Source organism: Mixophyes fleayi, chromosome 9 (genome assembly GCF_038048845.1).
Source record: "Mixophyes fleayi isolate aMixFle1 chromosome 9, aMixFle1.hap1, whole genome shotgun sequence".
NCBI lineage: Eukaryota > Metazoa > Chordata > Amphibia > Anura > Limnodynastidae > Mixophyes > Mixophyes fleayi.
In genome coordinates, this window is record NC_134410.1 from 109,356,394 (window position 1) to 109,428,482 (window position 72,089).

Sequence of the window (72,089 nt, forward strand, 5' to 3'; positions counted from 1 at the left end):
TCTCTCATCGCTATGCGACGGAATGCAATGCATAACATGTGTGCAGATCAGGAGCGGGGAAAGTCCCATCGCTATGTAAAGGGACGCAGGCTTCGCAAGGGGGCAGGCGTCCATCTAGAAGTAGAAGCAGGACGGCGCCCGACACATTTACTGACAAGGAGATATCGGTAGTTTCTGAATTTTAAATAGGATGAAGTAGTTTGTTTGGCATTTATCCACAGTACTTAGTAGCATGTCAAATCAATATAAATATTTCAAAGTCTTTTCCACGCATTGCATAAAAAGGCCTAAATACAGAAATGGTTAAATTTAAATTTTCATACCTCTTGTAATAGCAAATTCAATTTTTCATAAGTGCAATAAATATCCTACAGTTGCACAATGTAATTGACTCTACCTGTGTAAGTGGTCTGGTGTTGTGCGGGAACTTACTTGGGGTTGTTGCATGGTACCCCACTCACTGTCGCTCTATGGCCTGGGTGTAGCATCTGCAACCAGGGAGTGCCCTGGATACTCAGGGTTTTAACACAGATACAGCGGAGTGGCCACTAGGGGTGGTGCAGTGCGAATTAAAATAAATATTGGGCGTTATGCCATCTTAGTTCCAAACATGAAATAAACTTTATTACAAACGCCTTCTCCTCCAGCACATAAGCATTGTATGGGGGTACTTTTAAGGGGGCTTTCTTTCTGCTACCGTTCAGTAATCCCCGAACAACCAGGGACCTACCATCATAATACTCCTGGTGCTGGCAATCTTTCTAGGGAACGCTTCCAGATTGTTTCACTCTGAAGGGTTCAACCGTGCTGCTATCCAGCAAAATATCCCTCTCTTTAGGATCACAGCATCATCCCATGGCAAACCGCCACGCACTTACCCCTCTAAGGGTCTCTCACTGCCATTTCTTGCCTGCCTATTCAGGCTAACTCTCACAGGCAACGTTGCCTCCAAAGGCTCCTCTTTTCCTTTTAGGGCCTTTGCTTGTGGGGACTCTTTCCCTCTTGTCCAATGATCTTATGCACTCTGGTGACCAGACTCTTTATGTGGTGCCTCTTTTGGGGTACCCCTGAAGGTGGAGATCCCCCTGCTGCTTATACCCTGCTCTTTTGGGGGGTCTGACACCACCTAATGGGGTCAGCACTGGTGACCTTGCAGCATCCACCGTGCACCCCATCAGTAAATTGGGGCTTTTCTTTTAACATACCTTATAGGGGTCTACAGAATGCGCCTCGCGGCACCTCCCGCTCGCCCCCACTTTGCTGGGGTCCATCCTATCTTTCCGAGTCTCGGCTTCTAAAAATGTCTGCTCACCAGTTCGTGGGGAAACCAGTATCTTAAAATATCTCCCACTCACAAAGGCTACACTTCGTCTCCTACAGCCCTACCCGTGACCTCGCCTGCTGTCACTGGGGAGGTGGGGGCCACCAAGGAATAACGCTATATGCGTTATACAGCTGTTCCCATTTGTTTTGTAAATAGAAATACCCCTCTCTCTTTGAAGCCTTACACCATGAAAAAGTTTTGAAGAGGAAAGAGCATTCAAAACAAGTCAAAGACATGAATAAAGGGATTCATAAATCTCTGGAAGAGCATAAGACCATTGCAGAGGCATTGAGCATAGTGCTGTACATTGTATAGAAGTGGAAGAAAAATAAAACTATAACCAAATTGCCTAGATCAGACAGCCCCCTAAACTTAGTTGCTGGAAAAGAAGGACATTTGTCATGGGGGCTACTATGAGGCATATGTGGAAGATAATGAACATGGGCCTTTATGGAGAGTCACAAGGGAGAATTTAGGGTTGAATAAAAAATGCTTGTCCACATTAAAATTAAATGTCCTTTTCTGGATGAACAACGTGTTATGTGGAAAGTGGATACACTGCAGCTCTTACACTCTACACAGGTAACCAGAAGTGGACCAGGTGACATTCTGTTTTGTGGAATGTCAGAACAAGACTCCTCATAAATACCAGGTGTTCTAGGCCACATGTCTATATAATGAACATTAAACGAACATATACTATGATTAATAAAAACATTACAATAAAAAACCTTATTTAAATGTATACAACAGAGGACTCTCTATTATATTGTAAAAACCATCAACCAGGCAGAATGCAGTTCAGTTATTAAATAGATAACACACTGTCAATAGGTATCTACTTGGGTTCAGGGCCTGGATCAAGGGAATGGAGGCTCCCGGGCCAATGGAGCCCCCCCCCACCCTGAGTGCTTACCTCCAACTTTTCTTCTCTGTTCTTCCGTCACTCACCCCCTGCTGCAGTCCTTCCAGGGCGCTTCATAATCCCTGTTCCGAGGAGATCTCATGGGAGTGTCTCACGAGATCTCCTCAGTAAGGAGATTACTGCGCGCTGCGGAAGGACTGCAGCAGGGGGTGAGTGACGGAAGAACAGAGAAGAAAAGTCGGAGGTAAGCGCTCGAGGGGGGGTGGGGGATGACAGGCTCAGCAGTTTCAAGGGCCCCCCAGATGCCCAAGGCCCCCTGGGATGTAGCCCAGTGAGACCTCGGGTTAATCCGGCCCTGCTTGGGTTACATGGTGACCAGGGCTGGATTTACCGCTAGGCAACCTAGGCACCTGCCTAGGGCCTAGCGGCTCTCGGGGGGCACAGCTGGGGGGGACAGGAGCAATTTAAAAAAAAATAAAAAAATTCGGCCCCTCCCCAGACTCGCGGCACGACCCCCCCCCCCGAGACTCATGCGGTGATTGGCACAGAAGTGGTGATGGTGATTGGCACAGAGGTGGTGATGGTGAAGGGCACAGAGGTGGTGATGGTGAAGGGGCACAGAATTGGTGATGGTGATTGCCACAGAGGTGGTGATGGGCACAGAGGTGGTGATGGTGAAGGGGCACAGAGGTGGTGATGGGCACAGAGGTGGTGATGGTGAAGGACACAGAGGTGGTGATGGTGAAGGGGCACAGAATTGGTGATAGTGATTGGCACAGAGGTGGTGATGGTGTAGGGCACAGAGGTGGTGATGGTGAAGGGGCACAGAATTGGTGATGGTGATAGGCACAGAGGTGGTGATGGTGAAGAGGCACAGAGGTGGTGATGGTGAAGAGGCACAGAGGTGGTGATGGTGATTGGCACAGAAGTGGTGATGGTAAAGGGCACAGAGGTGGTGATGGTGAAGGGCACAGAGGTGGTGATGGGCACAGAGGTGGTGATGGTGAAGGGCACAGAGGTAGTGATGGGCACAGAGGTGGTGATGGTGAGGGGCACAGAGGTGGTGATGGGCACAGTGGTGGTGATGGTGATTGGCACAGAGGTGGTGATGGTGATGGGCACAGAGGTGATGGTGAAAGGGCACATGTGATATTGTGAAGGGGCAAAAGTGACAATGAAGGGGCACAGTGTGATGATAGAGGGACAAAAGTGACAAGAGCACATACTTGGATTTATGCGTATTATTTTTGCAAACAACTTAAGTAAGTATTTCTGCCCTGACTTCAATATTTATTAAGTTGTTTTGACCCAACTACTTAAAAAAACGGGACTGCTTGGTAATTATTTAGGGGTGCCTTTTTCTGTAGCAGGGTGGCCTTGCTCTTTTCACATGTTAGGTACGCCCCCAAAGATGCAAGCCACGCCCTCACCTCCTTTGGCGGCGTGCCGCCGCGCATGCTTTCATATCTACTTAACTATAGGGGTATATGGTAGGCATGCGGCGGCACATGCTTTCACTTCTACGTAACTATAGGGGTATATGGTAGGCATGCGGCGGCACATGCTTTCACTTCTACGTAACTATAGGGGTATATGGTAGGCTGCACAAATATAGTGCTATGGATTGTTTCAGGGAGGGGGCCCAAAAACAGTATCCTACCTAGGGCCCTAGGAGGTCTAAATCCGGCTCTGATGGTAACCACATGCCAATCTCACTTTCCCCTCCTCCCCTTCTCAACTCTCTGCAATCGTGCTTCCAGTCTCAACATTCCAGTTACACTTCCATCACAAAAGCGATCAATGACCTACTTACAGCAAAGTCTGATGGGCTGTCAGAAACTATTTTGACCTCAAGCAGGATTAGACCCCGGTTGCTGATAACCTCTACCACCAAGTAGCACACTACTAAGATGACATGGTTAAAATGATAAAAGTTAATTCTTAATTTAAATAGTAGGTCATCTCCAATACCCCTTTCTTAATTTAGAACAGGATTGCATCTAGCTTTGAAGTATAGATTAACGACAATGTAGGAAGGATAACTTGACACTTCCAAGAGACATACATATATATGCACAATTTGTATTCTCAGTAGGCAGCAGATAAATCAAAAAACATCAATATCATTATTTCATGTAATCGGCTGCAAACAGTAAATGCAAGTGAATTCTGGTAATTACATAAAGTTCGTGCTGTTGCTACATCAGAACAGAATGGACTAAAGAATCAATGTGACAAACTCAGAGAAGCTCATGAGCTGTAAAAAAGTACAGTAGAGTTGACACTGCAGCAATATGCACGGAGACAAACACAAAGTAGAAGCAGGTCAAGCACTCGCATGGCTACGATACTCTCGATCCCCAAGGTTCAGCAGGTGTAGATAGCCGGATAAAGCAGATACAGGAATGGAGCACACCAGTCAGACAGCGCTAGTTAGCAGCCAGTAGAACTGAACACAGTCAACACAGGAACGAAGCACAGCAATGATTCATTGTTAGATAGCAGTAGGTGGAACCAGACACAGCCAATGCAGCAATAGTTCAGTGCTAGATAGCAGCAGGTAATACTGGACACAGCCAATGTAGGAATGGAGCACAGCAATAGTCCAGTGCTCAATAGCAGCAGGTGTTACTGGACACAACTAATGCAGGAATGGGTCACAGCAATAGTTCAGTGCTCGATAGCAGCAGGTGTTACTGGACACAACTAATGCAGGAATGGGTCACAGCAATAGTTCAGTGCTCGATAGCAGCAGGTGTTACTGGACACAACTAATGCAGGAATGGGTCACAGCAATAGTTCAGTGCTTGATAGCAGCAGGTGTTACTGGACACAACTAATGCAGGAATGGGTCACAGCAATAGTTCAGTGCTAGATAGCAGCAGGTAATACTGGACACAGCCAATGTAGGAATGGAGCACAGCAATAGTCCAGTGCTCAATAGCAGCGGGTGTTACTGGACACAACTAATGCAGGAATGGGTCACAGCAATAGTTCAGTGCTCGATAGCAGCAGGTGTTACTGGACACAACTAATGCAGGAATGGGTCACAGCAATAGTTCAGTGCTTGATAGCAGCAGGTGTTACTGGACACAACTAATGCAGGAATGGGACACAGCAATAGTTCAGTGCTAGATAGCAGCAGGTAATACTGGACACAGCCAATGTAGGAATGGAGCACAGCAATAGTCCAGTGCTCAATAGCAGCAGGTGTTACTGGACACAACTAATGCAGGAATGGGTCACAGCAATAGTTCAGTGCTCGATAGCAGCAGGTGTTACTGGACACAACTAATGCAGGAATGGGTCACAGCAATCCAGAGATCCTGACTTAATAGCGCTTCCTACGGCTAATAATTACATTTTATTTCATTTTAGTGAAGAAATGGATGCACTTGTATTCTGGGCAGCATTGTAATCTTATTTTTTTGTCGGTGGCCTAAAATATTCTCTGTTTTGTAACATGTACACAAAAACCTCTCTCCATTCTATAGACGTTAGTAGAATGCTATTTATGTTGTATAGACTAAAGAGCTCTCTTTATTGTTTAGAGGTTAGTAGAACGTTCCCTGCATTGTATAGCTGTAACTATAATGCTCCCTTTAATGTATAGGGGACTCTAGAATGATCTCAGAACTACATAGAGGTCACTAGAATGCTACCTGCATTATATAGAGGTCATTAGAATGCTCTGTGAATGGTATTCCAGTCAAAGGGGAATGAGAAAACCAAAAAGAAAATCATAGGCATTCAAATCTATGTATTTCGATGAAGTACCTCTGCATGATTACAGGTATATCTGTCCTTGACATTACGATCAAATGTTGTCCAGAGTGCCTTCACAAAAACTATACCACAATTTTGAAGTGTGGGAATGAGTTAATTCATTGATAGGCTTCAATTAACACTGACACCTGGTCCATAACAATCATAAAATCACAGTCATAAAATATCTCCATATCTTTCTTTTTCTGCTCTCTGTTCTTATACTCTGTTGTGAAGTTACTGGGTTTTCTGGCCCAATGCTACCCACTTCACGCTGGCTGGCCACCCACGGGTGCCTTACTATGCCAGGGAAGTCTACCCAGTACCTTCTAGGATTCGTATAGTCACTCAGGTAAATGCAGTTAGAAAGTACACTAGACTGTGATAGAGAACGACAACTCAAAACCAGATCTTGCACCTTCCAGGAATCAAAACACAGAATGAACACCACCTCCCTCCCTGGAGTGGCTCCTTATATCTAGGGTCAAATTTCCACAGTGATTTCCCCTTCCTTGGCAAACCCCTGGGTCTCTCTCTCTTTAAACTATGGTAGGTCCTGGATCAGGGGGTTGGAGGGGGGAGTGGAGATGAGATGTGCTTCCACAGAAGCCTCCTGCTGGGACGCAGACAAAACGTCTGAACTAGTCCTATGGAGAACAATGGATACTAATTGGTTTCCTCCACCTTCAAAGATAAGGTAGCAATCAGCCCCTCCTAAAATTAACCCCTTACACTATTTTGTGATGTCACAGGGCCAGCTGTTCCCTGCTTCTTGTAGAGGAAGGAGGGGGGAGAATGAATGGAGCTCCAGCCTCCTCACCTGTGTCCTGGACTCAACCTGATCTTTACCCATAACCCACCCTCACTGCCACATCATCAAAATACAATACACAATATACATATTTACAATGAACTACAATGTCCCTTTATTCACATGTAATTAGACAATGAAGTTGTAGTCTGTTGAGCTGGGGAACAAAAGCAAGGGCTATAAAAAGTACTTTCTATAATCCACATTATGTGAGAAACTAGAAACAGGATGGTTACAGTGTTATCACACTTGTTTCGTCCCATTTGTGATCACTTTATTTATTATATACTCTGCAGACTTTCTTTACTTCTTTCACAATGGGCAATTCTTTCACAGCAATGCCATAGTAATATGTCCAACAATTAATAATATCAATTAATATTATTATAATTCCTTACTTATATTGTGCAACAAACGTCTGGAATGCAAAGTTGTCATTTATCCCATTTTAAATGTTCCCTGGAGTTAAACAAAATCTGTGTGCACTTGTCTAGTTGAGACAATTCTTCAGTAGATGCTTCAATGGATGGATAAAGAAGAGTGTCAGGTGATATGATCTACAGTGATGATTCTCCTCCCATAATCCACCTCAAACCCTACATGTCTAAATAAATAATACATCTCTCTTTCCCTCATCCAGGATTCTATTGTAAAGTCATCTAGCTACAGACCTAAAGTCCTTGCAGTCAACTTCAGTTGTACTATACAGAGGAGTCAACAAGAAGATATAAAGCAAGAGGAGATAACACTGCAGTGGTCAGGATATAAGGTACCATACAGTTTTATTTAAAATTCAATGTATAATGGAAACAAACCCCAGTTCTTTAGTGGCTATGGTCCTAACCCACAGAACGTTCAATCTAAATTTTATGCCAGAGAAACAATTATTAGACAGCAAAAAATATTAGGCGTCTCCACTTTAAATCTGTCTTTCTTTACAAGAATATAGAGAAAACAATTAATAATGTGCTGAGATATTGCTTTGTTAGCAGTGTTGCCAGGGCAATACGCAGAAACAGTTTCCTTTATTTCTGAAGAATTCAAGAAGCAAGGGGGTTAAATCAAATTTAGTTTGGGACTGATTTGGATGTACAAGTTTGAGATGCTCTGGAAAAGAATGGGTTAAAGCCATGGGGTAATTTTCTGCTGATTTTCTAAAGATAAAATATCTGCAAATTATTAAGACAAAAAGAAAATGGCAATATTTCTGCAAAATATTCATTTTTCAAATTCAGAAATTGAAAGAAAATTCATGTGTATTTCCACCTGTGAAAATAAGTATCAATTGTTAATTTTACAAACAAAAATATGATTTTTACTTTGGGAATAATATAGTTTTTGTTTTTTTTAGATTAATGCAATTTGCAAATGCATTAGGGTTGCTAATAGTAATCACATTAAAAACCATCATAATGCCACATTCTATACTGTCAATATGATTTTCAGAAATTTCATGTCCATTATCAACAGTATAGAAAAAAAAAATCAATTATATTAAATTCAAACTTTCAAGCTGACAACTCTTTTACTAATCCATAAATTGGTGAAAAACAAACTGTTGTTTGTTTTAAAAAGCTAAAGGGGTAATTGGGGTTTGTCCTATTTTTAGATACATGTTGGTAACCCCATAAATTAATATTGAGGAGCTACACTGTTAGACATATTTTGAAAATTAATTAATTTCCCTCACAATAATAATTGTCCCTATCTCCTATATTGATTTTCTTTCTGATTGGTTTCTCTAAAGAAAATGTTTTCTTCTACATAATTCAGAGGTTTGGTTATTTGTGGTGCTCTGATACTGATATCACATGAATTTGTATATTACATACTATAATTAATTGACACACATGCAGCAGTACTTATTTTTTTTGTTTGCAATACTATTGTTGTAAGATAATATTAAGTTAACCGAGAAAACAACAATAAAAAGTGAAATTAAGTTAATAAATAGTTTAACATGACAAAGAAAGTCACAATGCTTGATGTCTAAAAACAAAGGACATACAAGTATTACAAATAGCAAAACTATTTAGTAAAATAAAAAGGGATGAAACTGAAAACAAAGACTCGGCTATCATCGTGGAAAATGGGAAAAAAGGTAAGTACCTCAATAGCAGATTCTCTGGAACTGGCAACCTTTATTTTATTTATTTTTTACTATTTATTTTCAAACTGTATAAAAGTGCAAAAACACATTTTCTCAAAAAAGAGAGAGCAAACAGACAGTCCAAAGACAAAACATCATAATAGCAATATAACAGCTAGGCATTATAAAATAGCAACTGTTTATCCGTTGATGACCAGTACAATAGGAGTGGACAGGCAGATATGTGAATGGGAAAAAACAAATTTTACATTGCAACAGGGTTTTACATTCTACATGTGGGGGGAGACAGGGTTAAGGGATGGGAAAAAGAGAGAAGAATGGGAGAAGGTAGGGGAAGGGGAAAGGGAGTAAGTGTCTCATTCAAACATTCCCAGGATTAGAAGGGTTGTGAGTATGGATCCAAGGATTCCACACTGCCTGGTATCTAAGATCATTATTGTTTAGAAGGGCAGTAATGTATTCCATGGAGGAAATATACCCTATATGATTAAGCAACTCAGGTCTTGAGGGAGGTGTAGACTGTTTCCAAACTCGGTCAATAAGCAATTTAGCTGCCTGATATATGTGTGTGATTATTCGGTCAGTGGGTTTGCTAAGACCAGGGATAGGTTGATTTCAATAAATCTTTAAAGGTGCCCTGGAGACTCGTACCCCAGTAGCCTGGTGAACGACATATATGGTGAGGTCCCAAAAATCTCGAATAACGACATTCCCACCAAATATGGAAGAACGTGCCCTTTGTTCCACATAGCCGCCAGCAGTGGTCCATCACTGAAGGGTATATACGGTGGAGTTTGTCAGGTACAATATACCAACGAGTGTAGATTTTGTAACAATTTTCTTGAATACCTGCATTGATGGAGATCTTGGCTGTCCGAGCGCGTATGTTGGACCATTCCTCGCTGTCCAGGGAGATCCCAAGGTCACGTTCCCACGCCTCTTCATGAGGTGCGAGAGGTTGGTCAGGTGTGGCAGTGATCAAACAGTATATAAGGGAAATATTCCCTCTGGCAACCTCTAATTTTAATCCCATCATTTTAAAATGCACCATGTAACAGTGACCACGTGACAAAAATATATATATTTTTTTTTTAACACAACAGAGAACACAAATATACAGGTTTGAGTTAAAAAACAATACCTGTGTCACAGCAAATATCATATAAGACTAATAGCACAACAATATTATTAAATAAACATCATTTGCATTGCTGCATGAGCGATGCATGCTCACCCCCCCCTGCTTTATGTGTTTCATATAAATATAAAATGGCATTTCTGCTACAGCGATCCTGCATAGGGACCCAATTCCTTGGGAAGAGAGCTTTACCTTGCACATACAAGAATACAGTATGACTTGTAGAGAAAATTGACTCCTAAATGCTCTTCTGCAGCTTTTATTAAATATATTATTTTATTTTTAGCTTCCATCTGAGTTTTTCAGCCATGTACTTAAAACATTAGACAGAGGTCTTAATTTTCATCCTTTTGTAATAAGACACAAAGCTGCTCTTTGTATATCTGATGTAGAGAGGCCAGCAGATGTATCTTGTATGCAAGGATAATGGCCATAAACAACTCTGCCTAATTATATAAAACATGGCTGAAAAACACAGAAGAGTTGTCCACATCGAGGTGACTTAATATAATTGGCCAGTGCACACCCTTCTGCAACTTTTGCTAAATGCCTTGCAGAAAAGTGTGGCACCTCTGTGCTAGTACTTACAGTCCTCTTTGATTTTTATGTACATGTATAAGAACACATCCCTTGTGCACCTGTACTATGGCCCCTTAAACCCACCTTTTTCCCTTTAAGAATAAAATACCCCCACACATATTAACAATCTATATTTAATTTAACACGTTATCAGTAAGTATAGTCTGCATCACATTTCTTTTTCACACTATATACATTATGTCACCTTTCCAACTATTGCTGAGACAAGTAAAATGACTGTTAGCAGCTGAGCTATTAAAGATCACATCGTGCCTAAAGAAACACAATATGATAGCAACTGCAATCAACTAATAGCAAAATATAATTCCTTTAAAATATTTGTGGTCTTAAACATGCAGATGGGTAGTTTTACAATTAATTGCTTATTTATGTATACTTACAATATACTTACAATGGGAATATATTTTGAGTAATATTTAAAAGGCAGATTTCTGTGTAATTCTTCAAATGGACCAGTCACCAGAGGGACGGGAGCTTTCTAAATAAGTTTTCCTTAGTTTTCCTTACCATGGCCAATTGCCCAGGAGAGGGTTTGACCAGTAGAATGACCAGTATTAAGGGATAATCTGCCCTACTGTATAATTATTACTGTATAATTTGTTTATGAAATAGGTTCAGTGGGAATGCCAGACCGACCACATACTTTGAAATTTAACCTGGCAATCATGTGATACTTGTGATATATTCCGGAGAGTACATTTGCCAGATCCTTCCAGTAATGGTTTACAAAGTCTGATCTGAGGACCAGCGAGCAGCATGCATAATTGCTTGTAAAGTTATGACCTTAGCCATTGCCTAACTAGTAACTGCAGTCAGTTGCTCCTGAAATGGTTTGTTTCGATAGCAGCCTCTTTCATAGTGACAATTGTGAGAATGAGGTAGGCTGTAAGGCAAACTACCACACACAGATAGGCTCTATAGTATCTTGGCTCAGATCAAATTCAACAATGGGCTGATTGAGGGTGTCCTAGTCTGCCCTTTCAAGATACTATAGCATTCACTTGGAGCTTACATTAACCAAGGCTCTGTAATGTCAATGAGAACCAGTTATGCGCCTCTAGCTGCAAAAGCCAATGCTAACAGAGAAGCTTATATACGTGATAGCTGATAAATATTAAGCCCTCTATCCACAGAAGCCACAAATGCGAAAAAAAGGATCAATGTCCCACCTGAAGTATTTAGGTAAAATAGGAGGGCGCTGCAGGCATATCTAGCTGTAATATGGGGCCTCAAGATAGCTCTAGTGAAGTCTTTGTGGGCGATGATGACACTAAATCAGTAATCAGTTGTGTCAGGATTATGGACAGAGGCTGGGATAGGAACAGCGGCATAATCAGAGGTTTCACTGTGTCTCGGCCTGTTTGAACTGTCTACATTGATTGCTTTGACATTTCTCTTACACAACTACTAGTCTTCACGATCAGCTCTTTGAGGACTAATCTGCCATTATGATTGGTAACTGGTGGGTTTATCTGGCACGGCGCAACACCCTATTATGGTTCTGTCCATCGCGGCATCTTACCTTTCATAAAATACATATAATGGTGGTTACAGAGGCACTATGTATATATAAAAAAAGGTCTATGTGAAAGCATGAGCACACATCAATTTATTTTTAACCCATGACGATATAACTTCATGATATTAAGATCACCCGTGTCTGTATATAGTATTAAGGCAGCGCTGCATGAGGAGGTTTTGAATGGCAATATTTTTATGCATACTAATATTGAGTTTTATTTTTCTAGCCCTTGAGTGTCCTCTATTGGAATACTTTTTTCTTTTATTATTTGAACTGATATTATTACTGTATTCTGAGGTGCGACACCTATAGGAAGATATTTGATTGTTCGTCAATACTAAATAATAGATTGGGAAAGGGGCTGATGATGCTATAATTCTCTGTAGTGCGGATTTAGACTATACTGTGGGTTTACTGTGTCAGCGTAATTTACTTGTTGCCTGTAGCTTGTTGCTCCTTTCTTCTACTCTTTTTCTTCTTCCCTCTGCTTCTCTTCTAACTCTTCCTCTTCACTTCTTATCTCTGCTGGCAGTTCCTGACGGCTCCTCCCCACTGTGATATTGTTACGGTGCTGGTAGTTACAGGTCTGATAGTCAGAGCAGGCCTGTACACGACCAGATGCTGAGTCTACTAGGTTCAGAATAAGGAGGCAAGACACAATGTAGTTCTTCAATACTTCAATGAAAAACATACATATATATATATATAAAAATATGCAGATGATGATATGCAGATATCAATTAGCCAAGGCGGAGTGTGACAAGGTGGTAAACACAATAGCAGTCTATTCACAGCACAGATGATAATATGCAGGTGTCCAATAGCCACGGCGGAGCGTGACAAGGATAAACACAATAACAGTCTTGTTATATGCACATGAACAGACTTGCAGCAGGCTGTGAATCAGTAGAGGCACAATAGAGAGAAAACAAAGTCTTGGTAATATGCACAAGATGATACTTGCAGCAGGGAAATCCCAGTAGAAGTGCTCCAGCACTAGGTAGAGAACTGAAACTCATACACAGGAAGACACAGGATACACAGGAGTCCAAGGAATCAGGCTAGCAACAAGTTGCACTGACAGTGAGCAGATGTCAGTGCTGAGTTTAAATAGAGCAGGTTAGAGTGACCCGCCCAGAGGGTGAGTCATGTGATCCACAGAAAAACAGAGCAGACAGGGAAAGTAACAAGACCTGGTCAGGATTGTTACAGATATGACATTATTATGTCACGCCACCAGTACTTAGGGCAGAGGACATGAGCAGAGAGGTTTGGTACAGCCCTGTGCCGTGGGGTGCCTGGGAGTGGCCCCTACACGTAATCCAGCTCTCAATGTATCTCTCTTGGAGGGGGATCTAAGAGAGGAAGTGGGGAGGCCAAGAAAGACTGCACCAATGGGAAAGTCAAAGTCAAAACTAATTTTGACTCATTTACTGTGAAACCTGGGCTTGTGAGGAGGGAGAGTATTAAATCCCTATGATGAACTAAAGTGTCCTCTATACATGTTGTATAGATAAATCATGCAATAAATACTCTGTTGACGCAAGTGCTACTGTACTGTTTTCATGACTCAAGTCGGATACGGGGTAATAGAGAGGCTAAACACCTTTACAGTCCATTGAAACAGATTATCCTTCCAGTAAAGCCTCTGGAGCCATCTGTGGTGTGGGTGCATTAATATAAAATAGAAAATCTCTTTTGAATCTTTCTTTATTCCACAACATCCCATGGTTAGTAAGGGATAGCTGTCAAACCTTCCATTTGAAACCTTTTTTGCTTTAAATAGGGATCGAAGGACCTGACAGTGAGGACTGTTTTGATAAAAATCTATGGTGGAAACCCTGAATGAATGGCCCCATGCAGCCACTTGTCTGTGGTAATCTGCTGCCACACAAGTAGGGTAGTGTACGTGAATGAAGGGAAGGGAAAGATAAACTCACCATAGTTTTTTATTTTTCTGAAGGAAGTCCAGGTACCTGACACTACCCCTCTCGCACCATTGTGGGGTCTGCATACAAAACCTCCTTTTTGAGACCTTCCAGACCCTCTGTAATCTGGGGTTAGACCCTGGGTTTGGAAATTCAATACCCTTGTTGAAAATGCTTTGTAACTGGATCTTGACCTTTCTTGAGGTCAGAAAATAACTTTCAGCCTTACGGTGAGCCTTTATGTCATCAATTAACTGAGGCCCCAACTGCATTTACCAAGTTAAGAAAATCCAGACATTTAGGGGACAGGTCTGCAAAGTCTTCTTTGAATAGCCACCAAGACTTGTGGATGTTAGTATAATAACTAAAGATCTGGCCTACAACGATAGCCTTGAGGAGAGCAAATTTAGAGGCTACCAGAGGCTCAAGTGAAAAAACAGAATTAGCTTCCCTCTGAGTTTCTGGTCAGTGGTATCTTTATGCATCTTACAATTGGCAATGGAAGCTATGTCCAGGTTAATATCTGGAAGGTTACAATACCAGGATATCTGGTAACCCTGTGTGACTATGTAGCATCAACTCATCCTCTCTAATGAGGGTGACGCGGAAGGCCAGCCATGTGTTAAGGGAAATATGGCACGTGATCTTCAACTACTAAAACTGCTTCACGAGATATTCACCTTTAGCAGTCCCCTTCATTAGGAACTGTATACGTTCCTCAGTACTCGGTTGCCACAAGGGACTTAAGCTTGGTTAGTAGTAGTTGTTGATCTCACTATTGCCCAGAGGAGTGGACAGCACATGGTAGGAGGTAGTGAGCAAGCTAGATGGTAACAGCAGAATAAATTGAGAATCAGACTGGAAAGGGTTAATGCAGAGTGACAGACAAGCCATGGTCAGGAGCAGTAGAGGACAGCAGTTCTTTAACAGGGCTGGTAGAGATATATATGCAGATTCGTTTAACAAGCCAAGGTCAGAAGCAGATGAAGATAGCATTTCCTTAAAACAAGCTAGGGGTCAGGGCAGGTAGATATATATATATATATATATATATATATATATATATATATTTATTTAGATCCGTTTAATAAATCAAGGTCAGGGACAAGGGAAGAAAGAGAATCCTTTAAACAATCTGGGTCAAACACTGAGAGATATCAGGATACAAGACACACTAGGTCAAGCAGGAACTATCACCTGCATTGGTATGGTAACAGGAAGGGGTTTATAAAGCCAGCACAACCAATGAGATATTACAGGATAAATAGCAAGTGATTGCACAACTGATGCTGCCAGACTCTGCTACCAGAGCTGAAGAGACGCTGGTTGCTAAGAGAAATGCTAGTAACAGATCAGACATGCGGTGGTGACCACTGCATAACTAAACAAATCAAGGCACAATTTACCGCTGGCTGACACAGAAAGGATGCCGGTTATAGATATGACATGTAGCAGTCATCAAATTCCTAAACACATGACAGCGCAATCCACTGTCACATGAAAGGGAAGGGACACTGGTAACATATCTGGTATGCGGTGGTGATCACCATACATTTGTTACATCAGGGTGCAATCCACTGTTGCATGGCAGAAAAAGGACGCAGCATTCGGTTGCTAGGCAACTGATCCGGTATGCTGCAGTGATCACCATATTTTTTAACACCATTATGTATGATGCTGCATCATTCAAAATATGGCAGAATTTGCCACCTCTGGCTTAATAATGCCTTAATAAAGAGATTATTTGCTAACCAATGCTGACTACTAGTATTGGTGAGCAGAGGCGTTAATTAATCTTGACAACATAATCTTGAATAGAGCTGCTTGTTGTCAAATCTTACCTGGTCAATCATCATCATCATTGTATAGTTATAAGTAGAGATGGTCACTGACCCCCGTGTTTTGGTTTTGGATTCGGTTTTGGATCTGGATTACCGTCGTGTTTTGGTTTTGGTTTTGGTTTTGCAAAACCGCCATTGCGTGTTTTGGTTTTGGTTTTGGTTTTGTTTGGTTTTGTTTTGCTATTTTTTGGGAAAATCCATGTTTTTGGGCCTAAATTAACCCAATTTAGTGCTCCAACTGTTTTAGAGACAAGTAATCTAATTGTTGAGGTAATAAATCATCCAAAAAAACAGTTTAATTCTTCGTTGGTAGGCCTATTCTACACACAAAACAGATTGTCTTCCTCTCCATCTATGCATATTGGCAATGCAGCCATCGTCTTTGAATGTATATTACACCCTACACTTATAGTTAAATATGTAAAGAAATGGAAAAAGCCAGTTTGGTTTCTGTCTCTCAAGGCCCCCCTCCACTTGTATAAAATACCAAAATATTCAGCCATTATAGACTGTACAATATTAATTGACATGGAGAAAGCCAGTTTGGTTTCTGTCTCTCTAGGCCCCCCTCCACTTGTATAAAATACTAAAAAATTCAGCCATTATAGACTGTACAATATTAATTGACATGGAGAAAGACAGTTTGGGGTCACTCTGTCTCTCTAGGCCCCCCTCCACTTGTATAAAATACCAAAAAATTCAGCCATTATAGACTGTACAATATTAATTGACATGGAGAAAGCCAGTTTGGTTTCTGTCTCTCTAGGCCCCCCTCCACTTGTATAAAATACTAAAAAATTCAGCCATTATAGACTGTACAATATTAATTGACATGGAGAAAGACAGTTTGGGGTCACTCTGTCTCTCTAGGCCCCCCTCCACTTGTATAAAATACCAAAAAATTCAGCCATTATAGACTGTACAATATTAATTGACATGGAGAAAGCCAGTTTGGTTTCTGTCTCTCTAGGCCCCCCTCCACTTGTATAAAATACTAAAAAATTCAGCCATTATAGACTGTACAATATTATGAAAAATGGACAAAGCCAGTTTAGGGTCACTCTGTCTATGACACCCTACCCTTAAGGATAAATTGCCCTAACAGCAGCCTTTCAAGATGGTATGTGATATGGAAATGCCACAAGTCCCTTTCCTCTTTGGGGGTAGATTGCACCCTACACTTACATAGAAAGTTTTAAAAAGATGTTATCGGCATCATCTTCAGCTTCATCCTCACCCTCATCAGTGTGTACGTCATCATCACAGACTATCAATTCATCGCCGCTTGAATCCGCCATTAGAGAACAGTCAGTGCTTGGATGTCTTGGATGGTGAAGGCCTTCCTCGTGGAAGATGTAGTTCATTTTTATAAACATCATTTTCTCCACATTTTTGGGAAGTAACCTTCTACGGCGATCACTGACTAAGTTCCCTGCTGTGCTGAACACTCGTTCAGAGTACACACTGGAGGGTGGGCAGCTTAGGTATTGCAAAGCAAGTTTGTACATGGGTTTCCAAATGGCCTGCTTTTCTTCCCAGTAAGGAAAGGGACTGTCTGACATTTCCATATCAACTACCTCTTGAAAGTAATCCTCCACCATCCTTTGCATGTTTATACTCATATTGGATGGAGTTATGGGCAAAGTGACACATTTTTTTGAAAAATCCTTCAAACCAGCCCAGATGTTAAATTGTTCTCGTCTGCCCCCTGTGTCTTCCCTGCTTCTTTTTTGGAAATTTAATTTTTTACGAGCAACAGCTTGAGAAAGTGAAGGAGGACACGTCGTCAAGCCGAGGCCCAGTTCAGCGGCCAACTTGCTGAGCAATAGCTCCTTGCAAAAGTTCACATCTCGCTCATTTACAAGTAAAGACTCAATGTAGGTTTTAAACCTTGGATCAAGCACAGTGGCCAAAACGTACTGATCCGAGTTCAAGATCTTAATAACTCGAGGATCATTGTGAAGCGAATTAAGTACTTGGTCGACAAGGCCAACATACTTTGCTGAATTGCTTGCTTTCAGCTCCTCCTTCATTTTCTCAAGCTGCTTTTCCAATAGTCTAATTAAAGGAATGACTTGGCTCAAACTAGCAGAGTCTGCACTGACCTCACATGTCACAACTTCAAATGGTTTCAGCACCTTGCACAGCACTGAAAGGATTCCCCACTGTGCAAGAGTGAAATACATCCCCCCTCCTTTCCCAATGTCATGACTTGTGCAATATGCTTGGATGGCTTTGCGCTGTTCCTCCATCCTCTGAAGCATGTACAGGGTGGAATTCCACCGAGTTACCACCTCTTGCTTAAGTTGGTGGCAGGGCAAGTTAAACTGCTCTTGGAGCTGCTGTAATCTCCTACATGCTGTGGCTGAATGCCTGAAATGGCCTGAAATTTTACGGGCCACCGAAAGCATCTCCTGCACCTCACGGTTATTTCGTAGGAAGCTCTGCACCACCAAGTTGATGGTGTGAGCAAAACAGGGAATATGTTGGAAATCACCCAGCTGTAATGCTCGCACTATATTGTTGGCGTTATCTGAAATGACATACCCTGGGGAGAGTCCGAGTGGTATAAGCCATGCATCAATCACATCTCTCAGTTTGCGTAACAAATTGTCAGCCGTATGCCTGTTAGTGAAGCCGGTGATACAAAGAGTGGCCTGCCTGTGACAAATGTTACGTAGTGGTGTACATGCTGCTGCTGTTCCTGCTGGTGAAGGTGAATGACCAACCCAGTGGGCTGTCACAGTCATATAGTCTTTGGTTTGGCCACTTCCACTTGTCCACATATCTGTGGTTAAGTGAACAGTGGGCAGAATGGCATTTTTCAGCGCAATCTCTACATTTTTACACACTTTTTGGTATAGTTGTGGAATAGCTTTACGGGAGAAATGGTGTCGCGATGGAATTCTGTAACGCGGACACAAAACCTCAATTAACTGTGAAAAACCAGCTGCGTTTATTGTGGAGATTGGACGCAGATCTAACACTAACATTGCAGCCATGGCGTCTGTGATTCGCTTGGCGACTGGGTGACTGCTGTCATATTTGCTTCCCCTCGCAAATGATTGTTTCACAGTTAATTGCTGAAATGTAGGACTGCTCATTTTATTCACCTGCCTCTGGGATGACGATTCACCCCCAGCAGCAGCAACAGCAGCAGCAGGACTAACGCTTTCTTCAGAGGAATCAATAATAGTGCCGGAGTCATCCAGCCTTAAGTGGGATGCCGGGCTAACTCCGAGCGCTACTGAGGATATTGATGAGGATGGTGTGGTGGGTGTATTTTGTAGCCGTCGGTATGTCGGTGAGCGGAGGGTCTTAGCTGATGAGGGAGTGCTTGTATTCTTTTGGGAAGAACTTTCAGCTTTTCCCAACACTTTGCCATGAACTCTCGTTAAATGGCGTAACATAGACGAGGTTCCAAGATGGTTAAGGTCCCTCCCTCGACTGACTGTGGCTTCACATACACTACAAATGGCTATACAATTGTTGTCTGGATTTGGGTAGAAATAATTCCACACATAAGAAGTGGATTTTTTTGTTTTATGCCCAGGCATGACAATGGCCTTTTTCTTGTCACGTGCCAGAACTGCTGCCACTGGTGCAGGACTTACACAAACAACCTCATCCTCATCAACATCCTCATTAGCGCCCTCGTCGCCTACACAAATCTCCCCCTCATCCTCTTCTAATTCCAAAGTGGCATCCTCAATTTGGGTATCACCGGCTACACTCGGGCTATTAAGGCACACATCAGCAGAATGCTCACGATTAGACATCCCACTGTTGGATGGACTCTCCACAGGGATTGTTGTCATTTGTGAATCAGAGCAAATATTCTCCTGTAATGCCTCACTGGTATCTTGCAGCTCAGCTTTGACGCGTAACAGTAGTTGTGCACCAATTGTAGCCTGGGTAACTTTTTGGGATCTGCCACTAATAGCCAAAGGTGAAGGCCTCATTCTCTCTTTGCCACTGCGTGTGTAGAATGGCATGCTTGCAATTTTTTTTTTATCGTCACTTAACTTTTGCTCAGTTACACTTCTTTTTCGCTTCAATACAGTAAATTTTTTTTTGGTTTTTGTTTTTTGCACTAATTTGAAAACACTCTGTTGTTTGACATCGCCTTGGCCAGATGACGTACTGGGAACACTAACATCAGGACTGGTGACAGAACCTGGTTGCTCATTTAGATCATATGTGGACTGCTTTGAATCCATTCTGAGCGCAAACCACTGGGGAGTGCTAAAAATTATTGAGTAGATACTGCTGACAGATATGACTTTTGACAGCCAGAAATATTAATGCACAATTAGGGAGGACACCCCAAAAACACTGAGGAGTGCTAAAAATTATTGAGTAGATACTGCTGACAGATATGACTTTTGACAGCCAGAAATATTAATGCACAATTAGGGAGGACACCCCAAAAACACTGAGGAGTGCTAAAAATTATTGAGTAGATACTGCTGACAGATATGACTTTTGACAGCCAGAAATATTAATGCACAATTAGGGAGGACACCCCAAAAACACTGAGGAGTGCTAAAAATTATTGAGTAGATACTGCTGACAGATATGACTTTTGACAGCCAGAAATATTAATGCACAATTAGGGAGGACACCCCAAAAACACTGAGGAGTGCTAAAAATTATTGAGTAGATACTGCTGACAGATATGACTTTTGACAGCCAGAAATATTAATGCACAATTAGGGAGGACACCCCAAAAACACTGAGGAGTGCTAAAAATTATTGAGTAGATACTGCTGACAGATATGACTTTTGACAGCCAGAAATATTAATGCACAATTAGGGAGGACACCCCAAAAACACTGAGGAGTGCTAAAAATTATTGAGTTGATACTGCTGACAGATATGACTTTTGACAGCCAGAAATATTAATGCACAATTAGGGAGGACACCCCAAAAACACTGAGGAGTGCTAAAAATTATTGAGTAGATACTGCTGACAGATATGACTTTTGACAGCCAGAAATATTAATGCACAATTAGGGAGGACACCCCAAAAACACTGAGGAGTGCTAAAAATTATTGAGTAGATACTGCTGACAGATATGACTTTTGACAGCCAGAAATATTAATGCACAATTAGGGAGGACACCCCAAAAACACTGAGGAGTGCTAAAAATTATTGAGTAGATACTGCTGACAGATATGACTTTTGACAGCCAGAAATATTAATGCACAATTAGGGAGGACACCCCAAAAACACTGAGGAGTGCTAAAAAATTATTGAGTAGATACTGCTGACAGATATGACTTTTGACAGCCAGAAATATTAATGCACAATTAGGGAGGACACCCCAAAAACACTGAGGTGTGCTACAAATTATTTAGTAGATACTGCTGACAGATATGACTTTTGACAGCCAGAAATATTAATGCACAATTATGGGGGACACCCCAAAAGCGCTGGGGAGTGCCAAATATGAAGAAAAAATAATAAACCTCTATCCTCCTCTCTGCACTAGCGATTTTGGTTAGAGCAATTGCAAGAACAATATGGTATTCTCTGTCCCTGCTCTAATTAGCCTATGACTACACCCTGCTCTCTCCCTCTGTCAAATGGCGATGGATTGCTGTGGAGGCGTGTATTTATAAAGTTGAAGTATCGCGAGAACCGAGTCCCGAGATCCGACGACGTCACAATGACGTTCGGCCTCGATTTGGATTCGGAATGGGCGGGAGAGTACCGAGCTGCTCAGCTCGGTACTCGGATACCCAAAGTTCGGGTGGGTTCGGTTCTCGGAGAACCGGACCCGCCCATCTCTAGTTATAAGGCACCACAAAACTCTACGGAGCCAGACACTTAGTACAACAAATCATACAAAATTACAGACATAGAAACAGAATAAGGCATTTGAGGTTGACGGAGAATGTGCAGAGAAAGGGTGTAGAGAATGCCCTGCTGGCAAAAAGCCCTATTGCTGGCAAAAACAGACCTTTTAGTTGGAAATAGGGCTCAATTTCGCTTATTGCTGGTGGTAGCGTTGTTATTATTAGCGATAACCCGGCCAGCGGTAGTATTCACCCCTTTGCATGGGGAAGCCTATTTTGTAACATGCATTGTGGCGGTACTTGTACCTGCTCTCTTATCACTATCTCAAAACGGGGATATAAATGTTTAATATTTGAGAATAAAGCATTTTTTAATGCATCTAAGTTTAACAAATGTTTTACTTAAAATGTACCTATTTTAAAACTGGCTTTTTTTTTTACTAAGTGAAACTGAAAACCCAAATCTGGGCTCTCATTTCCACTCTGCATGCACTAATTGGCAAGCTGTCTCTCATATGCGCACAACTACTGATACTGACCCGGTGAAGTGTTAAATTAACTCTTACCACTCTTAGCCAGTATTATCGGGGCAGCTGAGTATTGCTCAGCTGTCTTGGCAATATTTTTTTATATATTGCAGCAATAGAGGATTTTATATGCATTTTACAGTATTCCACCCAAAACCTTAGTTTTCAGTGTATTTCATTAGGATATGATAAAGTACAATATGCTTATAAACTTCAAGGGGTAGTATTAGAGATATAAATAAGTTATTTTCCAATTCAATCAATGTGGTTCCAAAGCACAAAAACTATTTATGAAGATGCGAAGGGATCACATACTTAAAGTAAACAGATTTTACAATAGTAATAATAATCGGATGCAGGAAAAAGGTAAATTAACAGATCAAAAAAAATATCATCAAGACTAGCAGGCACAGCTAGCCTAGCACAAGAGTATCTAGGGGATACTCTGCTTTCCAGTATTCAGAGTAGTACAATTTATTCACTAGGATAGGGTCATAAATTTTATTATTGCCAACGTCAATTTCAGGTACACGGGTCATACAAGGACAATGGTCATTGTTACAATGTTTAGTATAAGAACTAGTGAATTTAGTACAGACACGAACAATGAGAATTGGTTACTAACCAAACGCAATGTTGATGTAGAATAGTGAGAGGCAATTGAGAATGTTTAACACCCCAAGGTAATGCTGAATTTAGACTCAGACATTAGATATACTTAAGCTGTACCAGTAGTCATTTACTAAGTTAGTACAGCGTTGGTATTGATTGTTTTTATATAAATACCAAATTCAATGGGAGAACAACTCTCATTGTCCTCAGACCTCTTTGATAAATGGAAGTCTTGTCATTAGCAATTTCTATACATATCCTATTATTGCAAAAATGAGTATCTGTAATAAAACTTACCCATCCACATTCCTGTGTCCCATCTTGTCGGCCATGCAGCACATCCGGGGGCGCGGCAGGCAGAGCCGGATTTACACCTCATGGGGCCCTAGGCAAGATATCGGTTTGGCCCCCCCCCCTCCTTCACACACACACAGTGGCCCCTCGCACACACATAATACACGCACACAGTGGCCCCTCACACACACATAATACACATAATAATACATGCACGCAGTGGCCCCTCACACACACACACATAATACACGAACGCAGTGGCCCCTCACACACACATAATACACGTACGCAGTGGCCCCTCACACACACATAATACACGCACGCAGTGGCCCCTCACACACACATAATACACGCACACAGTGGCCCCTCACACACATACATAATACACACAGACAGTGGCCACACACACACACGCACACACACACACACACACACACACAGACAATACACACAGACAGTGGCCACACACACACACACACACACACACACAGGGCCTGATTAAGGGTTCTGGCAGCCCTAGGCTAATACGGCCGCAGCGCCCCCCCCCCGTCCTGAATATATATGTGTATAGAAACACTCCTGAATATGAATGTTCAGGTGTATTCTCCAGCATTCAAATTTAGACAGATTGTGCCATTGTCTCTTACCTGTCCTTGCTCTTCTCTCTTGCAATTTTGTTATCCTCTCGCTGGCTTCTGGTAAGTTGGCGTCCTGTTTTGAAAAAGCAAAAATGTATTAAAATGCAAAATGTTAACAAACCCTGAATGATAAGGCCCTTTAGTTAAAACAAAACACCTCATTATGGGCAGCTAAAAGTACCCCATTGTACAGGCATATATAAGCAATATCTAAATATTTGTGGTCAATCAAATTCAAACCTCTACCAGCCCCATCTCACTAATATTTAGTATTCTAGTGATTGCTGAGACCACAGAGAGCATCCATGTGACCACCACACAATCATGAGATTATGCCCTCCAAAGCTGCTCTATTTTTTAAATAACCCCTGCAGCCATTTTCCTTAACCACCCCCCCCCCCCGCAGCCATTTTCCTTAAACCCTGCTGCAGCCATTTTCTTTAACCCCCCCTACAGCCATTTTCCCTACCTCCCACCCTGCATCCATCCCCCCTGCAGCTATTTTCCTTACCTCCACTCGGTAGCTATCCCCCGTCACATCAAAACTCCCCCAGTCACATATATCAGCCCCCCTCCTCTGCCCTCTTTCACACATATCAACCTCTCTCCCTCCCTATAGATTTTCATGGCAGCCCCCCCTCCCACTCTATAGATATGCAGGGCAGGTTCCCCCCCCTCCCTATAGATATGCAGGGCAGGTTCCCCCCCCTCCCTATAGATATGCAGGGCAGGTTCCCTCCCCCCCCTCCCTATAGATATGCAGGGCCGGTTCCTTCTCCCCCCCCTCCCTATAGATATGCAGGGCAGGTTCCCCCCCCTCCCTATAGATATGCAGGGCAGGTTCCCCCCTCACTTACCTGTAGTTGAGTAGTGCTGGCCAGCGTCGCTCCTCTGCTCCTCAGATCAGCAGATAGGAAGTGAAGACGTCCTGCTTCCTGTCTGCTGCACAGCAACAGGCAGCCTAGCGATTGGCTGCCTGTTGCTAACCACTGACCACCAATGCATGTGATCATGGAGCACTCCCTCCCCCGACTCGCGGGGGGGGTGCCGCGAGTCGGGGGAGGGGCCGAATTTTTTTTTTTATTATTATTATTTTTTAATTGCTCCTGTATCCCCTGCTGGGCCCCCCGAGGCCGCTAGGCCCTAGGCAGGTGCCTAGGTTGCCTAGCGGTAAATCCGGCCCTGGCGGCAGGTCCGATCATGTGACTCACCGGCGGTGAATTTGAAACCTCCCCATCCTCTAGTATATAAGGTGCACTCTGACACTAGAACAGGTTGCCTACCGCCTGACTCCTGGGCTTCTCAACTACTTGTCCCTGTGACTCCTCTGCCTGCTGTTAAACCTATGGTGCACCAGACCCGGCTTGTTTGTAGACTACTCCTTGGATCTCCCCTGAACTGACTGCCATCTGATCTGTGTACCGAACCCTGAATACACCTGAATACGCTCTTGGTAATTCCTCTGCACCGTTGCTTACCGATTTGTGTACAGACTGCTCCGTGACTCCGCTACAGGATCTTCCTTCCCCAGTCCCATTACAGCTTGTACAGTTCCCATCAAGTCCCGTTTCTACCACTCTTCAGGACTACCTCCAGGTACCATCTCTCATTATATTTGGTCTCAGGCTCTTGATTCTCCTATCTGTCTCTCACGTTTAGGGGCTGAACCAGAGCCCGCGACCTGCAGCCTCCCAGCAGCTAAGCCCATCTCGCCCAGGCGGCACTACAAAGCAATTACACGCGACTGCATCAGCGGTGGCATGCAATTGCTAGTCTCGTCGAATTGCAATCGCATCGCGCACAGGTAAAACAGTTTATAAACAATTCAGATTGATTGATTTGACCGATATTTTAATTTATCTTTGACAGTAGTGACTGCATATGTCAATGCCATTCTGATTTGGAATTAACAGAAAAGGTATGAGTGGTACAAATACTACCACTATACGCTAAATAGGCTCCTCCATGCAAATGTGATAATAATTAATTTCACGCAAGTGAGAATATTGCATGAAAAGAAATGAATATGACTTTTCGCATCCACCCTATATTTTTCACATGGAAAAAAACACAGGCTTGAAAAATCCTTTTTTCGGATGCGATAATGCAGAATAGGTGAATAGAATGACATGAAGCTAAAAACGTATTGCAATTTCTTGCATTAAGCATTATCACCTGCAAATACAGGGAATTGGTCCATAAAGTATGTTGGAATGGCTATGATAAAATAGATCTTTTGACAGCACTGCCATAGGCAAATAACTAGAAGGCCAAATATCATCTTCCATGGGATTAACCCCTTTTATAGAAACGTAAGTATTGTGTAAGAGACGTGACTTAAACCTCTACCTAGAGTTACTATTATTAACATAAGAAGCGTCATTGTAACTTTGAAAAGTTATTGTGTTAATGACAGTAAAATGTACATGTGTGTTTAGTTACAATTATTATAAAATTAAATAGTTTTCAGGCATGTATGACGATGGATTGCTTGTTTTGCTATAGCAGATGATATAAATTGCATATCTGGTAGTGAGGTAGTTCTAATTGCTGTTTGCAAAATGTTTTCATCCGAGGAAGATATGATTTAAGTACAAGCTACAAGCATGATAATGGAGAAATTAAATCACATCATATTATTCAAGGTGAATGAGCAGGCAGACATACATATACTAGTGTGGTAGAAGGAAATCCCAGGGTGCTGTCACATTATCAAAGTAACAGTTGAATTTGCTGTCATCTTCATCTAACTCATCTGCCTATTCATCTATCTTGCCATTTATTTTCAATGACTACCCAGAGTGCTCGTGGTGTCATGCGCATGTTACAAGTTGAAAGTTTCTTCATGTTATTTGAGGATAAAAAGTTTAGTGTGAACTTTTTACTGCAAAAATTACAAATACTATTTTATCATTCAGCCTCCTCCTTCTTAATTTATTTTATGGACGATTATATAAAGATACAAAATTTGTGTGAAGAAACATTGTAAACAATGGTAATAAAAAAACAAAAGCATAATCTTCACATTTTCTCAGAAAACGAAACAGTTGGGAGATGGAAGAAAAAGGGTTGAAGGATAGGGAGGGGAGGACAAGGATGGTATCCTTTGGGTTTTGCACGTAGAAGACCTATGTATATGAAGAATTGTAAAAACGTTTATTGTAATTGTCACGATCCGCCTGGCAGGTCCTACCTTTTGGACTTTATTATTTGTATTTGTTCTTTTTATGTGTTTGCAGCAGTACCTCTGATCTCCAGAGGTGCTGCTATTGTGCATTTCTTGTGCTTTAAGGGTTAACTTTTCTGTTCTCCAATTATTCCATGCACCTGGGTGTGGTCTCTTTTTCCCTTTATATACCTGTTACTCCCAGCACACAGGGCTGGTTATTGTTGTCCCATCCTGTGATGTCATAGCCTTGTTGCAACCTGTGGAGTCTTCCTCCTGCCTTGCTCCTCTGGTTCATGCCTGCTTGGAACCTGTTCATACATCCAGCTTCCCTGCATTAGCTGTTTACCTGCTGGTTTCTGAACATTCTTATTATTTCCTGCATCAGCTTGCACCTGGTATTTACTACTGCTCTCAATTACCTGCTATTTATACTTTTCAGCAAATAAACAGAGTGTTTTCACCATATTCGTGACTCCTAGCTGTACTCCTGTTGTAACCGTGACAGTAATGAAGCTTGACTGCCCAAAGCCCCATCAATCATCTAGAATATTTACCAATTATAATTCTCTTAGGACAGTAGAATGCCCTATGTAAAATATAAAATATATATTCCTTAAGTTCTCCTTAGTTTTTTATAGGACTTGGCTTTGGTTTGGTGTTTGACAAAATCTTTTGTAAAAGGATTCAGTATTCAGGCAAATATCATCATCACTTATTTATATAGCGCCACTAATTCCACAGCGCTGTACAAAGAACTCACTCACATCAGTACCTGCCCCATTGGAGCTTACAGTCTAAATTCCCTAACACACACACACACAGACAGACAGACACACAGACTAGGGTCAATTTTGTTAGCAGTCAAATAACCTACCAGTATGTTTTTGGAGTGTGGGAGGAAACCGGAGCACCTGGAGGAAACCCACACAAACACGGGGAGAACATACAAACTCCTCACAGATAAGACCATGGTCAGGAATTGAACTCATGACCCCAGTGCTGTAAGGCAGAAGTGCTAACCACTAAGCCACTGTGCTGTCCAATATTAATATATAGCTTCATTAGTCATTCATGTATTCAAGGTTAAAAATCACAGTAAGCATCAAACCCTCAATGATAACATCCTATTAGTGCAGTAGCATCAAATACTCATGAAGAAGTCTAATTGGTGAAACTCATCAATTATCACGTTCATTTCCTCAGTGAACTTTGGCCCAGATGCTCTTAACTCTTTTGCTGAATTTAAGGCAAGCTTATCAGTTTACTAATGACCTTAAGCTGTCCTTAACCCTGAGAGGTTATGCTCTAAAATAAGTAAGGCCCCCTAACTCCACTTTAGGTAGCGTTTAGTGTTACTTAAACGTCAATAGACCTTAAGGATATGAGTATATAAATTATATGCAAAATATAAGTGCTAGCACATTAGTAGATATTCTCTTATGCTTCTGCACATGCGTAAAGTGCCTAACTTAACACCTTACATAACAATGGGGAAAACTGCTTAGTGGGGCTATCTGATGTAGTCAGGGTTCAGTGGGGTTTTTGAGGATAGAAGGACAATCAATGTAATTTTGGGAGAACTGTGTAGAGTGGTGGTACAATAACTGCTGAGACTGGCCCAATGAAATCTTCCCGACCTGGGCCCCATATTGCCACGGAGAATTGTTCAGCTACCTTGGCAATATATTGCCAACGAGATCTCCTCAGTAAGGAGACTACAGTGCGCCGGAGAAGGACCGCAGTGAAAGTGCTCAGCAGCACTAATCGCGCCCCCGACCGATCAATACTGCTGCTGAGCACTTTCAAAGGCCCCCTGGATGCCATAGGCCCCTGGGCAGTAGCCCAGTTAGCCCTATGGTTAATCCGGCCCTGAATGTCTCCCTCTCCCCCCCCCACAGTTAATGTCCACCTCTCTCCCCCCCACAGCTAATGTCCCCCTCTTCCCCCCCAATCACAGTTAAGGTCCCTCCCCCAATCACAGTTAAGGTCCCCCTCTCCCCCCCTTCCACAGTTAAGGCCCCCCTCTCCCTTCCCCCTCCACAACTAAGGTCCCCCTCAACCCCCCTTCCACAATTAAGGTCCCCCTCTCCCCCCCTTCCACAGTTAAGGTCCCCCTCTTCCCCCCTCTCTCTCCACAGATCAGGTCCCCCAGGCTCTCCCTGTCCCCCCGCCTCCCTCTACAATTATGGTCCCCCAGGCTCTCCGTCTCCTCCCTCCCTCCACAGTTATGGTCCCCCAGGTCCCCCGGGCTCTCCCTCTCCCCCCCCCTCAAAAAAAATAATAGCTTATTTACTTGCCTTCTCCTCCGCGATGCTTCAGCTCTGCCTCCCGGTCACTGATACACTGGGAGTGCGGCGCGCAGTAATGACGTCACCGCACGGCGCCCCCAGCCTTTCATAGTCTGGAAGGCAGAGCTGCAGCATCGTGGAGAAGGTAAGAAAAAAAAAAGGGAGGCACGGTCGGTGACTGCGGGGCCCGGACAGTCCAGGGAGTCTGGACAGACGGAGAGCTCTGTCCGGGCCCCCTAGTCTGTCCGGGCCCCTCACAGCAGTACTGGCCGTACCCCCCTGATGGCGGCCCTGTTTAGAGACATTGGATAGAGATGTGCAGTTTTGTTAATGGGTTTGTGTGTTAGTAGATGTATTTTTGTATCTGACTTGCTAAAATACAAGCAACCAATGTAAGGATTTACAGAGCAGTGCAGCAGTAGAAGGACATTTTGCAAAGAAAACTAATCTAGCTGCTGCACTGAAAATAGATTGTAGGGGTGAAATTCTGTTTTAGGAAAGCCCGTAAGAAGTTAAAGTTTTTGCAGTATCTTGTGTGAGATATTTGCATATTCTGGAAATGTTTCTCAGACATATGGGTAGGGTTTATTGTCGTGGTATCCACAGATATAAAGATGTCCGGTAGGCAGCTTCTGTTGATTGGTGGGAATAATTTTAGCTTAGTGTTTGGAAGATTGAGTTTGTGGGGGCAAGAGAACATTCAAAATGAAATGGCAGAGAGACATTCTGTAATTTGTGCCAACACAGATGGTGAGAGATCCAGGGATGACAGATTTGGGTATCATCCACATAGAGAGTATACTGAAATCCAAAGGAGCTTATTCATTTCATAAGAGAAGAGGTATAGATTGAGAATAGTAGAGGGCATAGCACCAAGCTTTGTCATACTTAAACAAGCCAGGATAATACAGTGTCTTGAAGACACTGTAATATCCTGGCTCAGGCGTTACACAGAGTAGTAAACAATGTGTCACAATACCGGTTTACTGAGGCTACTTACTGGTATTAGCACTGCTAACCAGGAGGAGTGGAGTTATTGAGGTTAATAATAATGTAGGATCAAAAAAGAGCAAAATTATGTGATTGTAGCATATTTTAGCAATTTTTCTAAAAAAATACAGATCCAAAACCAAAACCAAAACACACAAGGGCAGTTTTGCCAAAACCAAAACCAAAACACGAAGCTAATCCAGATCCAAAACCAAAACCACTTCACGGGGGTCAGTGAGCATCTCTAGTTGTCAGAGAGTATGGGGTAGCAGGGTTGAAAAGAGATTTAAATGTATTAAAGGGGCATTTGGGGTAAGAAGCCTCAGCATGGAGGTGAGATTGGAAATATATTTGGCAGTGTCCAGAGTGATTCGATAACAGTGGTAGATTGCAGCATATTTGAGGAAGGTATGAGAAGTACGAGATTTACACCAACGTTGTTCTACTCTGTTGGAGAGCTGTTGAAGGCAATGCACTTCTTTAGTGTGCCACAGCTGACAATGTGGTCAATGGCAAGAAAAAAAAGGAAGTAGGAGCCACTTGATCAAGGGCTGTTGCTAGGCTTTCATTAAGATGTGGTACTGGTATATCAGGACAGGAAAATATAGAAATTGGGAAGAGAAGTTGGGGTAAATAATTTGCATAGAGCACAGCTAATTACCTAAATTTTCTTCAAAGTCTCTGACTGCGCTAAGTAAGGTGCCCCTAAGGCCCTTAATTAATGAACTTTTGAGCATCTGTGCTATTAAAATTAGTTGCTATACAAATCTGACCCCAGGTGTATTATCCTGATGGGATGGATGAAGATAAAATCTGTGTAAAGAGAACTGCACTAACCATTTCCTGAGGCTGCGGATTGGATTGACTTGCCACTCACACTTAAGATGTTTTAGACTCTTACTGAGCCATTTATTTATCAGTGCATCCACTGTATTGATAACATAATTAATTATAAGTAATTAATAATAATTACTTTGATATGGGCAGCACAGTGGCTTGGTGGTTAGCACTTCTGCCTCACAGCACTGGGGTCATGAGTTTGATTCCTGACGATGGCCGCCCGAGATCTGTGTGGAGTTTGCCTGCGTTTCCTCCGGGTGCTCCGGTTCCCTCTCGCTCTCCAAAAACATACTAGAAGGTTAATTGGCTGCTATTAAATTGACCTAAGTGTCGGTCGGTCTGTGTGTGTGTTAGAGAATTTAGATTGTAAGCTTCAATTGGACAGGGACTGAGGTGAGTGAGTCCTCTGTACAGCGCTGCAGAATTTATATCATCTATATAAATAGATGATGATGGGAGTGGAAATAGCCACCAAAGCTGTATTGAAAAGCTCCACGTACTAGTGTGTAAGGGCTAATAGCCAATACAATACTATTATGATGCATATACATTATTTTTACTCTTCTGCTAAAGACTATCACCAGTGACAGGTGAGACAGAATGTCTACTGCTGGCTAATTGTCAAGCTCTCTGCAGCTATCTGTACATAATCAAATTATTTTTCATGTGAGGCCGCAAGGTTTTGTCTTATACTATGTCCATGTCTCTCAGTCACGTATCTGTAGAATAATTAGTTTTACCAAATGAACATTACTTAAAAAATTAGTTATTTGTTTACGAGTTTTTATTTCTAAATTTATTTGAGGCCATTTATTATTTGTTCATGTGATAGCTGGAATATTGTAATAACTGTTTATGGCGTTTTGTAACATGTTGTGATATTTTCTTGTCCAGATTTACAATGAGGGCCTCTATGGTGTGTGGCTTAGTACTGATGATCACCTTCACACTCTGTGGAAGTCTCTCCTCCATTGGTGCAAGTGTACTGGAGAACACTCTCCCAAATTCTGATCGTTTAGTACTGGAACGACGGGATGAGGAACCACAATATCCGGGTAAGACACCAATAAAAGTGCCACAGTGCGGTCACCAGTTACATGTGTGTTGTATGCCGTATTTTTTATTAATTCCCTCTCATTTCTATTTGCTCTCCACCAATTCCCAACAGGCCCAATTAGGCTCATTTAGAACTAGACATACGGCTGCTTTTGTTGTGTAAGATACGCATTTGCATACTGTGCATGCGCACAAAAATGCATACGCATATGTCTGTATGCAGATTTTGTGGCATCTTAAACTTACATCTCCTCATATGCATCCGATCATAGTCGTGGAGCACTTTGGATGTTCCTTAGATGTCCTGTGGATCAACATCTGGGGTGGTGCTCTACTTGTTTTGTTTTTGCTTGAGGTACTGGGGACATGAGCGTCTGGATGCTAGGATGTAAAGTAAGAAGTGTTAGTTTAAGTAAAGGTATTATAACGGGTGTAGAGAAAAGTCAGGTGTATTTCTCGGTTCTGCACAAGATCTGCGTCTCTCTTCCACTCTCATCACATCCTCCCATTCTCGGTTACAGGACTTTTTTCGGGCTGCACCCACTTTGTGGGATTTACTCCCTCGCACAGTAAGACTTTCCTCTAGTCTTTAAACCTTCAAGTGTTCTCTGAAAACCCACCTCTTCAGACAAGCTTATAGTATTCCTCTACCACTATCTTAATCTCTCTAGGTTACCCTATTACCACCCTCTACACAGCTTACACAAGACAACAACCCTCTGACCAACATTGCCACACACACAGCCCACTCAATACTTTTACCTTTGCATTCTAGCTAGTCCATTGTGCAATATGATGTAGGACATGCCCTTGTGTTTCAAACTCCCATTGTCCCATAGATTGTAAGCTTGTGAGCAGGGTTCTCTTACCTCTACGTATTTATGTATTACCCAGTATTGTCTTATTAATGTTTGTTCCCAATTGTAAAGCGCTAAGAAATTTGCTGCCGCTACATAAATAAATGTTGATGATGATTTCTCAAGAAGAGATGAGAAGTCTAGTGGTGTAAGGTATATGAATGGGTTAAGTGGAGTGAAGACACGGGCGATACATGGTAGGAATATGGATGATGAAATGAGCTAAAGGATATAGGGCATGAGTCACTAAGGCACGTAACTGCCGATCTTGAGCGTATCGTGCGCAAAATCACTCTGCGCATGCCCAAAACTGGGAAATACGGGCGTGAACATAGCCCTGGCCGCTGCGTATATGGACACAACAGACATTTACTACAGCCTACGATTTCGGGGAGTGAACAGGGTGCGCAACAGGCATTTGGCCATAGTCAATTTACAATGAGGATGTGCCAAGCTCGAGTGCACGCAGCCATGTCCGAATCAAGCGCTGTCCAGCTCAAAGTTACTTGTTTTTCTGCCGTATCTCTTGCACCAGCTCTGAGGCTAGTCTAAGTCTTGAGTCCTAGTGATGTCAGTATCGTATGCATGCTATAACATGTGTTATAACATGTGTCTGAAATCAGGAGCAGAATATGGACGAGATTACAGGTTGAGATGTGAAAAGGATCCCAAGAGTGGGAGAAAAGAAGATCAGAGAGTTGATCCTATACAGTAGTTAAAAGTGGGCTAGTCCAAAATTGGCCAACAACGATTACCAACAACGGTCTTGTTCGATCACATAGTTACATGGGCATTAAGGTTCACCTACATTGTTCAACCTTTCTCAGTTGTTACACTAGTCTTGATTATTCCAAAGATTAATTTCTACAGTATGTTTCAACATCACTGCCTGACTACATATGTGTAATAAGCGCACAAGTAAAGCTAATGTAATATATATAGTAAAAATTAGAGGGGGGCATGTACAAGCCAATACATTAAATTATCTAAATTAAAGTCAAACATGTAATATGCTACATGTATGATATTTAGCCGAATGACACACAGATTGTACCCTAATGTCAATGTGTTGCTTTATTTACACCTTATGCTTAGCTAAGACCCACAAGTATATTCAATATTTGTATGCCTGTTGTTTTAGATGATGTCTATGATTCAGATGAGCAGGACCGATGGCCGACACCGGAAGAGTTGGCAATGTACAAAAGGCAGGTGTCAAACAAAAGAGGGCGAATACACAGAGAAGGGGAGAAGGGGCACATCATCCGAAGACAAAGCTTGGAAAACAGCCTGTATGACCTTCTCTCTTCAAAACCTAGGCCTGCACCAGAGAGAAGAACCATGGAGAACCTTGAGGATTTGTATGCATCTGACCTTCTGAGAAGACATCGCATTCCGAGAAGTGCAGATTACACCTCACTCAAGAGTGAACCAAACGAAGAACAACAACCTATGCAGGACAAAAGTAGTGATTAATTGGTGATAGGCTGTTTTTTTTCTAGAAAATATATGGGCGCTTAACTAATATATGTCATAGAGGCCTGCAATGCACTGAAAAATATTTCTCCCATCACAGGTTTATATAATATCCTGAAACTGTCGCATGTGATGTTGCTACCAGCACTCATAGATTTTGTGGTCCTTTAATCTTGTTGCATAGAATAGCCTGTAAAACAGTGTTTCCACTTTACTATGTTTAGTACCGTAAATTGAACTATAGCATAAATCCAGGACTTGAGGAAACAGAAATTGACCAGAGATTATATGACCAAGGTCTCATTTACAAAGCCATACTAGAGGTTTTCCAAGATTTTAAAGTTCATGTGAAATAGGGTTAAATGGAAGTTATACTGCCCTTGTGTTAAATTACCGTATTTCCCCATGTCTTATACATGGGCAGCGGGGGATACAGAGAGGGGGGGGTGCAATTGACAGGTCCGTTCCGCTAAAGTGTGCTGAGGGGCTTGCTACGGCGGCTGCACACTATGTGCAGGTCCGTTCGGCAGAGACAGGCAGGGAGAGTGTACTGGCCGGCTGCTCTGATCACAATCAGAGCAGCCGGCCAGCACACTCTCCCTGCCTGTCTATGCGGAACGGACCTGCAGGGAGAGTCTGCTGGCCGGCTGCTCACTCTTCCCACCGGCGACCTGCGCCAACTGATTGCAATCAGAGCAGCCGGCCAACACACTCTTCCTCTCTATCTCTGCCGAACGGAGCTGCAGGGAGAGTGTGCTGGCCGGCTGCTGCACAATCTCAGCACACTTCAGCGGAATGGAACAAAACCTTTTTAACAGCAAATATATATATTTTTTGAATTTCTGAGAAAAAATGAAGGTGCGTCTTATACATGGGAGCGTCTTATACATGGGGAAATACGGTACTCCTTTACCTATGTTATGAAGGATACTTCACTTAGCTGGTATTTTTTTTCGACTAGAATGGTTTAATTAGGGGACCATCCCACAAAATGTGAGCTGTTGAATCTACTCACAACAGACACTGTCTTCTTGGCTACATTTTGCTTAAATGAAGTTATGCTACAACATAAGGGGTTTGTAATAATATTCTTATGTCCTAATGCTTATTTCCACAACAAAAGCATTCTCAAAGATCTTCCGTAACCTTTTCTCATTCTTTTGTAAAGTAAGGTAGAGAATTGTCCACATCAGAGAGAAGACAGCTAAGGAGAGCATAAGGTTCCAAATGGTATATCATATACAGACACGTTTGTTAATGCTCCAAGAAAAATAATTGTATTCACAGGGGACACATGATAAATCTATGTTGTGTATGCTCTGCTTATAACATTTTTTGAGTCAGTTAAGGAGGAGTGTATTAAAGTCACTAATACAACACTGACAATTCATTCAATTTAGTCTTGAAATTCAGAAGACACCACAAACACACTCATGGGGGGATTCAATGGACCACGTTGTTCGTGAGAGCAAAGCGGCCTGCGCACTATTACCGTTAGTACGATAATTCCAACGCGGATTTCTGCTTGCGTTAAAAACACCGCAGAGTTACCGAAGAGTTATCATAAATACCCCCATTGTAATGTATTTCTGTGTAGCTGTCAGCTGGTGTGCATGCAAGTTGGTTGCACTTGGAGAGTGCAGACACATGATCACATTTTGACATGATTACTGACAAAACATATTTCACAAATATGAACAATTTAATTATGCATGTGAGTAGCAAGTGGTAGATATGACCAGTGCAGGTACAAGTGTAAAAGACCTTTGTTCTGGTTAATATTAGCGCACAAGGTTTAAAAATGTGTATGATTAAGCTTATTTGTCTTATATTCTATAAGGGCATTAGTAGTCACCAAGCCTAAATCCATGATTTACTCAAATTGTGCAATATTTTTCCTCTATTTTACTTAAGCTGATAAAGACAAGGGTTGCCAAAGCCACGTTTAGGGGGGTATTCAATTGTTAGCGAGTTTGGAAGTTCGAGCGTGCAAAGTCATTTTTTTGCTATTTTACCTTATTTTCGAGCGCGAAAACTTCTCACGCAATTCTAATCTTTTTTTTTTTACCAAAACGGTGTTATCGCGCTCCAAGCGTTTGTCAATGTTAAAGTATAGGCTGGATGCGAACCCTTAGCGGAAAAAGCTATTCAATTGTTTTTTACCGCTGAGTGTGAAACAGGCAAATCTGCTGTTTTCTCTCGCAGCTCCTTGGTCTGCTCAAAGAAAATTTTTTTTTATTAAGTTAAGAACAATATACATTAAACTGAAAAAATAGGTGTAAAAGTTCATAAAAATAACCTAAAAACAGAAAAGTACTTAAAAAAGTGTATAATAATTAATAAATTTTGGAAATTTCCCCCTTTAGAAAAAACCATAGTGGTGCATGTATTTAAACTTTTTATATTATTTTTTTGGTTGTGCCAAAGTATCATGTGTTTTTATTTTTTTTTTAAAAGCAAAATTGTTTGCTCCCCACTCTATTTAGTCTTCGCCCCAGTGCTGGCAGGCTATTGATGTGTGAAAAATTTGATGTAGGGTTCCCCCTAATTTAATTGAACCAACACTAGGCAAACCAGCTGGGGTGATAGGCACTATAGCAGGGGGGGGGGGGGGGGGGGGAACGCAGTTTGGGTCCCACGGCCATAATGACTAAACACCCACAGACTGTTCCGCGCTGGCCTGGATTCCCTAGGGATTGTGGTCCGCTGAAAATGTAAGCGGGCCACCCCCCTAGGGACACCAAGGCCAGTGCCGATAGCACTAGGGCTCTTCCTACTACCCCTGGGCTATGGGTAGTAGGGTAATAAATGGGGATTTTGGATAAAAAAAAAATTTGATTTGTGGAACTACATGTCCCAGCCAGCCATGTTGTCCTAAATAGTGTGGGCATGCTGCTACTTGTCTAACTACAAGCACCAGCGTACCCATAGCACCCAGAGCATGTTTGCACTTGTAGTAGAACCACAAGTGCCAACATGCTCTTACACCCACGGCTGGCTGTGATCTGTAGTTCCACAAAGCAAAATGTTAAATAAAAGCACAACACCCTCATTCCAACCACAAATCTTTATTAAAAATAATAAAACCCCAAGAAATACAGTACACCATAGATTTTTATTAAAAAAAAAAAAATACTCACCATGGACGAAATCCTCAGTTTTATGATGCTTTACTTACACACACTCATTTACGCAAAGTCCCAACAAATATTTGTACCTTCGAAGAAAGGTCCGGCTTGCCCACTGTCCCACAAATATTTGTATCTTACAAATGTCCATGCTTGGCCAGTGTTCAAGAAATGTTTGTAAATTTCAAAAATTTTACCTCCTTGTAAAACCTTTAATTCTGCTGTACAGGGGGGGCCATTGTTGCTTGCAGTGCTGGGGCCCTTCTTCATTGCAGTGTGGGGGCCCATTCTCTTGTGCAGTGCTGGGGCCCTTCTTGATTGCAGTGTAGGGGCCCAATCTCCTTTGCAGTGCTGGGGCCATTCTTGATTGCATTAATTTACTTTTATTTTTTTATAGTAAAATGACTGCCTTAACCACTCCTCATTTCAAACTCGCTAGGACCAATAATAGAGCGCGAGGGGGTGCATGCAAAAAAACAATTGAATTGAGGGGTGTTTTTTTTTTAAACGCTCGCTCGAACAGGAAAAAACGAGCGCGGTTTTTTGTTTTTTTTCGAGTGCGAAATTTTAACGCATCTCGCTAACAATTGAATTCCCCCCTTAGAGTTTATATTCTCATAGTTTATAGATCTAATTTCACTCTTATTCTAAAAATATGTAAGTTATGTATATGAAAGTTTTGTTGAATGTTTTGTTCCTCAATAAAGTGTTTTTGTGCAGCTACAATAAACTAAAGACTATTGATTCTGTATTGTGTATCTCCAATCCACAGCATATTATCATTACTACATAGCATTGTGTACACAATATAAAATAATAGGGGATGTTATGGAAAGTACTGCAAAGGAAAAAGTGATAATTTTAGAAAAGGTTGGAAAAATAACAAATTGCTATAAATTGCCAAAAACACAGGGATTTCTTTACTCTAAAGGGCAGATTTACTAACGCTTCTAAAAAGGAAAAGTGGAGATGTTGCCCATAGCAACTAGTCAGATTCTAGCTATCATTTTCTAGAATGTACTAAATAAACAATAGCAAGAATCTGACTGGTTGCTATTGGCAACACCTCCAATTTTCCTTTTTAGAAGCGTTAGTAAATCTACCCCCAAATCCCTAATCCAGGGTTTCCTAAATCCAGTCGCCACCTGTGGATCTGTTACAATGTGTCAGCCAGTAATGAATACACCTGTGCTCCAGCAAGGAGATATGGAAAACCTGCACTGTTCGAACCCCCTGAGGACAGGGTTTGGGAACCCTAATCTATAAGCAATGAGTTACTTTACTATTTCAGCAAATACTGTATTGTAATAGGAGTGAGACCTTTTAATATTAATTATAATCACAATAAAAAAAATATAACCGCTTAAATATTTTCAGATTTCTACTAATATGAAAAGAAATAAAAACATTATAGACTGCTAGGGATCTCTAGGGACGTAGAAACACACACAAAAAATGCAGGATCCTTTGGAATACACTTAATGCCTTCAGCAAGGTGTCCAAATGTCAGAGTATTTTATAACTAGCCCATTTGGCTAGTAATGGAAAACTCCATAGACAAACTTTCCTATTCATTTTAATGTGCCTTTTGTTTGTGTTTTTTTTTTCTTCAACTCACTCATTTTGTATTTATGTTTACAGTGTCTGAAACTAGTGAAAACATTTTTGGTGATTTCCAAAGCGATTTACTAAACCAATCAGTCATATATTCATCTTTTCTTTATTTATTGCTGAAAAATAGATGATTTCAATAGTTTCACTTTTTATTCCCTGAGATTTGGAAAACAGTTATTTTGTAGATTGATTTACCTTTGATAGATTCTGTAGCTGATTCAGAGTTGGGAGCAATTGTGCCGCAAATCGCGAGCGTAATTTGCAGAAGAAATCGCGAATCAGCATAAGTGGTGCATTAGCAAGCAGCCAATCATAAACAGTTTGCTGTTGCTGGCGACCATCATCATCCACTTTTTGAACAAGCTCCATACTACCCGCTAATGACACAGCATTCTCAGACTCTTATGCGTCATTGTCCTGGCGTGAACCATTTTTCAATTATGTGTCACATAACCTTGCTGTCCTCAGCCTACCTTAGAAAGCCCCCGTCTAGTTTATCCAGACACAAGCAGGCGCAGGCGCGGGCTGGGAGAGGGATGGCCGGGGGGCACACAGGCGCCCGCATCGCATAAAACGGGATGCGGCCGCATCATTGATGACGCGGCCGCATCCCCTGTCATGTGTCAGATGCGGGCGCCGGTGAAAATTTTTTATATTGCACCCGGGGGGCGGCCGGCCGGCCTACCCCCCGGCCCTAATAGCGGTCTGACCGAGCGGCCCGGGGGGGCGCTGCCCCCCTGCCCAGCCCGCCCCTGAGCAGGCGTAAATGGCAGCATTACGCAAACCTGCATAGACGCATATGTGCGCACCCACTTTTCTGGGCATGTGCAGACTGTTTTCATATAAAATATGCTCTGCAAATAAGCATAATTCTCACTCTGCTTCAGCCCCTCTATGATTATGTAAATGACTTGTAAATTAGGAAAAAATTTGCAATTTTAATACTATTTCTGCAAATCCAATCTGTCATTTCTCTAGCGCAGCGTAGGAAATAAGAGCAAACATCTGACTGTTTGTTATGGGCAATAAAACATTTCCTTTACAACCATTTTCATAAATATCCCCAACATTGTAGGTATGTAAATAGTGATAATAAATAACATGCAATAATTTGTGATACAAAGTCCCGAAACAAAAATGACCACACTGATTGAATGATTGCAGTTGTAGTCTACCAACATTTCATATTAATAGTAAATATCTACAATGCAGTATGTACCATTGAAGATACCAATGGAGAAAAGCCAAAATCTCAGTTGTAACCAGAGGAATGCTCAACAACTATTGTGCCAACTATGCTGGGCACTCCCATGCCACGCATAGTGTCAGCTTTGGCATGTAATGAATGAAACATAATATTGGATGCAGAAGCGCACATCCCATTTGGCACTATCAAATAAATGCCTGAAGCTTGAATGGATATGTGTCTTATATAATCCCTTTAAAACCCCAAGCTCCGTTGCCAACGTGGCATGTCGTCAATGCGTCTTTATTTTCGTTTGCATGAATGTTATAAATAGCAAAATGTTATAAATAGCTAATTTGTAGTAAGGTGACGTGTTCAGGCATGAATAATTCATACTGTACGCACAGATTAATTGCACTTACAAATGATCAGTGGAGGGAAATTTTAGCCCTGGGGGCAAGACTCAACTCAGCAGCCTATTTTAAAGGAAAAAAATGCAGGTGGCACAGTGACCCAGCCCAAGCTAGCCCACTATGGGACCAGTCAGATGCCCAGCCTGCTCCTGCAAATGATAATTATAGCCCCAATATTATCTGCAGAGCTATACAGAGCACTCACAAGTATATCATTATACTAAACAAATAACATAATTTTAATAATGATAAGTGAAAGCAACAGGTATAAAATTATTATCATTCTTGATTAAAGTGCAATGTTTGTAAATGTCCATTGTTGTTTATCCTAAATGACAGCAAGTCAGAAAGGAATCTGTTCTCTTTTCACTTCAGAAAAGATCATTTTCAGTGTATAGACCGTTTTCATTGCAAATCTTATTTATTGCACACGTCTATTAAGTGTTGCACAGACATAGACAACAGAGGAACACACATACACCTATATATTAGAATATAAGGGACACAGGTCTGCACGATGATGGGGTGAGCAGGACATCAGCAGACGTCCCCCTCCCCAATAACCACTGTTCTCCTCCTCTCCTCAGTGTGAGCTCATTTCCTCCTCCATAGGGAGGGCGGCCCTTTATAAGGCCGGCCCAGTGGTGTGAGCTAGTAACACTGCACAGGTCGGGTGTGAGAACAGCATCACTGCCCTCAGCATGGACACCTACCAGAAGCCCGAGGACAAAGATCTGCAGGCCCTCAGGGACCTGGCCAATCGGCTCAGAATCCACTCCATCAGGGCCACATGCGCCTCTAACTCGGGGTGAGTGTCGGGGGTCCCGGGGTCCTGCAGCCCCTGGTACAGTTATCCGGTGCCCCCCACGTGGTGCTCGTGTGAAGCCAAGTTCATTGTCAAGTGTCTGATCTCCCCATTGTTCTCTCTCCCCGGCCCCCCAGTCTTTATTGCATTCCAACCAGGTGCAGATTTAAAGCCCAGTTCTCCATGTGACCTGCCCTCATGTGTGATCTGCATCAACTACTCTCCTTACCCCCCATCCCAGCCGTAACCTCTGCACTATACCCAAAAAGCATTGTTTTATTATAAATTGCAGGTGTCTTTATGCTGATATCTTATTTTTTTTTTTTTTTTACCATCCTAAAAGTGTCAGTTCCCGTCAGTTTCTATTGATTCTGTCCTAAATATGCCGCCACGTGCCTGAAACAGGCAGGTGACGGGTTTATTACTGGGACCTGAGCAGTTTAGTAACTATGACCTTCTGTAGGCCTCAGTTGCTGGAACGTGACTGTCTGACAGGATGGCCTTGTTTATGTACTTATTTTTTCCTGCATGTCACATGTTGATGTCTCCTAATATTTGCTATAGAATATGTCATTATAAAACACATGCCTCTTCACAATGTCTCATTTCTGTCTGTTGGTGGTTGAGATTAGATGCAAAATTAAAAAATGCTTCTTGCATAGTCTCTTAAAGAGCAGGCAATCGAAATTTACTATTGCAGCTGCTAGATCACTGATCATCTATGCAGATGATGTTGCATAATCTTGCGCTTGCCCTAAAGTTTTACTGCTGTGGTCATACCCAAGATAAATTTACCATAGTCCTTTGTAACCCTCAATGGATAATTGTTTGCATCCACTGTTCTCTAAAATAATATTTGGGCATATAAGCAAAGCTATTCACTACCTGGACCAGTTTTCCATGAATTTTTTTTTTCAGCATCAGGTATAAACACTAGTTTATCCATACTCCATCCTTCTGGTTTCCTAATGTTTATATGTATTAAATATAATTGGTAGATGATTCAACTAGCAGGAGGACTTTAGCAGTAGGAGGATTTAACCTTGATGCCATTCCCACTGTCCATAGGGGCCTCTTGGTAAACTCCCAGGTCTGTGAGCTCTTTAAAGTCTGTTGACAAAGTGCATTGTACTCTTGGCAGCATGTAGTTAAATATTATCCACATGGCTGGCTAGGCTTGAGGGTGGGGAGTCTGGGTGCTTCATTTGTTGAAAAAGAAAGTAGGACTTGAGTTTAATGTGTTCTGGCAGAACAGTAATGACTTTTAAATATGATAGACTATGGGGCTGAAGATAAAGTTCTGCAATGGCATTCCTATCTCACAGCACACATTAAGCCCTGGGGAGATGTTACTGGCTGTAGTATAATTCTGCATAGCATTGGTATTACCCTGCTTTAAGACATGTCTTGCATTGAGGTACCAAGCCTTGCATGCAGTATGCAACTCCTTGTGTTCTGTCTGTGTTAATCGTGTACTGTGTTCTGGTCCTTGTGACAGGCATCCCACATCCTGCTGCAGTGCTGCTGATATTTTGTCTGTTCTCTTCTTCAACACCATGAAATATGATGCAGCTGACCCTGGCAACTTCAACAATGACAGATTTGTACTGTCAAAGGTGAGGATGATGGAGTGAGCTACTGTTTACTCCTTTATAATGCAATTGATGTCTGCTTGGTCATGGTTCTTCTAAATGAACATCTGACCTGTGTAGGTATAGTAAGGAGTTAACACTTGGCTCATGCCTACTAAGGTTGTGGTTTCTTGTATTAAACTAGAAGTGTCCTGTTGACCTGTTATGTAGTTCAACAGTTGGAAAACTGCCATATCTCTGAAAGCCAAGGAAGCCGTCGTCATCACCGTTTATTTATATAGCGCCACTAATTCCGCAGCGCTGTACAGAGAACTCACTCACATCAGTCCCTGCCCCATTGGCACTTAGTCTAAATTACCTAATATATACACACACAGACTAGGGTCAATTTGTTAGCAGCCAATTAACCTACCAGTATGTTTTTGGAGTGTGGGAGGAAACCCGTGCAAACACGGGGAGAACATACAAACTCCACACAGATAAGGCCATGGTTGGGAATTGAACTCATGACCCCAGTGCTGCAAGGCAGAAGTGCTAACCACTACACCAACGTGTGCTGAAATCAGTTTGCTTGTCCTTAGTGTTATCATAGATAAACAAATTTCGAGTATTTTTTTTTTTTTTTTTTTTAAAGTGGTACATGTCCCCCCACCTGCACTCCACAATTAAATTAATAGCGTACTTCCCACATTATATTAAGACCCCCCTCCTCTTCCAACTGCCCCCCCACACACAGCATTCATTTACTGGCCCCACCACACTTTGCATTCATTTACTCTGACATGGGACGGCACCTATCACGTGGTGCGCGTCCCATATCACAACAGAAGGGAGGATGGGCTTTCGGCAGCAGCCATGAGAAGGTGGCTGGTCCCAGAGAACGGGCCAGCCACCGAGTAAGTGAAGTTGGGGTTGGCCCAAAATAGTGTTTTTGGGTCCGGCCCGGGGGACATCTGCCCCCCGCCCCAGGCGCTATATAAATCTTGTAATTCTGATAGGAATCTCAGTGGGAGATGACCTGATGGTAAAAAATAAAGCTCTTGGGATAACCGTTGGATGTTATCTTGGCACGTTTTTTAGGAATAACAAATATCCATTGTTTCTGTGACCGATGCTGAGTATTGCAAGTCGGTGTTTAGATGTGACTGCTTTCCCCTCTCCTAGGGTCATGCTGCTCCCATCCTATATGCTGCCTGGGTGGAAGCTGGCTTTATAAAGGAATCTGACCTTCTCAACCTGAGGAAGATTGACTGTGACCTGGAGGGACATCCTACACCGGTAACATTGCTATCTTTATTACCAACTAGGGGCAAGTTTATCTGTATGCTGTTAAAGTACACGGTGCACAGCCACGTCTTGTACTGAATTTTCCTTCCTGAGAAGGCAGCCAATCTGTTCACTAGGAACCACTGACCTTTACATCCAGGCACTTAATTACTAGTATACTTGTCACGTGTATTTGTTCAGCTCACTAAATGGCAGCAGCTACAAGGTAGACTGCACTCTATACCTTGGATGTTTAATGTAGTGTAACACTTGTGCAACAATCTATTCATTGTCAGGGAACTTAAACAGTGTTTCTCTATTGGCAGAAACTACCCTTTGTTGATGTTGCAACTGGCTCGTTAGGACAAGGTCTGGGTGCATCCTGTGGCATGGCTTACACTGGGAAATACTTTGACAAAGCCAGGTAAGAACACTGTGGGCTTGTTTACACCTATCTACTGACAATGCACATATCTGCTGCTAACTAATGCCTGAAAAATGCATTAAAAATGAGATGAATGGTCTGTTATGGGGTCACTTACACCATTCTTAAATTTTAAATGCATTGGTAAAATATTATAACAGCTCAACTTTTCTTATGTGAGTTGTAGTTCATCAGTACATGGTGCATTTAATAGTTGTGGTAACAGTGCAGCACACATACTGAGATGTATTACTAAAAGTACACTTTCACTTTTTCCAGTGCATATGGTGTCTTGCATTCGTGTAATACTTCAATATGAATTTTGTTAGAATTAAAGAATAAAATGGCTACAAAATAATGGTTTTCTGCTGGTTTTGTAGTAATGTTCCATCCTTACTGGGCCCTTGATAACCAGCGACCTAAATAAGTGTATAAGTAGTAGGTTTGAGAAACGTTGTATTTAGATATATAGACACTGACTAATTCAATGGAGGCAGATAGTTTTCCACCCAGGCTCCTACAGGTTGTGCAATATGTATCAAAAGTATCAGGTCCTGTAGTGGTTTCATTTCATATTGGTTGCAATGCTTGGAGAGCTACCCAACTTCCATTCTGCTTTGAGACCTTAATATTAGCGCCTGTTGCTTCATGATATGGAATCTACCTGGTAATTTAGTCAGTGACTACAACTGGGGGTGCTGGGGCTGCAAGCAAGTGGGGTTCTGCATGTTGGCTCTGAGGTTGGTATACAGTATATAAAAACTATTTTGCACGGAGATTAAGCTATTTGTAGTCGAAGCCCAATAGTCTGTTTTATGCATGAAGTTCAACTCTAGAGCACAAGATTGGTGAATCCAATGGGACTATCTGCTATGTGACTGCGCTCTGCAATGTCATGTTTCTTTGCAGTTACCGTGTGTACTGTCTCTTGGGTGATGGAGAGTCCTCTGAAGGAGCAGTCTGGGAAGCAATGGCATTCGCATCTCACTACAAGCTGGACAACCTGGTCGCCATTTTCGACGTCAATCGTTTGGGACAGAGTGAGGCCGCTCCTCTTCAGCATCAGACGGAGATCTACAAGAAGAGATGTGAAGCCTTTGGGTAAATAACTCTTATGCCTGAATTCTCTGCATTTAAGCTGGGTACACACTACAGAAAATTCCTGCAGATGCGATTTCTGTAACAATTTTACTAATGACAAAGTCCTGATGAGCATACAGACTTATGTGTACACACCTGCATGATTTACCTTCAGATCTGTGCTGTTCATATGTCATAACCATCTGCTGAAAAGACCATGACTCTGCACACTCTATAGAGATCTGCCTACACTTCTGGCCATCAGTGCATACACTTCTACATTTGTCTGACATTGTTGAAAGTGATTTCTAGGAAGCTTATAAAATCAAGATACCATGTGCTTTGGTAAGATGAAACCTGATCATGGCAGTGTACACACTAGTGCAATATCTTAAACTGTTTATCATATGACTGACACAGTAATTGGAAGAAACCCGTATTGTGTACCCAGCATTAGTATAACTTCTCTTGTAGAAATGGCTGTAACACTTGTTGTATTCTGAGAATGACTGTACATACTCTGTATAAGGGATCAGTAAGCCTGAAATACATGTGATACAGCAGACTAAGATTTCCAAAGGACGGTGTGAGGAGGCCTTGGATTTTTTTTTTTTTTTTTTTTTTTTTATGCTTGATTGTCCTCTAAACAGTGTATACTCAATAATTTTGTGCACTGGCCTGTACCCTCATCTTGCCACATGATGGCACTGTTCATCATGACTGTAGACTCAACAATGACAGACTAAACATTTACTAACTACAGGATTTGAGGACCAACACAGGCCTTCCATTTTATTTTATTTTTCTTCAGCCTAAATGAAGTTTTAACCAGCAATGCTTATTTTTCCATAATTAATGCTTCCAAATGAACAGCATCAATACTCATGGGTTCCTAAACCTGTCTGCACATTAAACAAGGAGCAGAAACCCTTTTTGGTCCGCAAAATGTCAGTCCAAGCTGCCTGTGGTTCAAGCAGGCCTCCTCTGTCTTCAGTCATGGAGAGACATGAGTCTGCCCAATTCCTAGCTCAGTCCCTGGACCCATCAGCCTGCAGTGTTTCATATAGTGAAGATACATGCCCTTCCTAAATAGCTAGACTAGTGGGAAACCATGGACCCTAAGGGTTGTGCCTAAACTCCTGCTCTGCAAGATAACCCATTCAAAAAGTCACTGCCTGTTGCCCTTTTTTGTTGCCAGGACATGCAGGATGCCCATCCCGTCTGTGAGGACCACCAGTGCTTGCACCACTTTGTGTTCTAGGGAGCACCATTCCAATTTCAAATGCTCTGCAGATTTGAACATGTCCAAGGTTGCATGGCTACCTAGTATAGTATTTACATTTTTCCATTTAGACTTTAACAGCATGTTTGCTGTTTTAGTTAAATGCCAAATATTATATCATGTAGCTACTGAAAGTCCTACTGTCTCTAATTGATTGGGCTTCTCTAGATGGCATTATTGCCACTATGGTAGTTGCCAGCAGTAGATGTTTCTGAATCCAGGTGCAATCATGTTGGAAGTCCTAATGAATTATAAACAGCCTCTGCTTCCATTGACAACTGTTATTCCTGGAACTTGCCCTCTTTCAAATCTTATTTCTATAACTCTGTCCTGCAAAAATTAGGTGGGTATTTCCTGTTGGAAGATACACGAGGGACATAAGTGTGTGCCAAGCTTCCATTTAGTTCGGTTCCTAATGCAAACCAGTTTCTCCTGTGAGCCTACGTTAAGCTGGCTAACTGCAACAATGCATGTTTGCAGGTGGAACACCTATGTTGTAGATGGGCACAATGTGGAGGAGTTGTGCTGTGCACTCTGGCAGGCAGCCAGTGTGAAGGACAAGCCCACAGCAATCGTCGCCAAGACCTACAAAGGAAAAGGCATTTCAGGTAAGTGGCTCTGAATATATGTTCATGGGTAAACGAAATATTGCTGGGAATCACTGCAGTTATGCACATTCTTAACTGGTTTCCATTTAGGTGTTGAAAATCAGGATAACTGGCATGGGAAACCAATGCCTAAAGATAAGGTTGAATCCATCATTAATGAGATCCAGGATCGAATTCAGACCAACAAGAAGCTGAGCCCCACACCTCCCATAAGAGATGCCCCAGAGGTCAGCATTGCTGACATTAAGATGCCAACACCTCCAAGTTACAAACTTGGTGACAAAGTGAGTAATGCTAGAGTTCTATTTCTGTGGAGTCTGTGTTCTCCATGTCTGGGTTTCCTTTGGGTGCTCAGGTTTCTGGTGTGTATTTATGTGGTAGGGGCTATAGATTGTAAGCTCCTGGGGTGAGAACTGATGTAATTAAATATTCTTTAAAGTGCTGTGTATTATGCATATACTATATAAAATAATGGTTAATGCTTCTCAAAATATCCCTTTGTGTATGGTAGAAAACCAGATGGATGGTATTACAACAAACCCATAAGGTCCATGATTTCAGTGCAGCTATTACATGTGTTCCTAAAGTATGCATACGCTAAAACGGACTTGTCTCTTCTAGATCGCAACACGAAAAGCTTATGGCTTGGCTCTCGCCAAGCTAGGCAGTGCAAACAGCAGGGTGGTGGCCCTTGATGGGGACACCAAGAACTCCACTTTCTCAGATATCTTCAAGAATGAGCATCCTGAGCGTTTCATCGAGTGCTTCATTGCTGAACAGAACATGGTAAGGATAGTCTCGTTTCATCTGTGCACACTTTGGTGCCCAGCAGACCATGCTTTCTATAGCTGTTCAAGTTCATATAGGGCAAAAATGGTAGTGGTGGTATGAGGATAAGCTTGGAGGGATGGGAAGTTTTGGGTTGAAATGAGGAGCATGGGTAGATAAAGGGGATTGCACTAGGTCCACAGTTGAATGAGCAATCTCAAACAGCTGTGAGTAGGGTGAAAGGACATGCAAAGATAATCTGTGGGTGGGAGGTCTTCTGCTTATGTGGTCTGGTTAGTGTGGTGGGTGCAGACTAGCGAGGTAAGGGAAGGGGAAATAGGATGTTGGACATGGAGTTTGGAGAGACAAGTGTAAGAGTAGGAGACTGAAGGTAAATTACATAGGTGTATTGGCTAGGAATGATGAGTGGAGAAGAACAATTGATCTAAGTTGTACAGGTCAATGGAGGAGGCTGATGCTACTTTACTGCCCCCTGGCTGTGGTTAGAAGAACTGAGCTTAGTGGGTGGCTAAACAGATATGGAAACAGCCATGATGGTTGAGATTCACGCCAGCAGCCAAGCTGAGATTGAAACGGCAATAAGATTTGAGCTCTAGCTTCAGCAGCTGAATCATTCTTCGTACAGAGTGGCAGAACATTTAAAGCTAGAATTGGCAGTGTCCTATAGGTGTGAGGTCCACTTGGCATGTAACAGTCCTTGTGTGCATCACTGCATATAAAATATGGGGATGACACTACAGAAACTGTAAACATTAAATCCCTCCTGCTGGAGAGGGGGTACCTTTATGGGACCAGACATGGTAGCAGGTAGCACAAAGCATGTATAGCTAGTGATGAGAACAGGCCTGTCTCTCTAGTTCTGTTGTCTCCATATTAAACAGTTTATACCCTGTTCTGTTTCTTTACAGGTGAGCGTTGCAATGGGCTGTGCAACCCGTAACCGCACTGTGGCTTTTGCTAGCACATTTGCAGCCTTCCTATCTAGGGCTTACGATCATATTCGCATGGGAGCTATTTCTCAATCAAACGTTAACCTATGTGGATCCCACTGTGGGGTATCTATTGGTGAGTTGTTCTACCTTATTAAATTACATAATCGGACCCCAAAACAGATCCAGTCACCCCCTCCCTCCCCTTCTCTCCATGTCATTGTAGGTCAGTGCTGTTTATTAATTAAATTCCTGAATTTCCAAATATGCAAGTTGCACGTTTACATTGCATGCTTTGTTATATGGAGTATGAAGACTTAAATCTAAAACTTCATTTATCACTACTTCCCTCAATGAAGTTCTAGACTTGCAACTGTAGACCTCCAATTCCATGGAACAATCCACGTTATATTTTTGTGCTTTCTCCTATGTAAGAGCTGATTAAACACAATTCTACAATACTGATTGACCTGACACGTTGATCCTGTTACGATGACTATTACCATGCTGAGGGCAAAAAAGAATATTTCTGTGCTAATACATTCACTTGTGGATCCAGCTCAACTATTGATCATAGATTCCTAAATGTGGCAGCAAATGCACAACTGCTGAGAGCTGTTCTGTCTCTTGTGTAATGTGCTATACGTCTCCTACCTCTACATGTTATCAACAGAGTTAATCTGCTACCTTGGTAATCTTGTTCATTTTGAAAATGGGTTTAAAGCAGGGCTCAGACAAATGGTACCTGACTATATATTATAAAGCATAACCTTGGGGTTTCAGGTGAGGATGGACCCTCTCAGATGGCTCTAGAAGATATTGCCATGTTCCGTGCTGTTCCGTCCTGTACAGTCTTCTACCCCAGTGATGGAGTCTCCACAGAACATGCAGTTAGTCTAGCCGCCAACACTCCGGTGAGTCTGCAGTAATGTGCGATTGTGGCTTGGGCTATGTAGAACATACAACTTCCATTGTGTGACTCTTGTACTTAAATCCTAGGGCATATGCTTCATCCGGACCAGCCGGCCTGATACTGAGATCATCTACTCCCCTGAAGAAAAGTTTGTTGTTGGTCAAGCAAAGGTATAATCCAGTTTTAACATGTTCCTCATGTACAGTACATGGTTGAATCGTCGGACTCTAATTTTAATACATTCTGTTCACAGGTTGTACGTCAGAGTGATTCAGACAGGGTGACAGTGATTGGTGCTGGGGTGACGTTACATGAGGCTCTGGCAGCTGCAGATGAACTTTCAAAACAAGGTTAATTTTACTTTTTTTTTTTTTATTTATTTTTTTTAACTATTCTCTACAAGAGTGCACATGTGGTGGGGAAACATTAGCTCTAATAGTGTCTGTATCAAGACTGTAATATGTAACTGTTAAACATTTCATAAGCAGCAAAGATTCAAAGACAAATTATAAATTAATTCGTGGAATAGGGCTTGGTGAAGTATGAGGACAGCCTCAATGGACATACCATGTTTTTGTGAGAGGTGAGGGGGGGGGGGGGGTAGAGGGGGATAAAAATGTCTTCAGTCTAAAATTCTATTTGAAGCCATAGATGTATTCCTATTGGCTGTCTCTGACAAGTGTACACACAGGAGGCAGGCTTTTGGCTGGGGTCTCATGAATATTTTTCAGCCTGATCACTTCAGCGTTGGACTTCATTAATCACAATCAATATTTATATAGCGCCAGCAGATTCCATCGCACTTTACGTTTGGGAACAAATACAGTAATAAAACAATACTGGGTAATACATAGAGAGGTAAGAGGGCCCTGTCCATAAGCTTGCAATCTATGGGACAATGAGTTTGATACATAAGGGTAAGTGGTACATTTTTGCACATTGGTCCAGCTAGAATGCAGAGGTAGAAAGTATCTGTGATCAGTCACACAGCAATGCTGGTCAGAGGGTTGTTGGCTGTGTAGAGGGTGGTGATGGGGTAACCTAGGGGGATTAAGAAGGTGATTGAGAGCTTGCCTGAAGAGGTGGGTTTTTAGAGAAGGTTTGAAGACTAGAGGAAAGTCTTATTGTGCGGAGGAGGGAATTCCACAAAGTGGGTGCAGCCGAAAAAAAAAAGTCCTGTAACCAGGAATGAGAGGAAGTGATACGTTTGGAAGATATAATGGGTCAGCCCTTACAAACTGCTGCTTTATCTGTGTAGGAGATGGTTACACTTTTTATAATTTCCAACTCTGTTTCTTGCACTTAAATGTGGACTATTGAAGTGATCAGTGTATGTATTACAGGTCTTGTCCTTTCTGGGATCCATCGTTAGCAGTTTCTTGATCAATGATTAGTGTCCATTTTCTCCCTTCTAAAGGGAAATGGGCCCACGCTGATCCCTATACTGTTACTCATGCTGATCCCGTAATGTGCTTAGTTTAATTACTGATTTCATTGCGGTCATGGCTCACAATTCTGTTCTCCTCTGCAGGCATCAATATCCGTGTGATTGATCCATTTACCATTAAACCTCTGGATGCAGCGACTGTTATATCCAGTGGCAGAGCTACCGGTGGACATATCATTACTGTAGAGGATCACTACAGAGAAGGTAAAACTCCTTTGTTAGCTGCCAAGATCCCACATAACAGTGCTGTAAGTCACCACTAGATGGAACTTGGAGACTGTTGGGCTACTAAACAATCACTGCCAGAAAAGAGCTTGTGTCTGCACAGATGTGAGCAAGTAACGCTTAGGGGCGTATTGTTGGCAGAAGCACCTAAAAATCCCGCGGTCCGCGCACGATTACCGTTATTGCGATAATCATGCGCAGAAAAACAGTTAATATGGTAATTTACTCCCTGAGCCGTGAGCTGAAATCCAGCTAGATTTTACCGTATTAACTGTACTAGTTTTAACGCCGTGGAACTTTTGAACAATTGAATATGCCCCTTATGTTTATGCCATTCTGACTTCTCCCCATGTAATTATGTTTATGCATTTAAACTCCTGTAGAAAGGGTGCATTCTGGTGTTACTGCTTGTGTATTAGGAGTAATACACCCTTACTGCAATCAATGGACGTTGGTCACCTTGATTTTATGACCTGTATAAAATCATTCTGCTTGCCATTCTCATGGTGGCATTAGCCCTACAGCTCACTGGAATGAGTGGTTGGATATTTATTTGCTTATTCATGACTCCTTTTTTGAAAGTCTGAAAGCAAAATATTTAATCATAATTTATTTGATCAAAACCAAACGGTAGAAAAGAAACCTACACCCTGTTGCAATTTGGATATTTAGACTTCTAACTTTACACTAGGTAGCATATTGCATATGTACTGAACCTAATCCTGTAACTTTCATCAAACTTTTTTCGAGAGTTAGATTCACTTGTCAAAAGGACCTTTGGGGCAGTCAAACGATTACAACATAATTTGAGTAAAGCTAAATATTGCAATGCAGATGTCTACCAATTGACAATGTCCTACCTATAAAGACTTGAACCGATCTCCTGGATATGTACACCCCAGCTACAGGAACTGTGCCTTTGTGGTTTGTTGGGGTAGGGCTTGTTTTTCTTGCTTTGTGCCCAGTTGCCTCCTTACTGTTTTTATAAGATGATACTATCACAACTGCCCCCTGTATCTTTCCTCCTGTATGTCTCCATACTGGAGACAGAGGACAGTGAGATTGCACTGACCTCCTCTCTTGCCTCTGGAGCAGACATGATACCATCCTTGTCTGCTCGCCTGTCTACCTACTGACTTTCTGATTCATGCAGCACAGCAAGGTATTGGTGCACGGCTTTCTCCCACAGGGTACTGCTATGATCACCTGTAGGTATTGAGGGGATGTATTTCTGCAGTGGGGTCATCAGGAACCTTGTGACTATGCCAAACTCTGTAATTAAGCCTGACCATAGCTGAGCTATGGTAAGACTTTAGTCCAACAGTGAGACTTCATACAGGTCCTAAATCCATTTAATTGCTGCCGCTTCATTCATTAAAGATGGAGTTGTATTAAAGCCTGTAGATGCCACTGTTGTCTTGGATGTCTGTCTTGAGCTTTTCAAGCCTATAGATGGCGATGTTGTCTTAGATTTTTGACTTGGCATTTGCTGTTCTCTACAGTATGTCGTGTAGAGATTTTAATTTATTAAATACATTTGTAATTTCCTCCCTCTGAGCTTTATCACCTAATTTGTAACAGAAGTTTCCATCATGCCCTAGTCTGATTATTTTTTTTGACCGGTAGTACATGGCAATCTAAAACCCCCTATTTTCTTTCCTCCAGGAGGTATCGGAGAAGCAGTTTCTGCCGCTGTTGCTGGAGAACCTGGGTTTATAGTTCAGAGCCTCGCTGTCAGAGGTGTACCACGTAGCGGGAAACCGACAGAGCTGTTGGAAATGTTTGGCATCTCCGCTAAAAATATTGTGGAAGCCGTGAAATCTACATTCGCAAACTAATCTGACCAATAGCAGCCGGCAAGCAGAGCAGTTCACTCACAAAGCACTGTCATACAACTGTTAATGCTACCGTTGGGCTTAGAAGGTCTTACTGTTAACATGTGGCTGTGTTAGCCATGTGCTGACCCTTACCTCTTGTCATGTGACACTAGCTGGCTTCTAGGGGTCTGTTCCATAATTCCATGTTTGTCTTCATTTCCTGTTTCAACCTTTTCAGCACTTAACAATAAAAATGAGACTGACTAATTGATTGGTTTGTTTTTTTAACTGGTTATACTTGGTATGAAGCTGGACCTTGCTTTTTCCCAGCATGCTGTTGGGGAGGTGCACTGTTATCCTTTCTGTGTTGATGGAACCAATGGATGACTACTAGTCACATGGTGCATGTCAATCATGTGACCATGCTGTGATCACTGCTGCTTGCAAATGATACTAGACAAATTAACTATAGATTATATCCAGCCATTTTGTAAAGAAAATATTTGGTGATAAATGTCACCATGACTTCTGGAATTTGGATAAGTTTGTCATGATTTGGTATATAAATGTATTAAAGGGCTTAACTAACCATTAGGCAGCATATAGGTTCATGTCAAACTGGAGGCTTCTGTGTAATAGGGAGAAGTACCATTGTTAAGGTGAGGTCTAATAGGGATTTGGGACTATTTTTATTTTCTTCCAGTCCCCTATGCAGTGCAGACCAGTCTCACCAGACATGAGGTTTTTACAAATGACAAAATACCAGTGCACTCAGATGTGTACAGCAGCCAAAGGGGAGGAGATCCCTAATACTCCAGAAAAGTAATACAAAATATATAGAAACCTCCCTGCTGCTAATTAGTGTAGCCCACCTATAGATGCAATAACCAAATATCATTGCACTTATCAGAACAGTAGATACTCCTGAAGTCCCAAAAATAAGTTCCAAAAAAAAATAATTGGAACTTGTAGATTTTATAAATGAAAACAAACATTCTCAATGGCCATAAACAAAGAATGGAAATAGACCATGGTTCTCTAATAGTAAATGGTCCAACAAGGTGCACTTTATAATCCAAAGACAAGAAAAAGGGCAAATGGGTCACTTCTCCATAGAGGTTCCAACTATGAAATCAGTCTTGTACACGTACCACAACACTGATTTCAATCACCACATATCATAAATGGGTAGCGCAGTGGCCTAGTGGTTAGCACTTCTGCCTCACAGCACTGGGATCATGAGGTCAATTCCTGACCATGGCCTTATCTGTGTGGAGTTTGTATGTTCTCCCCGTGATTGTGTGGGTTTCCTCTGGGTGCTCTGGTTTCCTCCCACACATAGAACTTACTGGTTGGTTAATTGGCTGCTATTAACTTGCCCTTAGTCTTTCTGTGTGTGTTAGGGGATTTAGATTGTAAGCGCCAACCGGGCAGGGACTGATGTCAATGAATTCTCTGTACAGTGCTGTGGAATTAATAGTGCTATATAAATTGATGATATTGTGTCCTGATAAAGATGATTCTCGCAAGTGACAAGTGTACGGCAGTTAAACGGCTGCACTTTAGATCAGCTCTGGTCCAGCGCTCCACATAACCATTTTCTAACAAATACAAGACTGTTAAAATGTGTGAAGATAGGAGATTACAGAGTAGTGCTGGTGAGTCATCACACCAAGGATGGGGATGTTTTGAAGAACTACTTGATTGATATCTTGGATCAGCTGCTGGACCCAGAGAGTTCAGCCGTCATTTCTGTTCCTCCTCTGGTGATTTCCATGGCCTCGGTGGCAGAAGCTTCCGCCATAACTTAAGCAAACCTGGAGAACAAGTGTCCCAGTTCTATGTTCAACAGTGAGCAACAAGCCATAGAAAGACACCAGGCACAAGCTGGACAGCGATTGCAAAAATAGAATCCACTTTTGTCTTCTAACCACGTCCCTTAATGTTTCGCAAGGCAAAAAACTCTTGACCAATCTGCTCTTAAGGTTGGGAGCCTTCTTATAAACAAATGTTGGTATTTCAGGAAGGATATGCACTAGTTTCTCATCTTTCCTGAGGCTAGGCCGGCGGTTCCCAAACTGTACGCCGCGGCTCCCAGGGGATATTACTGAATATCGACGTCAGTAACAAGCTGCAGGAGAGGGGAGGCTGCTGGGTCCCGGCGCCCGATGGATTGGTAAGTTTCTGTGTTTTGTTTTTATTATGGCTGGTGCGGGGCAGAGTGAAAGGGATTGTGGGAGAGCAGGGGGACAGAGGATGGAGACAGCGGGACAGAGGTTGGTGACAGCGGGACAGAGGAGGAGAGCAGAGAATGGTGACAGCGGGACAGAGGTTGCTGACAGCGGGACAGAGGAGGAGAGCAGAGAATGGTGACAGCGGGACAGAGGAGGAGAGCAGAGAATGGTGACAGCGGGACAGAGGAGGAGAGCAGAGAATGGTGACAGCGGGACAGAGGAGGAGAGCAGAGGTTGGTGACAGCGGGACAGAGGAGGAGAGCAGAGGTTGGTGACAGCGGGACAGAGGAGGAGAGCAGAGAATGGTGACAGCGGGACAGAGGAGGAGAGCAGAGGATGGTGACAGCGGGACAGAGGAGGAGAGCAGAGGATGGTGACAGCGGGACAGAGGAGGAGAGCAGAGAACGGTGACAGCGGGGCAGAGGATGGTGACAGCGGGACAGAGGAGGAGAGCAGAGAATGGTGACAGCGGGACAGCGGTTGGTGACAGGATGGTGACAGCGAGACAGAGGAGGTGAGCAGAGGATGGTGACAGCGGGACAGAGGAGGTGAGCAGAGGATGGTGACAGCGGGACAGAGGAGGAGGACAGAGGATGGTGACAGCGGGACAGAGGAGGAGGACAGAGGATGGTGACAGCATGGCAGAGAAGAGGGACAGAGAGCAGAGGAGGGGCACAGCGTGAGAGGGGCAGTGGAGGGGGACACAGCGTGAGAGGGCAGAGGAGGAGGGACAGCGTGGCAGAGGGGGGGAGTGTGTCTGGATGCAGAGGGGGCAGAGTGTCTGGATGCAGAGGGGGCATTTTTGCATACAACTAAATAAGTATTTCTGTCCTGACCTAAATACTTATTGCAATTTTTTGACCCAACTACTTCTAAAACAGGACTGCTCAATAATTATTTTGGAGGGGTGCCTTGAAAAAATTTGGAGACTCTAAGGGTGCCGCGAACTGCAAAAGTTTGGGAACCACTGGGCTAGGCCAATGGTTTTTGACAATTTTCTGAAAAAGCCTTACATTGTTTTAATTGGTTACAATGGCCAAATTATCCCTCTCACTCAGTACTTTTTCCCTTTGGACAAGCAGGGAGTCTTTCTAATTCAAGAGTGTTCTGATAAGCTGTTTCCAACACTCCTGCTTTGTATTCCCTGTCCAGGAACTGTCCTTTAGCAGGAGTGCGTGCTGGTAGAAAACCTCTATCTCCGAACAATTTCTCCTCGCCCTCATAAATTGGCCTTTTGGTACATTTTTAAGCAAAGTGCGATGCTGGCCACTTGATGCAGGGATAAATGAATTGCAGTCTACCTGCTTGACAAAGGTTTTGGTTTTCAGCAGATTGTCCTCAGTATAGATTTCCAAATCAAGAAATTCAACATTGGTCTTACTATAGTGAGCAGTAAAGATAAAGACTAGATTTAGATTGTTATTGTTTATATAAGAAATGAACTCCGTAAGGGCATCCAAACTCCCCTTCCAAATACATACAATATCATCTATGTTTCTCCTCCAAATACATAGCTGGTCACTGAATGGATTGTTGGCCCAAATGTGCAGGTCCTCTCAGTATGGCATAAAGAGGTTGGCATAACTGCAGAAATTCAATGGCCAGATAATATTGATCAGGGGACTTCAACCTCTTAATACCTACTGGCCACTTTTGTATCTTTGATGGTAAAATTTCCTTACCGCCCCCTGATGCCGCAGTAACGCAATTTAGTGCCTCCAGTCTATACATATGACTATCACTGGTTAAGTGAAATCCTCCCAACACTGTAAATTAACATAAACGCACTCCTAAGGAATCTACGTAGCAGCTACTAGATCTGTTCACTGTGGGCACTAATGCCAGACTCAGCGTGAAAGCTGAACTCCTGGATTCAGGAGCATGCGAAGTAGCGCGTTTCAGACACGAGTCCTGCCCCACTTCCTCCTACCACTCTGGACCACTGGGCTCGGGCAGCCATGGAAACAGCGTAGCGCTCCTGTTGCTAACACTTAGCAAAGTGGAACATTGCTAAAAAAAAAAAACCACTGCCCTCCATGAAAGCGGAATCGCCCACTAGTGGGCGCTAGGGACCAGGTTGGTGACTGCTGATGTAGATGGTACAGATCAGTGACAAGGGAATAACAGGTCACACATCCTACAATATTTGAGAGTGCCGGACACCCAATGTGAAAAGAGTCCTCTGCATGTGATTGCATGGTATATCTAGGCTTGGTACACCTGGACCAGATCTTATCATCATCACCATTTATTTATATAGCGCCACTAAGCGCTGTACAGAGAACTCACTCACATCAGTCCCTGCCCCATTGGAGCTTACAGTCTAAATTCCCTACTATACACACAATCTTATCTAAGATCTTATAGTGTTTCTACCTGGCGTTCCTGGAATGGTAAGTATATTTCATGCCCTACAGCATCTTTTAATCTTTTACTGACTGTAGGCATCCATCTTCTCGTAATAACAACTTTCGTCAAAGTAAACTGATGTACTAAGTAAGGCATTGCTTGAAAGCAGGTCCACTGCAACGCTGAACATACAGGTTTTAGAGAATAGTAGAGGGTCATTTCTAGCAGGTGCAACACAAAATTGCTGTACCGTCGATCTACCACTTCATTTGGAGGGTCTTTAGATAAGTGGATGTTCGCTAAAGACCATCTGCACCTGATATGTATCCTATAATTTCTACTGGTATTTTATCCCAAAATTAGTGGGGTGCACTCCCAGAACAAAATTAATGCTGTACTTTCTAAAGAAAAAGTTATGATATTGTATGTACTATTATTTAACAATACTAGGACAATTTGTCTTTCCTTTAACTATGTTCAATTCTTTAATTCTTTTTCAAATTATTTTTTATTAATTTGAAAAATCTTATGTTACCTTATTTAGTCAATTAATACTTAATACAGAGACCACCAAAATCGGTTGTTACGGCATGTCTATGTTGTAGATGGCTATAAATGATTTTGGTTAAGGTTTAAAGTAATTGTTCACGTACAGTTGCCCAAGTGTATGGATTCCCAAGACATGCCAATTACCATTCCTACCTAATTTACTTAATTTCCTAAATTGGAGTTATACCAAATAGGGGAATCCGGGTCAATACCTGTATCCGCCAGCGCCACATGCACGATATTCCAAATTGTATGCTGGTGCTTGTACTACAAGCACAATCATACCCATAGCTTCTTTTCTTGCAGCTTGTCAAACCCAAACCCCACGCTTTTTGTCCCCCCTAATTTTGCTACTAGCGGTCTAGACTGGCAGCAGTAGGGTTAATCTGATTGCGGACCAAGGGAAGGGTTGCAGGCGAAGCGGGTTTTCTTTTTAAACCCTTTGTGCGCTGGCAGCTTGCTGGTCTAGCGGTTGTCAGCACAAGTTTTTAGGTGTTTCAGGGGGGGAGGGGTTAGTTTTAAGCTTTTTTTTAAATAACTGTTTGGTGGGGCGGCTGTAAATGTCAACACATCCATGTTGACTACGTGGTTAAAATGTAGATATTGTGATTGTGGACAGTCACAATGTCTGCATTAAACAAGTGAGCTGGTGTGGTCCAGCACCACACCCACCTTTCCTTAGGTTGTATTTATACTGCTTGTAATTCAGAGGCACTAAATGAGATAAGTCCCATATTATACCATTATAATTGTTAGTGTAGGTACCCATCTGAGGAGGTCACTTTGACATGGTAGACGGGCATCCACAATTTGATGAAAAAATGTGCTCCCTCATGTTTATTCTAGAACCTATATTACAGTGTTCATACTACTGCTGAGTTTAACATATAGCTGTCTGTGTATCAATATTGTCTTATTTCTTACAGTGTGCATCTGTATTTTTTATTATATATATATATATTTTAAATGTGCTGCAACATTTTGCTTTGGAAAAGGAGGCGTTTTTTTGAAGAATGTACTAAAAAAATAACTAGAATCTGATTGGTTGCTATAGGCAACATCTCCACTTTTTCAAACCTGCAGCTTGATAAATTGACCCCCTGGCCTGTGTATGTTTGGGCAGTAGCAGCAGGCAACCGCAGCGTCCTTTGTTGGTGTTATATACTCTATTGCCTGCTGATGTCACTGTGGTTTCATCCTAATAATGCATGATCTATGTTTGTGGTATTGTATACAATTTGAATTTGTACTTATATATTTTTAAAATTATATATATGTGTATATATATATATATATATATATATATATATATATATATATATATATATTTTGTATTAATTATAGATATCATTTATTAAAAATATATATATTTAAATTATATAAATATATATGTATTTGAAAATTTATATGATTGAAAAGAAAAAATGAATAATTCTGTAATCATCCCTCCTTACACATGGGTCATCCATTCTGCGGGCTACGCCATTACTAGTAAGCATGCAGCGTGAGTCAGTAGACTGAATCCTCAAAACTGACTCCTGTCCAAAATAAATCGGAAGGGGGATAAGTGTCGTAATGGTGCTATTACATATTTTAGAGTCTCTATCACTGCCAGGCTGCTCAGACTTGGCATTCTCACATTGCAGCTTGAAGTCTGGGGCTGGGGTACTTGTATCACCGGAGTGCATAGAGCAGTAGACTATTGCAAGCACCTATCTCCATCCTGCCCAGGATTCCAAGTAGCAGGCACCAATGGCAGGTAAGTTACCGTTAACTGTTTCCTGATATGGCCTAAGACGGGTGGCATACCTCCTCCCAAAAGTGTGTGTTTGCCTCTGTACACCATGATATATACTGTGTATACCTATATATATATATATATATTTGCATATATATATATATATCTATCCACACTTGTTCCAAAAACTAGAACAGACCAGCACCAGTCATTAATGGGACATTGAAAATTTAATGAAAAGAGATGAAAATACACTATCCATTATCAGTAATATCATAACATGCCCTGCCCAACAATCATTTCAGTATGTCATGCTTTCATCAGCGATTGTTGTAATACTTTTTCATCTTTTTTCATTGCATTTTTAATATTTTATTCTAGTTTTTGGAACAATTGTGTATTTACTTTCTCTATTTTTGGAGATTGAGTGCATCCACTCTTTGATTTTGTATCTATCTATCTATTATTTTTTTAATGCCCACGACGTGTAGGTCACCCCCCTAGTAGGCCTTACTGGGGCTTAGTTTGTGCTTCTTGTTACAGTTTTGCAAGTCCTCCAACATAACACCTATTATTGCTACAAATACTCTGCTATTGCAGATTCTATTGAACGACCCTATACTACGTGTCTTATTTATCTTATTTAACTAGCTAGAGTATTTCTTAAAACACTTTTTTTTTAATGATTTTACATTTGGCATGATGACAGAAGCGACAGACAATAATTTGCAGACAGGGTTTGATGTTTAATCCAAACCTAATCAAACCTGGGAAATAAAACATACAAGATAAATTGTAACATTGCATAGTGACTTGTGTGTAATTTATTTCTATTAGTATAATATAAGATAATGATCCATGGTCCTATGTATTTGCCCTGTTTAGAATCCAATTTTGGCTCTTGAGATTTAAATTGTGGTTATAACTGCTAATGTAAGATTTACATTCATCTACAACCCCATATGCAATGAAAGAAATTGGTATTGGGTGATTTATGCTTAACACTTCCCAGCCATATTCTTACTCTGAGCCTGTAAAGTCTAAGGGCTAGATTTACTAAGCTGCGGGTTTGAAAAAGTGGGGATGTTGCCTATAGCAACCAATCAGATTCTAGCTTTCATTTATTTAGTACTTTCTACAAAATGACAGCTAGAATCTGATTGGTTGCTATAGGCAACATCCCCACCTTTTCAAACCCGCAGCTTACTAAATCTAGCCCTAAGTGTTTTGAGATGAGTTTCTTGTAATTTAGAAGCACGTATTGCTTTTCCTAATTCTCTCAAAATAGGGCTGGAGCGTATCTTGTTCAGTTATTCCTGGCTGGTCTTCCTGGTAAGATTCCAAACTTGAGACCATGACGTTAAAATATCAACAGATGTTCTTTGTAAAGGAGCTGCAAAAATTTTCAAAAAAGAATATCGGAGCACAACAGAATCTTCAACGTTTCCCCCAGAACCCACATATTAAAGCAGATACAATTATTAAGCAAATGACTTAATTTTCCATGGTTGACCATTTTTTTAAATTTATTTGGTCATGGGTGAGATTGGAGTAGGAGCACATGGATTCCAACTTCATTTGTACCATGTAATACTACACCAAGTTGAAGTGATGTGCTTTGTACATTCTTGACTTTTAAAAACTATTTTGAAATGACATTGTTGGGTTAAATGGAAATCTGAAACACCTGCTTTGGTTTAAACAAGAGAATATGGTAAACGTTTGGCTTGAAGGTTCAAGTAAAATTGATTTTGGAATAAATTTCTTATGTTTGTGTGATACTAAAGTGTTTAGCATGCTATATACATAAAATTTGGTCATCTCCAAAAGGAAGTTTCTTGCACACACACACACATATATATAATATATATATATATATATATATATATATATATATATATATATATATATATATATATACACACACACACACACATATATACATACATACAAGTTAACCCGTGCATGATACTCATGCATTCTGGTCAAATCAAGCTACTTAAGGTGTTAAAAAGGTTCTTGTCATGCATTTGGGGCTAGGCCAGGCCTCCTCAGGGGAAGAGCGTTACTTCCCGATGCAAGCGCCCTTTTTTAACGTGGTTTTGTCCACATGTCACCACCTCATCATTCTTCTCCATCACCTCATCCTTCATCTTTATCGCCACATCTATCCAGACACAGGGATCTCTCTCAGCGGTCCTGAGTATCACACTCCTCTCGCTCTGTCACCCCCGGCAACCACCAACCACTCCCCACTGTCACCCCCGGCAACCACCAACCACTCCCAACTGTCACCCCCAGCAACCACCAACCACTCCCCACTGTCACCCCCGGCAACCACCAACCACTCCCAACTGTCCCTTCTCCTTCAAGAAATATATATATATTTTTTTTTAAAAAATTTAAACACTTTTAACAATTAACAAATTAAATTAACAAATTAAAAACATCTTAGTAAACCAAATTTCAGCCCTTTCTGAGTTTTTTTCCCCACACACACTAAGAATTTAGTAGGTCAGTGTATAACTTCGCCCAGCAGGTGGCGCTGCAGCTTGTTTTTTTTTTCCACACACAGACACACGCCACTAGGCTTTTATATGGTAGATATATATATATATATATATATATATATATATATATATTAATATTAATTATACCCATAAGTTTGTATTTCATTGGGTAGAATATTGGAAGATAAATATTGTGGGTGGCCTGATTTTGTTTGTAACAGAGCAGCCAGTAATTAAGGTGCAGAAAGATCACATTTCAGCAGTTTTCTTGTACTGTTCTCATAAGAGGTTTACAGCAATTTTAAGTAAGGCTGTAAAGTTGTGGGCAAAAATATTGGCACCCTTGCATTTTTTAAAAAAAATTACTCTGTTTCCTTTAAATATAAGGTGATATTAACAACAATATTTGATCTCCACAATTGTTAATACTGCATACACTTTTTTCATTGTGAATTTAATACTTCTATCCTTTTTTTTAACATCAGAAAACAAAATTGAATGGATAAAAGGATTGACGTCCTACACTTAATATGTGGTGGAACAACCTCTGGTCACATTAACTGCAATTAAGAATTTCCTAAAGCCATGGAAGAGCTTCCTGCACCTCTCTACTTGTAGTTTGGCTGACTGTCCCTCTGCATACTGCTCCAGTTCTCCCAGGTTTGAAGGGTGCCATCTCTCCGCTGCTGTTTGGAGATCTCTCTAAGGGTGTCCTGTTATACATACATGGATATACATCTGGAGTAATTGCTGGCCACTTTAGAACAGGCTCACTGTCTTGTCTTGAACCATTCATGGGTGCCTTTTGAAAAGTGTTTGGGATCATTATCCTGCCGGGAGACCCATGACCTTTGGCAGACACTCAGCTTTCTGACACAGAGTTGAGCTCCAAAATTATGCCGTGCACACGTTCAACACTCCCAGTGCCAGATACAACCCCAATGCATCACTAAACCTCCTTCATGTTTGACTGTAGAGACGGTGTTCTTTACATTTTCCTCTCCCCAAACCTGGGAATGATATGCTTTACCAAAAAGCTCTAATTATGTCTTATTTTTCTACAGGACATTCTCCCGGAAGAAATTTGCCTTGTCCATTTTTGGTTTGGCAAACTCCGCTCAGGATTTCTTATGTGTCCCAGAAGAAGTGACTTCCCGGGCCTCCTAATGTATCGCCCCCTTTCATTGACTTGACGACGGATGGCGCAAGCTGAAGCTGTCATACAGTACGTTGTGTCTAAAGGTCGACTTGAATCTGTTTGAATGCTGGAGAAAGCACCGTGATCAATCCCAAACAATCCCGCTCTCCGATCTTCTCTTCCAAGGAGCTTTGCTACAGAGAATCATCGACAAAGGTCTCTGGATAGTGAGTTATAGCCTTGAGATTGTCCATCTTTGACTACAGTCTTCTGTCTGACCTCCTCAGACAATTATTTGGCTCCTTGCAGTACACAAAGTGACACACAACAGGAGAATGAGTCATTTTCTCTATTCAGGCCAATTATTGAGTGATATTTATCGTTCAATTCAAGTGAAGGAGAATCACCTGCTTGAAAGCTGATTATCTGTAACGACTTATAAAAGAGGCCAATAATTGAGTCCAGTCCATTTAAGAACTTCTGTGCGGAATAAGCTGCAACTTTGTAATTTTTTGGGGTTTTCGGTGTTTTCCATGTGTGTGGATGCAAAAATATTTTTTAATTTCCACAATTTTTGGGAGCAATGGTGCCTTATTAGAAAAAACTGCAAGAATGAGAATATTTGTGGCCACGGAGCAATATCCGAAACACCATCCCCCCGTTTGTCATTTGCATCTAACCTAACAAAGAATATCCTTCAAATTATTTTGCCTCATTAAAATTTCATGAATTGCTCAGTATTTTCTATACTGTCTAATAGGTAATGTTTGAATGAAGTAAGCTAGTCTGGGGAATACATTGGATTTGAATTGCGTTATGGCCACGTAAAGCTAGATTTAGCGAATTCTGTTTTTTTTTTTTAAGGTTTTATAATTGTACTGCAAGTTTGGGATGTAGTTTCGTTTATATCTCCCTGAATGTGAAAAACTTAAATTTTAAAATAGAAATTAGGATTCCTGTAAAAAAAACAAAAAAACAAAAAAGAAAAGTCCAAAAGGAAAATTGCCCAGATATGTCTATTATTTTCAGGCCTAAAAGAAATAAACTCTATCTCAATATAGAATCTAAAACTTTGCAGACAGAAGTCCCTGGCTGAGAGAGAAACAATATAACAACATAATTGGCTCATGTAGACCTGGACTCATATGTTCCCTGAACATAAGTAGTGAAAACATTATGGGGCAAGCGCAGGATTTGTAGAGGGGGGGTTTCCACACCACGCAGCCAGTGGGCGTGACCAGCATGCATGGGGGCGTGGCTATAACATTAGACAGTGCTTGGTTGCTCTCCAACGCTTCATATCCCTATAATATATATGGGCAGTACAGCGTGCACTACTGTTAGGTGCACACAGGTCTCCCTTTTCAAGCAGAGCCGTGTGAAGCGGGGTCCAGCCACCTCAATTATACAATGCCCCAGGCTTGGAGGGCGGTTTCCAGGCACTAGGAACCCCCCCCTCCTCGTTTTGCCTATGAGCTCAACACATCTAAAGATACCTCCAGCTCAATATACTTATCTTTTGTGACAGGTGTATCAAATATACATATTTACATCCCACGGTGGCATAGAGAAAAGGTTAACAACACCAGAGAAATAGGGCCTGACTGTGTTACTAAATGCTAAATTTGCATTACCTACTTGTATGCAACATATTAATATAACTAAGTGTCATATACAGGAGAGAATATTGTCTTGACAGTGTTACTAATTAATGCAAAAGTTGCATGTTCCATATAAAATAGAAAGTACAAATTAAATGTTAACATGTTTTTCCCTTTACAAATCAAATGAGAATCTTCTTCCTGCAGTTCTTAATTTAAATTAAGTAATGTGAATAGACGGTCACTACTTGCTATAGTAATAAATTAAGCGCTATCACTGGAGGGGTTAATACTTAGCCAGCCAATCAGAAGCGGGTTAGATTCTGCTGCTGATAGAAATCATCATTGCACTTTTTGGGGCCTACTTTCCAGTAGCAGCAAGAGATATGCCCCTTAAGAGGCAAATCCATTGTGTCCACATCTAATTGTGTCGCACTTAAGTGTACTGGGCTAAAGCTTGCCCATTTCTGCGGTCTTACAAAGTTGCAGTCATGAGAAGATGCACTAAAACCTCAAGGTTCTGGAGATGTATACGTCATAGGAGACTTTATAACTGGCTACTGTTGCACAGGAATCTGTGGCAATTTTATCATATACCACAATTTATTTTTCTTCTGAACAAGCTCTAAGTCACACAGGTTTCAGGAAAGTCTTTAAAATGATTTATGTCTAACTTTTTAACATAGTAATCCTTAATATTCCTTAAGGCTATTATATTGTAATGTGGAATCTCCTCTTCACAGATTGGGAAACATAAAAACTATTTGTTCTAAAGTTTGCTGACATAATAAATAATCTTTCCTCTAATAAATTCTTTTGATGCTTCCCACAAAAAAAGAATAGGAGAGTTCATATGTTGTATCATGCATTATATAGCTTTGTCCGGCATCTTTCAGCATACATTGAAAATAAAATTCTCCACTCTTAATAAAATTACCAAATCATCAATTTCAAACAAGATCAACGCATGTTAGCACAAGACTATAGACTTAGGGCTATATTTACTAAACTGCGGGTTTGAAAAAGTGGAGATGTTGCCTATAGCAGCCAATCAGATTCTAGCTGTCATTTTGCAGAATGTATTAACTAAATGATAACTAAAATCTAATTGGTTGCTATAGGCAACATCTCCAATTTTTCAAACCCGCAGTTTAGTAAATATACCACTTTAAGTTAGTTTTGCCTACGCTAGCCACCAAACAAGTAGTGTAAGAAGAAATCATTCCTTGATAGTGTATTTTGTACAGCAGACAAACAGGAATATTAAACATCAGGATGTTTAGCTATATATCAATGAGATAATGATGCATGGTGATATAAGAAACTTCTATTTTGGCTTTCTCACGTATTTTAATGCTGCAATTATGTTAGCTATAGAATAGATTCCTATAGAAGATAATTATTTCCAGCAGGAACATTTTAGGATAGTCATAGCAGTAATAAATTATTATAGTATAGAACAGTGATAGGAAACAGATGGCCCTAGGGCCACATGAGCCGTCCGAACCTTCACCTGCTTCCTCCAGCTCCTTCCTGGTCTATTGTCAGATTTTTTTGGCTATGGCTTGTAACACTTGTTTAAAATGCCTGTTAATATGTTATTACAGATAGTTGTCTCCTTTGATTAAATGTATTGTTCTAACTTATTACTGAGATTAAGGGTAATGTGAGGCCAGAGGCGGAGCTAGCGTACTGTGGGCCCCCGGTACAGGGAAGCCAGGTGGAAGGAACCAGGGGCCACAGCTCGCTAGTTCCTGGTGCAGTGGACCCCAACATCTCTATGGGCCCCGGTGCACCGCCCCTGCTGCACCAATGATAGTTCTGCCACTGTGTGAGGCCCCTGTGAAGGTTTCAGGTTGCCCATTACTGTTCCAGAAGATATCTCCCCATTGTTAAATTATGGAACCTGCTCATTACCATAAAAACAGAAAAAGTGTATAAAAGAGAAGAAAGCAGAAACATACTAGAGTAGCAGAGTTGCTTGATATTCACTACAATTATTCTGAGAATTGAACATAATTTATGTTAACAAGTAGTAAGATATTGTTTCTTGGATTACAGAGACAAATTACATTAAACAATATCAATGGATACAAGAAAGAAAATTGCCTCCTGATAAGAGCAAAACCGGTAAGGGTGTCCTATGCAGGGCTGCCAAGGGGAATTCAGCGTCTCGGTACAACAACTTCATGGGGCCCCCCTTATAGTTGAGAATGAAAAAATAGCGGTGGCACAAAAAATGTAATCGACCCAGAAATTTTTGTGCGGCACAAAAAATATGTATGACCACACCCACAATTGTACGACCACACTCACAAAAATGTGGGCGTATAGTTGGGGGCATGGCCCAGGAAACCCTCTTACAGAAAAAAAACTTGCATTGTTGTGTACACCACTGAATGGTCACCAAAAATTGGGATTGTCCCACTAGAATCACAACATTTCACACACTCTCCTGCTCTCTCCTACCTGTTATTCTCACTTTCATCACCTGTGGCTGCAGGTTTCCTTAGTTGCGGCTTGTCTGGATCCTGGAATGTTGGGGGCCTTATTTTGAAAAAAAAATGGGTACATTTAGAAAATTACAGCCAGCCCTGGCGTTAAATCAATAGCACCCACGATTAATAATTAGGCCTTCCTCCAGCCCCAATATTAAACACATTTAATAAATAGACCTATTTCCCTCCCTACAAACAGCCCAAGAAATAAATTAATAGTATTTACATTTCAGAAATATACCTATTTCCTGCAACCATCACTGACATTAAAAAATTCATAGGCACATTTAATAAAGAGACCTCATTCTCCCCCACATTCAGTAGCCCCAAACCACCCCATCTTAAATTAATAATCCGCACTATAAAATTGCCCAACCATTACCCCACAAACAAAACTGCACCCATTAATTAGCCACCACCCACCTCACACTACATTGGCACAAGCCCCCTGTGCAATCACATACACCTTACTGTGCCCATTCATCACCATGTTGTGCCCCCTCATGATCACACTGCGCCCTCCATGCTGCTTTTCCCCCTTCACCTGGCCCCCCATCATCACCCTGTGCCATGCTGCTCCCCCCCCACTTCATCTCACTGTGCCCGACTTCATCACACTGTCATCCTGCCCCTCCTCTCCTTCATCACTGTGCCATGCTGCCCCCCCCTCTATCACTGTGCCATCCTGTCCCCCCTCTCCATCACTCAGTGCCTTTCTGTTGCCCCCCCCTTTATTTCCTCATATTGTGCCTCTCTCTCCCCCCTCTTGCCTCATACTGTGGATCTCTCTACCTCCCTTTTTCTTCATATTGTGCTTCTCTCTCCCCCTTTTTGTCATACTGTGCCTCTCTCTACCCCCTTTTTCTTCATACTGTGCCTCTCTCTACCCCCCTTTTTCTTCATACTGTGGATCTCTCTACCCCCCTTTTATTTCATACTGTGGATCTCTATACCCCCCTTTTTCTTCATACTGTGGAACTCTCTACTGCCATTTTACTTCATACTGTGGATCTCTCTACCCCCCTTTTTCTTCATACTGTGCCTCTCTCTCCCCTTCTTTGTCATACTGTGCCTCTCTCTACCCCCCTTTTACTTCATACTGTGGATCTCTCTACCCCCCTTTTACTACATACTGTGCCTTTCTCTTCCCCCCTTTTACTTCATACTGTGGATCTCTCTACCCCCCCTTTTACTTCATACTGTGGATCTCTCTACCCCCCCTTTTACTTCATACTGTGAATCTCTCCACCACCCTTTTACTACATACTGTGGATCTCTCTCCCCCCTTTTTACTCATGGTTTGCCTCTCTACCCCTGTTGTTCCTCACACTGCTTTTCTCCCTATTTTTTCCACTTACATTTGTATTAGCTGTTTTCCTCTCTGTTTTCTCTCTTCTTGCTTCTTTCTTCTGTCTTGGTCCTCTCAGCGCTGCTCCTCACTGACTGTCAGCTGTGACTTGATGACATCACGCCCGGCAGTCAGTGTGAACAGAGCTGAGAGGAAGGAGGAGGGATGCCGGCGCCGCGATCACGTAAGTATCTTTCTTTTTCTTATTTCTTTTTTTTTTCAACCCTGTTCCCCCCACCAACTAAGGGGCGGAGCCCTGAACTGCCGGATCCCCCCCGCGCGCAAAAAAAAAAAAGAGGATAAAGAAAAAAAAAAGTAAGTTTAAAAAAAAATCAGAAAAAAAAAAATTGAGAACAGTGAGGGCCGGGCCCGGGTAATTAGTACCTGTTCCTCCCCCTCTCGGCAGCCCTGGTCCTATGTCTTAGGTTCTGGAGTTCACAGTTCTCAAGAAGTGAGCAGTGTAGTTCATGAAACGCATCAAATTTGATCTCCGGACTGTGAGAGTCATTTATACTGGATACAAGGGAGGTTAGAATTGATCTTGTTCCTGACCACTGTTCTATAATTTGTACTTGATTTGTTCACTACCCATGATGATGTGGAGGGACAGAAGATGTGCCTGGTGCCCGTGAAGAGGGCGACGATGTCAGGCTGTGCTGCGCCCCTGGAGGGGCTGAAGAATCCTCAGATGGCGGTGCCCTACAAGTGGGTGAAGAAAGAAGAGGAGAAGAACTTACCCGTCCATCGATCCAGCGGCGGTGAGTATGACTTTCTTCCTGCAGGTCCCGTCCGCGGAGGAAGGATGAGCCAATCAGGGCTCATCTTTCCCCGCTGGCCAATCAGCGGCCGGATACGCGAGCCAATCGCGGCTCGCGCCCGGCCATTCAAAAGATTGGCGCCGACGCGAGCCAATCAGAGCTCGCGCCGGCTAGTGACGTCACGCCGGCGACTATATAAGTCGCGGGGTGGCGCCATTTTGACAGAAGTCCGTCGGCGGAGAAGAGGGAGGACGTCTCTTCAAGACGTCCAGCAACAGGATCAGCGGCAGCGGCGGCAGGGGGCCCTTGTGAGGGCCGTGAGCTACCCTGCCGCCCGAAGACTACGATCAAGCCGCCGGAGCAGTGATCGCCGGCGGGGAGCCCTTGTAAGGGCTGAGAGCGCCCCCGCCAAGCAGCCCTCAACAGCGCCGAACCGGAGAAGAGGCGCCGCCGGCTGGAGGGTCTGGAAGACCCGGAGAAAGAAACGGAAGGCGGCGTGGCAAGCTGAGATTCCTGCGTAGAGCGGGTAAGTTGACTCAGTGTTAAATTCGGGCACTAGGCCCGGGGCCACGGTCGGGCACAAGGCCCGTTGGCACAGTAAATTAGGGGCACAAGGCCCAGGGACCTGGGCACTAGGCCCCTACTAGTCAGTGGGCCAGTAGGCCATTTTGGTAAAGGGGACAAGCCCCTGTTAGTTAGACAGGGGGCGTGAGAGCCCCAGGTGCAAGGGCACAAGGCCCTTAGGTAGTTAGTGGCCTAGAGGCCATAGGAAGGCCACAGGGCCTGTGTAGGGGCTGGTAGCCCGTAAGCTATAAAGGGCACAAGGCCCTAGTAGATAGCTAGGGAGGCCACAGGCCTCGGTAGGCAGGGGCTAGGACCCCTAGGTAGCAGGGCACAAGGCCCTAGTTAGTGGGCTCAGAGCCCTGAGGTAGAGAGGGGGCTGAGGCCCATTAATCAGAGCACAAGGCTCTGTTTGTAGCTGGGCAGAGGCCCATGGTGTGAAGGGCAGAAGGCCCTGGTGGTGATGAGGTAGAGGCGTGGGAGCCTCGTGAGTGTAGGCGCGGTCCTGTGTGAGGTGAGCACACGTGGTTAGGAGGTACAGTAGAGCGGAGGCTCCTGTGGTGCTGTAGCAGCCTGCTGGTTGGCTAACAGCGGTGTGCTCCGGTAAGTAGCTTACAAAGTACTGTATATTGTATTCTGTCTGTGAGGCGGGTATTGTTGAATTACAGTATTTTGGGTGTGCTACGTAGTTGTGTCCAGGGGCAAGACGTCAGGCCCCCATTAAAGGTAGGCTCTTGTTCCTGTGGTTTCCTGTACTAACCCGTGCTGTGGAGTTAAGTGTAGTTACCAGCATACACATAGTCAGGGGAGAACACACGTAGTTTTCCTGTCCCT

At 42.2% G+C, this 72,089-nt stretch overlaps 1 protein-coding gene and 1 long non-coding RNA gene across 2 annotated transcripts; both read left to right on the forward strand.

The window, feature by feature from the left end:
* Positions 1-7,233: 7,233 nt before the first annotated feature.
* On the forward strand, positions 7,234-34,892 carry LOC142101680 (uncharacterized). Its single transcript, XR_012679126.1, has 3 exons — positions 7,234-7,534; positions 31,959-32,119; positions 34,119-34,892. It is a non-coding gene; the product is annotated as an uncharacterized LOC142101680 (long non-coding RNA).
* Positions 34,893-41,411: 6,519 nt separating this feature from the next.
* On the forward strand, positions 41,412-54,238 carry TKTL1 (transketolase like 1). The gene is made up of 14 exons (XM_075184858.1): positions 41,412-41,602; positions 43,098-43,215; positions 44,356-44,469; positions 44,784-44,881; positions 45,791-45,982; positions 47,724-47,851; positions 47,942-48,135; positions 48,473-48,637; positions 49,549-49,705; positions 50,353-50,483; positions 50,569-50,652; positions 50,736-50,832; positions 52,014-52,133; positions 53,820-54,238. The coding sequence occupies exons 1-14, from the start codon at positions 41,496-41,498 to the stop codon at positions 53,990-53,992; spliced, it is 1,878 nt and encodes a 625-aa protein (XP_075040959.1). The 5' UTR covers positions 41,412-41,495; the 3' UTR covers positions 53,993-54,238.
* Positions 54,239-72,089: the final 17,851 nt, after the last annotated feature.

Coding starts and splice junctions, on each gene's coding strand:
- TKTL1 (XM_075184858.1), top strand. CDS start 41,496: ATGGACACCTACCAGAAGCCCGAGGACAAAGATCTGCAGGCCCTCAGG. Junction 43,216..44,355: donor ACAGATTTGTACTGTCAAAG/GTGAGGATGATG, acceptor CCCCTCTCCTAG/GGTCATGCTGCTCCCATCCT. Junction 48,136..48,472: donor GTTACAAACTTGGTGACAAA/GTGAGTAATGCT, acceptor TGTCTCTTCTAG/ATCGCAACACGAAAAGCTTA.